We start from the raw sequence: 72,089 nt of genomic DNA on the forward strand, positions 1-72,089 counted from the left end.
TTTGTTTCAGAATTAAACAATACTGTTGCTCAACATAAAAAATTTAAAATTATGTTGGAAAAGTCAGCTTCTTTCTTACTGCTTTTTCCCATCTTAACAGGCCTGAATTATATTGCAAACTTGCAATGTATTTTTTTTTTGTCTTTCTGTATCCAATATGCAACCTCCAACTTTCACAGAGTATCAGCATTTCTGTTTTTATTCCTGAGTGGAAGAGTGGAAATCCCCTAGAAAGAGATCCAAGCTCTGACTTCCAGCAGAAATCTAAGGCAGGGCTGTTCAATTCAGCTTCAGTTCTGTTTATTAATTAGCATAAAACATTAAAAAAATAATAATAATAATATTTCAATGTACTTTATAACGAACAAGTTAATTTGTATACAGAAAATATGTGTTTCGACTTGGATTCTGACTTTGGAGGCCTTCTGTATTTCTAAATGTGAAAGTAAAATTCTCAACAACACAAAGATCAAAGTATTCGACTTTGATTATTTTTGACCTCACATTTACAAAAATCCCCACTTCTGAGAAAAATAATCGAAGGCACATTATAATAAAAGCGGTATAAATTGTTGAAAAAAAAATTCTCACATTATTTTAATGTTCATTCAACAAGTTATTTTTATGAGTGCTTCTCATTGAAATGCAAAAAAGATACCAACCACACAAATCTGTTTGACACACACCAAACAATGCTCTTTGGCATGCGCCGTGATGGCATCTTCAATAGACTAACATTTAGCACTCTTGGTGTGAAAACACATACACACACACACGCACACACCCACACACACATCCCTACACACGCAGGAGCTTGAAGACACAAAGTGTCAGAATGCACGCAATTATATTTTTATTGCACGATGCGTGAACCCGCACAGCCTCTCTCTCACACACAGCTTCATTAATTCACGAGCATCATGCTGGATCGGATCTGATCGCTGTGAGCCCTCCAGCCGGGCAGACTTACCTTTGCTTGGCTCTACCCGGAACCATTATGCAGACAGGAAACTACCATTTTACCGCTAGCAGCAGCAGCATCGGGGGAACCGTCGTCTACGGAGGGGGACACCTAAAGCAGCTGAGGCGGGGAGGGAAGCTGGAAGCCAGGGAGAAAGGCAGGAAAACCACAACCGAGACAAAATAAAGAGGACGAGTTGGCGTTGAGCGGCAGTGAGCCAGTCGAGTCAGTCGAGCTGTAGGACTTTGGACTCAAACAATGGTCAAAACGGGAGCAGGCCAGTGATTTTGTTAGCGAGAGAAAAGAAGCAGCAGCAGTAGCCCTCCTGGGCAGATGGAGATCCCGGGCCTTTCTCGGTGCTTTTCCACGGATGGAGAAAAAGGCCCCGGTGACGGGCTTTAAGGACCCCGCTTTCAGAGCGCACGTCCTCCCCCATGTCCTCATACTTTTACCGCCGTGTTTCCCAGCGGCGTTTTCCAACCAGGATTCGTATTTTGAAAGGTAAAAACATAAACAAAAACAGCTTCCAGCAGGACTGACATTAGCATAGAAAAGCTAACGGCTCTGCTAAGTTGGTAGCATGTAGCTTCTGACTATAAAACGTTTTCTTTCTCTGAATTGTTTTCGCTTATTTGCTTTACATAGCGCTTATATGTAATTCAAAACAAAATGAAGTAGAGTGTTGCATGTCATAAAAAGGCACTACATTTTGATTTTATGTATTTTTTGAGGTAGAGTAGCTTTTGTTGCAGTCAACGTTAGCTAGCCCAGGTTATTGACAGATGCTAGCAGGGTTTTTTTGTCCTGTCTTTTTTGTCCGACCTAACCCCTGATATTATTATTTTTTTAAGGTTGTCGAGCTGTGACATCCCGTTTGGACAGAGTGGGAGAGTGGGATGTGTTCTTTTTCTCCCACTCTCTTCTTAACACCCAGCTGGAGTTTCGGATATGTGGATTAGCCGGTGAGATGCAAGCAACACTCATGTAAACAGTGCCATTGGTGCAGATCTAGAGAGAAATCTTTGCATCTGTTATTGTCAGTGTATCATTCACTAAAAATTTTGAGGTTTAATATGTGAATGGATAGCAAATTCAGCGCGTAAATCAATGCATGTTGCAAGTATCTGAACAGTTGTTGCATGTTTGTTTTGAAAGTGTGGCGCTTAATCTGCAGCTCAGACAAGATGAAAACACCACAGGGACATAGCGGTTGTGAATGGAGGCTGGAGTCTCCGACAAGACCCTAATTTTCCCTAACACCCAAAAGGCTCAGTTGTGCTTGCCTTTCGTGTTTTAAATTGCAGTGACAGAAGTATAATTTGTTTTGACAAGAAATTAAATGAGACATCTTTCTTTAGGTGATTCATATCCACTAGAATCTGTAAACAAGGCGAAACAATGTGGTCAGTCATTGTTAGCACAGTTTGGGTGATGCTATGAAACTGGATTGACTCTGCAGGTGTGAATCAAAAGGTTTACTTGATAACATTTTGGGAGATTTTTGTTTTGGATTAATGCATGAGCTGTTGCTGTTACATGAAGATCACCGAGTCACATTCAACATACTACCTTGTTAAACTGGAATTCAGTTTTCAAACTAACTACAAAATTAGCCACTTTTTTTGTTGCATCAAATGTTTTTGTATCTCAGCAGCAGTTTGATTTTCTCTTTATTCTGTTCTGAACTTCTGTAGTGTGTCACGCTTCAGGGAGACCACTTGTTTACACAAATTACATTATTAATCTCAGTTTCCCTCAAGCATTTTTAATTCTTCACAATTTGTAACTGTTTTTGGTGGGCACCGTTTACAGTGGGTGCCTTCTGATTGGATTTCATAAACAGCACTGCATATTGGAGATGCACGTTCATTCTTAATGTGGCCTCAGATGCACAGCTGACATTTGTAATTCATTAGTGTTGTATAAAAATATGTTTTTTTTTTGTAAAAAGCCTAATGTGATAATTAATATGAATCCATTAGCTTCTGTTGGATCAGCATGCTCTGCCTCATCTAGACCATTATTGTCAATCTATCATCTGAAAACAAACTGGAACCAGACTGATTGTTTTTGTGTGTTTATATTTGAATTATTTTCTCTCAATGTATATCCAATAACCTTTCAGCTGTATTTTGTACTTTAGCTGTACTTCTTATATTAAGTTGATCACACTAATTATATGTGTAGGTAAAACATTTTTATTGAATGTATAATAAACATTTGTGTGTGGTTTTAAAAAATTAAAATCAGACAAAAAAAAATCCTAATTTTGGGATTACACTTGCAGCTCTGTAAAATACAAGGGTTAGCTCAGATTTCTTGTTAATAGTAGCATTTGCTCCATATTTTGGTCCCCATCGTTTCTCTACTCCTACAGTTATTACTGTGCCCTTTAATTTCAGATTTTATATGATTCCTCTTTTATGTTCCTGGTGGATTCTTGCAGCAGTTTCTTTTCTTTTTTTTTTTTTGCTGTTTCAGCACAAAGTTCATACTGTATTGTCACAAAATTCTTCAAAGTAGAGTAACTGTGCTGTATGAGCCTCTGCTGTCATTCTGCCAAGCTACAAACCGAACACAGATGTGACAGCACGCACAAGACTGTTTGGCCTCTGTGCTTTTTGTCTCAAGGGAGACGTTTCCATGCCGAGTGCTTTGCAGAAAGCTAGAGAAAGGTCAGAAATAAGCGCTGATTTAACCCTCACATGATGGATGGTTTTTTTGTGTGTCATCTAGAGAGAAAGTTACGACTAATAGGCACGAGCAGATGACTTAGAAAATGTACATCAAAGATACTGCTGTGGTGGAAGAAGAAGAAGGGGTATGGTGTGACGGTTACGATGAAAATAATTACTTTTTCTAACTTTCAGCCAGTTGTGATTTGCGAGTAATGTATTGCATTACAGTTATCATCATATCAAAGACATGCGAAGGATTCAATCAACATTTGTCTAAATGTCTTGCTTGTATATTTTACATCAAAAAGGGGAAGAAAAAAGTAGCATAGAAACTATCCCTTAAATGTAGCTATGATTAGAAAACACCTAAAAATAAATGAATACAGAGGGCATGTGAACATGCTTTTTTCAAGAATATTTTATAAAATATCTTACCTGTGTAAAACCTAATCTATCTTGAAATATTTAAAGTTTTAGATTTATAAGGTGGTTTCACTAAGACAAAAACATTCTGGTCTAATCTAGGTGTCAAAACTACACAGTAAGTTTCTTATTACTTTAATAAAATATCTGCAAAAATGCTTGTTTAATTTGAAACTGGTAGGATTCTATTTGTATTGACTTTAACTGATTTATTATTGAGTCATTATGCTTCAAGCTTTAGTCACTAACTGCATTCTGTGTGTTGTTCATTTGATCAGACTCAAAGCACAGAATCACTAATGATTTCATGTTTGTTTTTGTTTTTTTCTTCAGGCTATCCAGAGGTTTTCATATGATGACAGAAAACTGTTGAAGAGATGATTAATCGTCCTCTAGAAAAATGAACACACTCCACTCTGTGGGACCGCCTGGCCTGACTTCAACTTAAAAAAATGGAACACTTTAAAGACACACTACAGACTTTTATGTAATTTAGTAAATTTTCTATTTATGACCCTTTATATAACCTCCCACCTGAAGCACTTGAAGGCTTCACTCCATAATAAAAATAAACTTAGTGAAACATTTATGAGAACTAATGAAGCATCAACTGTTGTTGGACTAAAGCGGCTCCTTCAAAGCTTGGGGCTGAAACAAAAGTTGGACTATCCCAGAGGTTACTAAAGGTCCGCTGGTTTTATAGAATTAGTGGAAGGGATAGTTCTGCCCTCTGGACAATTTGTCACAGCCAGATTTGGAGATGTTTCAGTTCAGCAAGTACCCCATGGACATCTTAGAGATGCTAAGTGGACACCAAGCCCACCAGTTTAAAGGGCTTGGGTTGGAACGACAACTGAGCCACCAACAACAAGTCCAACTGCAGCATCAGCAGCAGCTCCAGCAGCAGCACCAACCCTCTGCTGATACCTCTGGAAGTCTGCTGTCCGGTCTTGGGCTGGGATCCCTCCAGAGCTCTCGAAGCAATGCCTTCGCTGACTCCTCATCGTTATTCGCCAAAATGAGCGCCCCTCCTCCATCTATTTCCCACCAAAGCCAGTCATCCTCATCGTCCCACAGCTCCAGGAAGTCCAGTAAGATTAGCAGCAGTAGCAGTAGTGGCAGTGGGAGTTCCTCATCTGGATATCCCCAGTTTCTGCGGCCTTTTCATCCAGCTGAGGCGGCTCTTGCTCAGGAGCAGCTCCACTCTGGAATGGGGCGTTTTGACTTCACTGGAAGCAGCAGTGGAGGGGCTGCTGGAGTTATTGGGGTCACGCCTGCACCACCTCCTCCTCCGCTGCATCCGGGTCTTTCTGTACCTCAACCCTCACCCGGTCCGTCTTCATCTTCACCTTCTCCCTCCACCTCAGCTTCAGCTTCTAATAACCCCTCTGGCAGTACTGCGGTCCCCCTGGTTGGCCAGTCTGATCCCCGCAGCCTCCACCAACAGTTCAGCTGCATGCTTGCTGCCAATCAGTACTTTCTGTCTGGTGTCCCAACAAATAGCAGTCTTGAGCAGTTCCTCGTCCAGCAGGGAACTCACAACCACCTTAGTTTAGGTCTTGGCCAGGGGGTGACTGAATCCAACTCAGCCCTGGCCCCTCCTCCTGCCCTTCACTCCTCTCACAGCCACACTGCTCCCCAGACCCAACAACAGCAACAACAGCTGACCCCTCATGCCTTATCTCATCCACACAGCCACACTCACCACCCGCACCCTCTCCACCCAGCCCCTCAGCCTGCCCCACTGAGTGGCTTTGATTTCCAAAGCATTCCAGTACTTTCCTCAAACCAGATAGCATCATTAATGCAGCAGGAGGCGGGCCTTCCCCTCCCCCTGCCCTTGCACCTGTCTCTATCTAAAGAAGATGCAACAAAATCAGGAGACAACTCGTCTGCATCTGCTTCAAGTGGGGGTAGCAGGAGGAAGAAGGCAATGGCAGGTTATCTGCCCCAGAGAAAAGCTGAAAGTAGCAGCCACAGTCAGAGCAGTCACAGCCACACCAGCAGCAGTGTAACTACTTGCCATAACAACAGCTCAAGTGGGCACACTCAGAGCTCCTCTTCAGGCCTTGTGGGAGGGGGATCCGGGGGTGTTGGGCTAAGTGGCATTGGAAGTGAGACACAGCACTCCTCTCTCCTCTCGTCTTCCTCTCAGCAGCAGTCATCTTCCACTGTCTCATCATCCTCATCAGCCTCCACATCCTCTAGCTCCACTTCTGTGCTTGTAGCCAATGGCAACCAACAATTGTCCAAACCACAAGAACGTCATAGCAGCTCGTCTGGGCAGCCTGAACCAGAACCCCTGTACCACTGTGGTGAATGTGGTAAAACCTTCACTCACCTTTCCAGCCTTCGAAGGCATCTCCGAAGTCATGGCTTGACACCAGAAAGCCAAAGTAGGAAGTCAGACTGTAACTCTCCAAGCCCAGAGCGGATATTCTGCTGTGGTGAGTGTGGGAAGAGGTTCAAAAAGAGAGGTCACCTTATCCAGCACAGTGTCACCCACTCAGAAAACCGTCCTTTTGTTTGCAGCATTTGCCAAAAGTCTTTTAACCGCCGGGAGTCACTGACAAGACACGAAAAGATTCATGATGAGAAGCCATTTCGTTGTCCAGCGTGCGGGCGTTGTTTCCGTGAGAGTACCTCTCTGCTCAACCACGCTGCTTCGGGTGCTTGTGGCAAACCTCCCCGCAGCTCAAAAAATCGGTCCAGCGGTGGGGGGAATACAACATCCAACCCAAGCAGCAGTAAAATGGGAAATAGTGCAGAGAGTGGGGTAGGAATTTCAACTGATGGAGCTGGCATAACAGATGACAAGTATGCAACAGATTATTCCAGAAATCGATACCAGAACCAGGCGCCTTACAATAGTGGGGTCGGCGATTACAGGCGTCCACAGTCTTCCACGCTCTATTCCTCAGACAATACATTAGGCAACGAAATGACTAGCCAAACTCTACGGAAAGCCCCTTTAGCTCCAACGCTTCATCCCCATCCTCAGAGCCAGCAGCAGCATCACCACCACCAACAGCAGCAGCCCCACCTTCCCTTGTCCTCCTTGTTGGATGATTCAGAGGATGAGGTCACTAGTAGTGCAATGTCAGCCATTGCTGCTGCTGCAGCTGCCTCTTGTGACATCAACTCAGAAAGTCGAGAAGGAGAAAGGAGAGACATCATTGGAGGTCTGCTGGGAGGTTTGGGGTTTGGAAACATGGGCGGACCATCATCAACTAGCCTAAACGGTTCCACCATGCCTTTGACTCACCCCAGCCTACCCCACACAAAGCCCCGGAGGCCTCGAAAGCCCAGAGAAAAAAGGGATCCAAATACAATTGTGAGGAGGAGGAGGAGTCCAGCACCTCCAGGGGACGGCTCAGAGAGGCCATATGGCTGTCAGATCTGTGGCAAACGCTTTAGAAGGGCGGAGACACTGAGGCGCCACAACCGGGTTCACACGGGAGAGAAACCTCACGCCTGTGAAGTGTGTGGAAAAATGTTCCGAGAACCTTTTCACCTCACTAAGCATCTGACCGTACACTCTGGTCAAAAGAACTACAAATGCAACCTTTGTGGGAAGTTGTTTGCCTATGCACAGAGCCTTGTTCGGCATGGAAAGCTTCACAGAAAAGGGGAAATTGACAACACGGGTCGGAGAATAAAAGGTGGAGCTGCTGCTGCTGCAATCAGTCAAGTTGCCAACTCTGGAAACTCAGATTACTTCTCATCATGCTCCCAAGAAGAGAAGTCTCCAACATCTGGCACTCCCTCTCAGCGGCTTTACACCTGTACAGTATGTTGGAAGTCTTTCCGACACTACTTCCACCTGACAGCACATCAACAGACTGTCCATGGTGGTGGGGTGGGCCTGGAGAAGTCCTTTCGCTGTGAAGTTTGTGGCAAAGCCTTTGCCTACTCCAACAGCCTGGTGCGGCACAAGTTGTCACAACATGGCATTGACCGCAACGGTCAACGTGTCAACCAGTCTCAACCCTCTGGATACTCTCCACTTTTCTTTGATTCCGGTTCAGGTTCCAACTATGCTGGATCATCCCACATCCCACAGGGAGTTGCTGAGCAGCAACAGCCACAACAACAGCAGCAGCAGCAACAACAACAACAGCAGCAGCAGCAACAACAGCAGCAGCAACAACAGCAGCAGCAACAACAGCAGCAGCAACAACAGCAGCAGCAACCACAACAACAGCAGCAACAACCACAACAACAGTTGCAGCACCCTTTTCACTACCGCTCAAAAAACTTCCAAAAGCGCCATGGACAGACAAGAAAGCATCGAAAGAAAAAACGGCGCATCGTAATCCACAGCATCATGAGAGACGGGAAGCTGGTGGGAGTCCCTTTGAGTAAAGACACTCGCAAGAAGTTGATGATTCTGAGGAGGAAAAAGGGAAGACTGCAGGCGCACATCAACAGGAAAAAGCTCTTGGCCCAGCTGAGGATGAAGGGGGGAGTGATGAAAGTAAAGTCATGGTGCGGGGGTGCGGTCAGAGTCACAGGGCTCACCTCTATGGATGTCCCCTTCAAGCGTTTTCCTTGTCCCATCTGCCCTAGTGCCACATACGCCAAACAGGGCTCCCTGCTGGTGCACCACGCCGTCAGACACCCACCGAGAAACTCAGGGCGTCACGCCCGCCTGCGGTGCCAGGTGTGTGGGCGACGCACCACTTCATTACACAAAGCCTTGAAACACAGGAGTCGCCATCTCAAGCAGGCTGCATTCCAGTGCCACAAATGCCAACATCGCTTCTGGAACCCATGTCTCCTGGCCCGCCACAGGTTCTCCTGCCGGGGGGCGAGCTCTGGCAGTGTTGCTGGAGACTGGGACCTGACAAGGATGAGATCAGTGTCAGTTAGTGACCACTCTCCAGTACCGCTGACAGTTCTGGGCCTGGCCCAGCCTGAGAGATCAACAGTTCTGACTGAGTACAGTCAGTAAACACAAACTGTCTTTTTTTTAGACTAGATTGTTTTTTTGATGTTTATATTTTATTAAATAATCCAAGATCTTAGCACATTTTTAAAAAAATAGAGTGGGGATTGAAAGGGGAAGATTTAGTTCAACTACCAGACTATCCCCAACCCCTTATCTGGACAAGCTTTTAAACAATCCCAGTACAACAGCAGGGGTGGTTGATAAAATGACTTGGACTTCTAAAGGCCTAAAATCAAAACCGCCCAAACTATCTGCCTCCTGTTCCTGAAAGGTTAAGGAACTAAAGATCATGGTTTTTTTTTGTAGCATCTGTTTGAAAATTGTCAGTACTTTCCATCATGCTTGTCTTGTTCTAAATCCCTTTTGCTGTGTTTGTGCATCAACAAAAATTGGATGTTTATCATAGGGCTGATTGATGTACCAGTTTATTCTTTATCACATTATTCATAGTTATACTGTGTAGTCCTCATTTAATGCTCTGTTTATTACACTGAACAGATTCACTGTTTATGCTGAGATATTTCCCCTTAATATAAATTAATCTCTTTAGGATCTAATACCAAGTAGCTCACAAAAGTGGCACAGCTTGATGCTAGGTGATTTACGGAAAAGATTAAACACAAAAGCTTAGTCAACCGTTTTTATACTGTACACTACTTTTGTTACTTTTTTAAAAAAAATTGTGAATGAAACACAAACATGACTAAAGCTGTTAACTCTTTCAGGATATGAAAAGGACAACAGAAATAATGAGTGTACTGTACAATTAGTATTATATTTTATTATATATAAATATTATTTGCTGTTTTTTACTCCCAGTTTTCATTTATCTTATTGTTGCTATTCTGAGTGTGGGAGGGGACGAATTGAGACGTTGTTTGTAAAATCATAATTATATGTATCAATGTGATCATCCCTCCCTTCCTTTAACCTGAAACTCCGTTTACCTGCTCATACACAGTTTGGCTCCATTTTTGTAACAGAAGCGTGTACACATAGTTCTTTTTTAGGTCCTGTCCAGAAGTGCTTATCCATTTTTTTTCTGTAAAACTAAACCATGTAATATGACTAAATTACTATCCTTTGCCTAAAAGTGAGTTGTTGAAAAACCTTGAATAAACACCTGAAATGTCTTTTCTTAAGTTTTATTCTGGTAAATCTAATTGCCTCTGTCAAAGAACAGTGATTTTCACTTTTTATAGTATTTCTACATTTATAATTTATACAGTGTATAAATTACATTGTTGCTCTATTTGGCATTTGCAAGTGTCATTTCAGAATGTTTTTGAATTGGTGCCCATTTCCAGTGGTCATTGGACAGGTCACTAGTCTCAGGAGAACAAGGAGACACCAAGATACAATTTAAAGAAAACAATTAATCTAAGGGTCATGTTTTCTGACTGTTTGGAGAAACCCAGAGCACCTGGAAAGAACCCATGCATGCATGGGAAGATACCATACATGCTCCAGAAGGTTGGGATTCAAATCCAGGACCTCCATCCTGATGAGCTATAACTATGCAAACTTTTGCACAGTCATGCGGCCTAAAGCAAGTTTCTTTGTGCTGCATTACCAGTAATGAGCCACTAGATGGTTCTGTTCACAATGGTGGCAGTGGCTCCGTCAAAGAAATTTATAGAATTTGAATTTGAAACTTCTTGTGAAAGTTGGATCAAACAAAGCTGGTGTTTGTGTAAAGCAGACTATTTCGACCCTGGTAATAATTTTATGTTTCTTTATGCATACAGTGTGTAGCAGCAATACAATTTGACACCGAAACCCATTAAACAGGTGCAACAGCTGCTGTATTGGTCTGGAAATTCTTAGAGCTTCAGGTTTTCCAGTCACAAATTTTCCCAAGGACAACAAAGGATGGTGTCTAAAAACTTTGCAGTAAACGTTAAACATTATTTAACCATTTTAGAGTAGAATCATAATATCCTTTGTTTCACAGGGTAAATTCAGGTGTAACGGCAGCATCTGATACGTAGGTTCACACCAAAAGATCCAAAGTTAATATGTAAAAACAAGATCAACAATAACAACAATGGTAATATACTGTACATCATCAAATTATATGACTTAACAGCCAAAATGCAACAGGTAAATGATCAATTATAAATCATACACAAGACTTAAGTTTTTCTTTCTTTATAGTATCTAAGAAACATCACATTAAAATTGAAACTACTTTTAATTTTTCTGTAAAGTCTTATTTTAATGTTAAATCGTTTTAAACCGTTTAGCTTGAGGAAGTCTACAAGCGCGTAAATGTGATCTTTAATTGAGCCTCCAAAGAAAAAAAAACAACTAAACAAACCTCACGTGGCTAGAGCAAGGGGGGACCTTTGGGCGGGGACTCTGACCTATTTTCAACCAATGGGAAGCTAAGAGCGGCTGCGAATGACCCAGATTCAGCCAATGGCCGTGCGACGCTGTAGCTGGTAGGCAATGCTGAGGCGCGTGCAAAGGACATGTGATTGTTCGGAGTTGAGAGCGCGAGGAGGACACAGACCGCCGCTCAAACGGTCTTTTTAAATTAGATTAAAGGATATATCACTGATTTTTATTCGGATGGTGTAAAACACAACCTGAAAAAAGCACATCGGAGTTTGTGTAGTTATCCTCGACAGCGTTAAATATGCCAGATTATATTATTCCACTTATGCGAAGTGGCTGCATCTGTTTTGTTTGAGTCGTTATTGTGGATGCAGATATTTAGTTAAAGGCACCGATCAAAAGCAAACGCGAAAGAGTCGTCGTCGTGCGTCTGGTTCATAATATATTCTCAGTCTGCGGTGTTTGCGTCGGCTTTGTGTCCTGCTGTTTACTTGACAGCGTGAGAAAAGAGTACAGGGGTGGAGTGAAAAATCAGCTCAGGGACCGATGTTTGGAGCACAACCGACCCAGCAAACACTCGCTATTGGCTGGAACTTCAAGGAGGCGCCTTGCTTATGTTAATTATGTTGCATTCAATAAAAACCGGAGAAAAAAATATTTGTTAAAAAGAAGCGGCTGAAAAAACCCCCCCTGAAAGATGACAGATTTTATATGTTGTATACTAAATACTCCTAAAGTTAATAATGAAGTCAGACATGGTAAACTTTGTAAACTTTTTAAATCTTTTTTAGACTCCTGTATATTTAGTTCTTAATATCTAAAAATTTGGGCCAAATAAGTTACCTGGCAGAAAATTATTATAAAAAGGGGCATACTCCACATGTATTTTTCAATATTTCCTGTATAAAGTACAGTGGACCCCAGATATTCACAAGAGATAGGGACCACATCTGTCCATGAATAGCCAAAATCCACAAATATTTGAGACCCTATCAAAAAACATGTATAACTGCCTATTTTAATAGTTCATGTTCCAACAAAAAATCTAAATGTATCCATGAGTACTGAAACATAAATACATAGGAATTTAGTGTTTGTAAATTGGTTTAAATTTTTCCCCCTAAACCAGTGGAGACTCTGGTTGTTGGTAACGCACAACTCCCTTTATTTTTCTTTCCAATAAAAGCAAAAATAATTTGCTAAAAAATAGTTGTTTTTTTAAATTTTATTGAATTGTTATTAAAATCATATATGATTCAAATGATGTGGACATAATCAATTTAAATTACATGCATGCATTTCAATTCAGTTTTCAAACAAGAGTCTGAAGCTGCAGACACATAACTCTTGGAAATATTCAGCTTCACACATGCATGAAAAAAATTGTAGATGAAATATTAACAGAAATGTAAAAAAAAAAATACAAAACACCTAAACACTAAAAATTTATAAACACATTTCTTATTGTCTTAACTGACAAAATATTTTGACTTGTTTAGTTGCTGTTTTGTTGTCTCCTCATCTCTCATCCCGAGAAAATACAATGAAAAAATGGCATGCAGGCATTCTGCTGTATGTTAACTAAATAATAATTAAAAACTTTAAATTGCACAAAGGAAAATATTCCAAAGTCAACTGAGTTGCATTAATGAATAAGTGTGAATATGTAAGTTTCCACCTCACTTTCTGCTTTATAAACATTTGAGAAAAAAGTCCAATATGTGAAAATATGCAAAACGATTTAAAAGATTGAATAAATAAATATTTGTTAAATGTAAATTTTAAATTTCAATAATAACAAGAAAAAAAAAGTTTTTTTTTTGTTTTTTGTTTTTTTTTTACATTCTGGCAGGAAAAAACTCCTATTTACCACCTTATTCGTGTACGTGAATGCACAAGGGTAGATTTTAAGTACGTCGGAATACGTGGGCGTGGCCTACGTATTCAAACGATCCACGCCTCCGAGCGCCTTTCCCCCGTGAGCGGTGACGTGACGCGAGCGGCCCGTGTTGGTTCCAGCTGACAGGCGGAGGGAGAAAAGCGAAAACCAAGGAAAAAATGCGCGAGTGTGTGTGTGCGCGTGAAGGTGAGAGAGAGAGGGAGAGCGAAAGAGAGAGAGGAAAATAAGAGCCTTCATCTAGTTGGCTCTCTCCACTACTGGATTTTATTATTTTTTTCTTTCGGGGGGAATCTCTTTATTTCTCTTTATTTCTATCATTGGACCATTTCGATCATTTCACCTCAGATTTGATGGATTATTCCGCCTTGGAGACTTCCCACCGCCGATTCTTCATATTCTGCTGATTCTAATCATCTTTCTTCGCTCAGTGCACGGGACTACAGTCAGCCGCCTTCTTTTCTGTTTTTATTATTTCTGTCACTGTTTGTTGCTTCCATCTGGAGGGACATTTTTAAGAATTCTGTCAAGCTCACAGCTGAGCTGGACCGGTTTTGTTTCCACAAGCTCGAAGAGGACTTGGGTTAATCGTTCAGAAGTGCGGCGGTGTTTGTTTCGAGAGGAACGCGGTGACAGCAACTCCAGAGGGATGAATTAAACCTGCTCAGCATGCTGCCATTTTGGAGATAGACCACCCTCCCCCCGCGCCCCACCACCCTCAGTTTTTTTAATTTTAATTTCTGTTTGCACATTTTACATGGACCGAGGGGAAAGCGGGATTTCAAGAGATCTCACGCACGCCTCACCTGTCTGCTCACCTTTTTTACGGCACGCGCGTTAACTACAATCTCTGAGTGGATTATTTTGATCTTGAGCTCCAACTCTGCAGGTTGCTTCGCTCCACCTCCCTCCACCTACCCCCTCCTCTTCTTCCTCCTCCTTCTTTCCCCTAGAAGTTATGTCAAGGCCTCTCACGCAGCTCCTGCCGCCGGATCTCCCTGCAGGGGCCACCAGCCCGCAGTTTGGGGCCAGCAACCCGGCTGGAAGTGGCCCCCAAGGCGGACACCTGACCTCCATGACCAACCTGAAGTCTCTGCTACAGCTGCCAATCAAGGCCGACCAGAGGGTCACCAAGGACTGCTGCGAGATGAAGGGTGAGTGGGTGCACGTGAGAGCAGAGGAGAGGTTCCTACAAGCATGGAAAGTATTAAAGGGAAACACCTCAACCAGGGAGCCAGTGCTGGGATAGCACACAGAAATGAGCAGGAAAGTTGTCAAACACCTGTCAGTGATGTTTGGATGCGATATGAGGTGTTTATATGATGCATTAAATGGATCCAAAGCAAACGTGATAAAATCTAACAAAAACAGTTGTAACAATTTGCATTTATTTTATTTATAAGAGACTGTTTAAAATAATATTTCTGAATTCTGAATATTTAACCACTAACCCTCATCTTATTGAATTGTTACCAAGTTTACTCTTTAAACTAAACTTGTCTTTAAGATCATTTCGCCTAGCTGGTCTAACCTCCCATTTTAAAAAGAAATGATAAAAAACACAGTCTTAAGACATTACTGAGACATTTGAATTTATTTTATGAAATATATAAGCATTTTTTCCTGACAACTACTGATAATATGTGTCATTTATTTTAAAGAGCAGAGATTGCTTGCAAGTGTGATTTCAGCAGCCATGCTGTCGCTAAATTAGTCAGATATCAGGAACTAGTGTCTCATAAACAGTCTCTCTGTTGTGATCAGGAGAAAATAAGCAGGTAACTTTAAATTATTTGGATAAATGATATATTTTGTCCCCTCTGAATCACTGTAGTATATGAGAGACTTTTTATATTAACATTATGCACAGCATATAATCATTCTCCACATTGTTTCTTAATACATGCCAGTAAAAGGAGTAAACAGCAGTTTTCAAATTTGAATGTTTTTGTTCCTTTCATCAAGTAGAACTGAAGCCAAAGACTGCAACGTTTGTGCGTGTTAATGTGCGTTTGATTTATTAGTCAGGGACATTCCCTAAATTGGCTATTACTGCTTCATAATAATCTGAGATTTGTTATTAATGACTTTGGGTTGTTTCAGAACAAAAGAGACTTAACTTACCTCCAACACTTTACTCTCTCACTGTTAAGCTCACATCTCTACAACAATTTTTTTCCGCTCTTCAAAACAAGCACTTCCTGTTTCATTTTGCCAAAAATTCAACACTTATGGTGCTAAACCTTTTCTTAAATTTTTCTTTGAACACCAATTATTGTCTTTAGAGTTAAATCGCTATTGAAAATTGTTAATATGTTATATAAAAATGGAAATAATTTAACTGGCAGTAAATATTTCAACAAATTCAGTTTTATAGTGTACATTTTACTCTCCTGTGGAAAGCCTGGAGATTTGTAAAGAGCAATAAGAAATGCTTTTGCATTTTCTCATGTTTTATTTGCCTAATTTAAAATCCACTCTTCTCTAATTTTCTACTTTTTAAATCGAGGCAAATATTATAATAACAAGTTTTGGATTTCGACATTTAACTTTTGCCATTCTTCTTTGCAGATTTGGAAAATAATTACCTGGTTGAGTCCTGATCTGAAATGCAAACCAGCATTAATCATTACAGAGTCTCTCAAAGGAATATTCTGGGGGATTATTCATGGGTGTATGCATGTGTGTGTGCATGTGACTGTGTGGGTATGTGTGATTGTAAAATACAGAGGAGCTGCTTACTCAACACACTCACATGCACACTGGTTTCCCTTCAGCCCTCTGTCTGTGGGCCTGCTGGATTTTTTAGAGACTTTTGTTTTGCATTTGGTGGTGAAATGCACTGATCTGGATGAGAATGAAGGGAAAAAAAAGAGTGGTCGTTTCTGTTGAGTCTGATTCTCCTGACTGTTTAGAAAGAGGTTAGTGAGAGGAATTGAATTGTTTCCCATGCACCAGCTGCCACGACAAAATATCAACCAGGCTGCCTCGTCTTTCTCTCCGACTGTAAAGATGTCATAGCTGCTAAAACATGCACATGCACACACACACCTGATATGGTAGCATTTTGAGCTCTGGTTTACATTGATCCACCAGCTGATTACTCTTCTTTTGCAAACATCTAAACTCTTTTCTTTTAAAACAGCAAACGTTGTGTCACAAAAACAGTCATCTTTGGACTAGTGGTGTCCTGCAAATCAACCCCTTACTAAGAATAGTAAAAAGTGAACACACGCAGATTTAGGAAAACAAAAGAAAAGTTGGCCAGCGCAATTTGGCGACCCCTGGTGGTTTGTTGGTGCAGCTGCAGCTCTTTCCTCTTGATTTTTTTCCCCCCTCTGTGCATGAGGAGGAGGATGATGATGGTGAGCACAGCTGACAGGCTCTCCGAGGAGCCAGAAAGCATCTGAAAGGCTCCCACTACCCTCGCTGTCAGCGTGTGCTGCATTCTCTGCTGATAGGTGATGCATTCAGGGGCAATCCAAGGAAGGCTTTTCTTTTTCCAGTTTGCCTCTGGATTTTGTTGCCCTTCCCCTTCCTCTGTTCATAGTGGACTCTTCTGCTGTGTTTTTACCCCTCCGCCCCCTGGCTGTCTTTGTTTGACGCCTTCGCAAACACCCACTCTATCTCACACATTTCTCTCCCTCTCTCTCACACGTCTTTGAGTTTTTTTCCTCTGTCTTGCTCTCTTCTTGCCTGATCCCTCTGTTTTTCACTCCCCAAGACTCCCTCTGCTCATTTACATGTTCTCAGGGTTTGTTTTCCTCTTTTCAGTCTCCTCACTGTGTCTCTTTCTCCAAAGTCATTCATCTCTTCTGTCTTTCTTGTTTTCTCACTCTTTTTTTTTCTTGAATGTCTTACTTAGATTTATTCAAATCATCCATCTTTCCAGTCTCTTGCCCATTCTTTCTGCTGTATTACATTCAGTTTAAGCTCTGGTGCACTTTAATGACTTGTCCACATTAGTTGAAAGTGTCACTGTCGCGTAAATTAAAGGTGCCAAGGTTTTAAGAAATGTCTTAAATATTTCAAATTTCAGTGTTCCAGCTTCTTCTGCAAACAACAATATACTTTATAATGTGATGAAGCCTAATGGAAAATAATAAATTAAACACACTCTGATGCTATTCAAGACAACAAAAAAATTAGGACTTTCCTCTTTGTGTTCTCATTATTTAACTGCCCCAAGTTCCACAAAACAAGGTGTGAATCGTTTCTGGGAACTTTAAATATTTCAAAGACACCACTCTAATTGTGCACTTTAATTTATTTATGGTAAAGAAAATATTTCTGCTCAACTTAATAGAGTGAAGAAGTGCAGCAGGCTCAGCAGGTGCCTCTGAGTAACTTTTAGATTATCATTCCTCACCTACGACCTGGAGTTAGAGAAAAAAACATGCTGCAGGGTTCCTCTGAAGACATCTGCTTCTATAAATACCTTCTTCATATAAATAGTTAAACACATCTTTGATTGTGATGACATACAGCTTTTTTTGCCTTCAATTACAGCACTGTGCAAAAGTATTAAACCAGCCTGCCGTTTCTGTATGTCCTCATTTCAATCTGTCAGATTTAATTTGATTGTTTTGATCATTTCTCAAGGCTCTCTGATGACCTTTTAATGTGCCCTCTGAAACTACTCTCACTGGCCACTTTATTAGCATCTAATAAAGGTTAAGATTGTACACTATCTTAACTCAGATAGTGTACAACTTAACATTGAGCATTTTGGAAACTGCTTATCTACTCATACCATATCTCAGGTTTACTAGTATTAGTTTAAGTGACAAATTATTTTGCTTATAACAAAATAATTGGGTATTTTCCCCATTTTATAAAGAAAGTAATCTGCCAGTGGAGCTTGCAAGGAATTTTTTACTTAAACAAGCTTCTATATTTTGCTGAAAAGTTACTTGTAAGTTAGTTTTGTCTTAATTCAAGTGCATGAAGATATTTGCACTGGAAACTAGAATATAAATACTGGAAAAAAGCCATCAAGTGTATATTAAATAACACTATAAGCACACTTTGAGTTTGTAATAAATTCACACTCCTTAGAAGCAAAATATCAAGAAAGGAGGAATTTCTCAATCATTTGGTAGAGATATGGAATCAAAACAAACAACAGACCAATCTTGAAAGTGATCGCTTAAACAAAAGCTAAAACAATCCCTTCTTCCTTTTGTTGTGACAGTTTGTTATTCTGCCATTGGTGACATGTTTAATTTCCTCTCCTGGTGTTTCTCTTCACTCTGTGTAATAATTCAGAAATATTCTGAGAAAGCTGCCATGCAGGTGGTTAAGATGCTGCCGTGGAGAGATTAGAACGAACACAGTGGCCTCTGTCCTCTCCTCCCCGTCTCTCCGTCCCTCCGCAGCTGTTTTCCAGCTGTATTCTCTCACGTGTTAAAGCTCTTCAGTTCTTGGCTGCTGAGAGACTCTTCCACAGTCCTGCTCCATTTTCTACCCCCTTCATCCTTTCTAAATAAGCTCTTTCAGTATTTCATCATCTTTCTAATTTAGTGTGCCATTTATTTGCATACAGTGGTGACATTGCCATTCTTTAGAGGAACACTAACAGAGAACCATTGTATGACATCATTGCTCCATGTATTTATTTACTGACTCATTTTCCTTGCCTTCCATGTGTAATGTGAAGGATTTCCTTTTTTGTGGTGATGGTTTATTGATGCAGCGAGCCCGCATCTGTCTTTCCATCGGTCTCGCTGCCTCTCTGTGGGGTCAAAGTTTGAGGCTGGTCAACTTTATTTTTAGATGCCTTTTAATGATTACAGCTAAGTGGTTCTGGGGAGCGAGGAAAAAAAATCAAGTGAAAAAAGGAGAGGAAAAAATGAGTGGACACAAATTTCTCTGCTTCTTGTAGAAGTGTTATGTTTTCTTGTCTTAGTGTAGCACATTAGCTGTGGAAAGTCTCCACAAAAAATGAGACCATAATAAAAAATTTCATAACCTCATAATCTTTCCATATATAGTTTTACATTTATCCTGAACTATTGAGCTGAAGAACAGACATGTAAAACAAAGAAAGAGAGGAAGAAAAATGGCACAATAACCTAGTTGTTTAAAAGTGTATGTTGAATCACGTTTCAGTTCGGTTTAAACTCTCAGCAGCAGAATTTCAGGTTTCTTTCACAGGAATATTTTAGCATCTTGACTTGACATTATTTGTGTCATTTAAATTCATATATTGCATATAATACATAATGTTTCAGGACCATGGACAGTGCACAAGAATGAGAACAACACGGAGATACACAACCATGGCGTCATGCACACACACACACACACACACGCACACACACACACACACACCCACGCCCACACACTGGTATCTAAGGCACGATAAACATAGCATTTATATTTTTGGATTGTGGAAAGATGCCGGAGTGGAGAAAACCAATTCATGCCCATAAAGAACATGTGAACTACATGCAGAAACATTCTAGGAACATTCTAGCTGCAAGGCAGCTACCAACCTGTTTGAACAATTTTGACTAAGTTTCTTACTTGAATCTGACATAAAACCATAAAATGCACTGAATAAAATCATCTAGAAGAGCAAAATCTTGGTATGAGGATTTTTCTGTTGAGCGTAGAGTAGATTTAATCAGCAGCTGAAAGGCTTGGCCGTGTGAGGTAATGTGTCATTGCTGTGTACTGCCCACTAAAGATCAAACCTGTTGACTGTTTTGTTTTCTCCTTTGCAAAATGCTGCCATTATCATCTTTTATCTGGGATTTTAAAGCATTCTTATTGCAACTCTGAAGCTGTTCTGTTGAGGGGAAGAAGAAGCTGTGAAACAAAATTATATTTTACTGCTCTGCTTTGACAGGCCTTTGTTTAGTGTTTAATAGAAACATCAATAAATCATTGCACATCGTGGTTAGAGGGCAGTTTAAGAGGAACAAACTAATTAGATCTCAGTGGAGGAGATAATCAGGCCTCTGCCTTTGTAATTAGTGTCCCTGTTAAATGTATTCAGTGTCTAATTGCTCTGTTTCCATTTTTCCAACATAATAGTTCCAACTTATTTCACCTTGTCAGAGTAGAGCTGATTTTGAGTTTTTATTTGTCCAAATAAATTCCAGCATTGCAACTCAGTGAATGGATAATTTTTCTGACCTTTACTTGTCACACACTATCAGTTTCATTGGACTGTTTTCTGAAATGTCCTTCCTTCTCTTCCTCCAGACAAAGACAAGCCGCAGGACTCTGATGAAGACTCACTGGGCATCAACAACGGAGGCCCCGGCGGGACAGGAGGGACCCCAGGATCCGGTCCGCTGCGACCCAACTCCCAGTCGGCCTTCCTGGGGCCACTGCTGTGGGAAAGGACCCTTCCATGCGACGGAGGCCTCTTCCAGCTGCAGTACATGGATCTGGAGGAATTCCTGACTGAGAATGGGATGGGCATGCACAGTAACGGGCCCAGCTCAACCAGCGCCCAAATACCCTCCCAGGTAGGATTATGACACATGGAAACCACTGAAGGTGTGTCCAAACTACTGACTCATTTCCACTGAGTAGTATGGTGGTTTGGTTGACTGTTTTATCTGTTCCTACTGAAAAAGCAGCCAGTATAACCAACCCATACCGCAACGTACTGCTCAATCACTACATTGAGCATTATGTGTTGCATTTTGACATTAAAATGCATAAAAGCAAAGGAAACTTAAAATAAATGTTTATTTAAGCAAACATTATTCTTTCACTGAAAAACTTAGCTAAAGCAGATCTTTAGTTTGAATGTTTATATTCATAGGGAAAAAATATTTTTTGTGTGTATAAATTTATTTTATAAAAAGAGTTGCTGAAGCAGTTTATGTAATTCCTATCTTACTTTTTCAACATGAACAGAATAGAACATTCTATTTTCTGTTTATTTGTGGTATACATAAGGTAATAATGAAACGGCGTGTTTATCTTAGTAACACCTCATAATAGGAAAGACACGAGAACATGCCATTCAAGTAAGATCTATGTGTGTTGATCTCTAAACCTCACTAAAACAATTGCAGAAAAGAGTCACCAGATCTACATAGCAACCACACTCTTCATGCCAATTGGTTGTGTGGGAGTCAAGTCTGGAAAAAGCAATTTCTTCACAAGTGGAAATGTGTAACGTTTTCTGCTACTACTGGAACCATGCATGACAGTCAGATTAGATTGATATGGAGCTTTTTGGTAACAAAATGGCAGGTAAACTGTGATGCTGTGGACCTGTTTCTCTACAACCAGCCCTAGTAAACTTGCTAGATTGGCTTGTATTATGAACTTTTGATTACCAGGACATTTTAAATGAAAATCTGCCATCCTCTGCCAGAAAACTGAAAATGGGATTTCATTGACTCTTTCAGCAGGATTATGATCCAAAACATGTGGCTAAATCATAACAAAAATGGTCCAGAAGACACTAAATTAATCCTCCATGATGATGTTAATTTATCGTTCTACAGAAAATCATAAGTTTCTATAAATTATTTACCCATTTGAATGTATTACCCTTTTCTTGCTTTTACAAATCAATCATGATCTACATAATTTGCATTTTAAACAAAGAAAAAGAAAAAACAGATTTTAAGTCACAGTAGAAACTAATTTCTGCAAAAATAATGATGAGAGGGCAGACAACATGAATGATCTTGAAAAACTATGCATAATTTTTCAAGTTCATCAGTGCTGCACCAATAAACCCTGACACCAGGAATTCAGTTTCATGAGAAGTCAGAAAACTTGATCAAAAAGAGAAATAATTCTTTCTTTATTTTATTTTTTAAAGAATTCAGTAATCGTGATTATAGTTTGGATACTTTACTGAATAATTGTTTGTAGTTTATCAAATAAAATTTAAACTATCTGCTGTTAAAATAAAACGTTATATATATATTCCATATATTTATTTTTAGTCCATCTATACATTCTCACTGGATGATCAGATCTGTGTGGGACAGATCAAACATGAAACTGATCTAAAGATTTCTATGAAGGTTTTACTCTGATTTTCAATGTTTGAAGTGTTCTGCTGTTTCATCTGAATCCAGCGGAGCAGCTACCTCTCTTCTCTCTCTCTATTCCAACAAGCCAGCTTCTAATGTTCGCTGCTCAACGTTTGGTTTGATGTGTTGGGTTGGAAATGGTGTGCCGGATTCCGGCAGCTTGACAGTGACACTTCTGTCAAATCTAACGCACTGCAGGTTCAAATCCCGAGTGGAATGAATAATGATGTTACAAAGGCTAATGTTTCTCTCACGCAGCTACAGCTTTCCTCATCACATGGAGGCAGAGCAGCTGTTCACAGCCAACATCCTCTGCAGGGTTAGATCTTCTCACTTATCTGTCAAATCTGCAAAGTGTTTCCCTAAGTCACAACGTGTCATAACAGGATCAGATGCAAGTATAGTTATTCTTATCCAGAGTGAAAGTCAAATCATTCCTGGTTTCTTCCTGTATCATTTAAGGAAAGTTTTTCAGGCTTCCTGCGGTTCTTTTATTGTGTTTCTTAGAACATTGGTTACTTTTATCTCAACATTTTTTTTCTTCACTGTTTGGTGTCATTGATTTTTTTGCATTTATCATAAATACTTAAGATAACGCAGTGCTTTTGACAGTTTGACAGTCAGAAACAAAATGATTCCCACCAAGCTATTGGCTGATAACTTGACATACAAACTTTATTAGAGCTTTTCTGTGAGGTAGGTTCATTTCAGTGTTACTGGTTCCAGAATAAATCAACAATTGGATATTGTAAGTCAGCTCCCTCCAATGTTCTCACCGTTTGGAGTTTCTTCTGGTTTCCTGTGATCTAGAGTGCAATTTATAACTATTAGTTGTGTTTTTAGGAAAAAACGTTGTTTCCTTTTTCAAATCTTCCCAGAGCTCCCAGTCTGCAGTGCCGAACCAAAGCTCCCAGTGTCCTCCCACATCTCCTCCACCTTGCTCCTCCTCCTCTTCCTCCTCAATGTCCTCTTCATCTTCCTCCTCCTCGCTCCTCGGATTGGAGACCGTTCAGCCACAGGCGCCGCTGCCCCCACCTCAACAGCAGCAAGGCATGATGGGAGGTCCAGAGTTACTAAATGGTGAGTGATGGTGAATTTCCTAACTTCAGAAGTGTTTGGAGATTTGATGGGAATTTGGTCAATGGATTAATAATCTGTGAATATTTGAACCACTTTTTGATTGTTTAGGCCTGGTCTTTTGAATGCTTCATAGATAATTGTTGAATAATTGGGTTTTCCAGTTGTTTGAAGAAAAATTAAGAAAAGTTTAATCCTATATATATGTATATCTATAGATATCTATATATAGATATATATATATATACATATATATATATATATCTATATATAGAAGCATATGATTTAGGGGGTGACTTGCAGAACATATTGCTGCTGCCTGCAGTTTGACCTGATTTGTTCCCAGTTTAATTCCATTTTGACTGCTGGAACCATTGTTGTACATTTTCATTCCCGTCTATTTGTTCATTGGAGCCTGTGATGTTATCTAGGACACTAATGAGGACTCATTTGTACAAACATCACATTAACTAATGTAAATTCAGCAGTCTGATGGCATGAACAGAAACCAGAGAAGGATTTTCTCTAATTATGGTTCTGTATAATAAATGGCTGTGGTCTCCGACCTTCCCTTCAAAAGACTGTTTTCATCTTTTATAATACTCTGATTTATTGGTTCATCTGCGCAGAGTTTGATGTGAACCAGAGATATCAGAAACCAGCTCTTCCTCTCTCTTTTCTATTCATTTCTTTTGGCTAAGAGGAGTTCACAACAGTTTTCAATTTTACTAATTCAATCCACAAAGTTCTTCTTCACAAAGCCGATGATCCTGGCTTTTGTTCATTCCCGGGAGACCTCAAGATGATAGCTATCCCTTTCTCTGTGATGATTTGTAAATGACAGACAGCCACAGCTCTTTCTTAAATATCCCCGAATGTATAGACATTTAGAAGAAGGAAGATAGAATAAGGAGACAAATGTTTAAAACACAGTTGAACAGAAACTGAGGGAAACCAAATCTCTTAGAGCGCTGTATGAGAATTGCTTTGACACATTCCAGGAGTCTTACACGGCCTGGAATATTATGAAAAGGTATGGAATTTCATTTCACACTCAGGTTAAGTTCAAAGAACAGAACATAGTATGGAGAAATGTTCATCTTTTCAGACTTAATTTATTTCCCAATTCTCTACATTTTTATATTTCCATTGCTTACAAGGAATTTCCTTTTAATCTTCCATTTCTTTTCTTATTTTAAAATGTTTGAGTTTTATTGTATTTTATTGTACATTTAATTGCTATTTTGTCTGATAACATGAGGCTCTGATTAAAATGAGAAATAACTGCACTTAGGCAGCTTCTCAAATCTCTGCCTCAACCAGTAATTGAGAACAAAACTTTGCGATTTGTGGTGGTCTTGTTAAAAATGGGTTCCCAAACTGTAGGGTTGAGACCCTGATGTGGTCCATGAAACATTAAGTTAGGAGGCTTGAAATGATCTTCATGGATCAAGTTGGATTTGGAAAGGACCTAGACCAGCATACTTACCATTACGGTAATTGTTCAAACAAACAAATGCCAGTGCTCATAAATGGATGAAAATAGCATTATTGATTTATGAAGCTATTTTCAGATGGTTTGTTGGTTGTGTTTTATCTGGATACAGACCAGGCCAGTAGTCACTGTTGCTGTTAATGTTCTTTGTTAATCAGAAGCTGAAATGTTTATCAACTTCTGGTACAAACCCAAACCAAGGCTGTTTCCTCGGTGCTAAACTGAATCATCACCAAGAAGATTTTAGTATTGAACAGAAATGTATTAATCAGGTTGGAAAAGTCCAGAAAGAAAATGCAGCTTGAGCTGTAGGTGTAATGTTACTTAACACGCTATTAGCTGGCGTTTACAAAGCAGCCAATCATTTTCCTAGGCACCGATATGCTGTACACCCAAGAACAAAAATAATGAAGAGTGTAGATGTTAGCTTCTCCAGTAGTTTTAAGAAAGTTTCCACTGTGCGTATTCTTACACATTAAGATATATTTGGTATTTTGCAGACAGCTGTGGTCCCTAAACTCCAACAATACCGGAGGATTCACTGGAAGTGGTTTTATTCCTGCCAAGTGCTGCCTGTACTGCTATTGATATTATTTAACTTGAAGTCTGTTTTTTAGATGATGTTAAACTATTTAAATATATAAACAAAACTCAGTAGTTTTGTTGCCTAAACCAAAGCAGCCAAGAACTAATCATTTAAATTTACACACCAACAGTTCCAGAATTTCTTCAGTTTGTGCAACGGTCTCTCTTCACATTGAACCATCAGAAATAATCATTTCTAAATATACTGGAAGGAAATTAAAAAGCTAATATCTGTGCACCCTTGTCCCTAATGGGGTCAGGAGGCATGCTGCTGCCTATCTCCAGCTAACGTTTTGGCTGAGAGGCGGGTGGACAGGTTGCCAGTTTGTCTCAAAAAAGCTAATATAAGATTTGTAATTTCATGAAAGATTTACTATTTTGGTTTACAAATTTCTTTTACTAACCCGATCCTCTCTAATATGAAGTGTTAATATAAGAATTTGAGACTGATGACTCTTAAAGACACAGATTCAGAGACTGAGAAATAAAACAGTTAATAAAATAGTAAAGCTGTTCACTGGTGAACCAAACAAACACTGAAAGAAAAAAGAAGTAATAGAAATGAGTTAGTCATTAGGTATTCATAAGTATGGATATAATTATTTTATAATTAAGGGAGATTCAGATAACTGAGGCAAATTCAGAACATTTTTCCTACATTTCAGTGATTATTGGTCAAAACAAAAATTGGAGTGAAATGTTGGCTCCTTTAATCACTTTAGAGGTTGATAAAATCCAAAGGTGTCCAACAAAACAAACAGTTCCTGCTGTGATTTTAGGTTGGCTACTCAGGATCTGTGAACCTGTCAGTCTTCCTCTGTTTGCATGGATTTCCTAAAATGCCCATCTTCAATGCGAAAAACAGGATCTTCAAAAATGCAGTAAATCGTGCAAGTTTTGAATCTGCCCCTTTCATCTTCTCTTTGTCCTGTTGCTACGATGTGAAGAAAATACCTGCCTCACCTCGTCACCTAAAGGGGTGTTTGTTGCACAGTTTTCTTTGTGCTATATTCAAATTTGTTAGAGAATAAACTGCTTTGAATTTGTAGAATGAAAGTCTTGGTGCAAAGAAAAAAAAGGAAAAAAAAAAAAACAGATATTGAGCCCTGCAGGATCAGTTTTTGAGAATTCTTCCAGGGACCTTGTGCTCAGATTTTTATTCCAAGTCATAAACAATAGAAATAAGCTGCAAAGATCTGTGAAAAATATTCTTTTGATGAAATGAGATAGAGAGAGAGAAGCAAGAGGGAAAGCAGCAGAGGTTCAGTCAGGCTAGCGAGGACGCTACAGAGAGAATACCACTCCTGCAATTCAAATGTGCCTCCAGTGATTGTGTGTTTTTGAAGATAGTGTGTTAGTGTGTGTTTGTGTAAATGCATACCTTTTAGAAATGGGTTCAGTTTTGTGTGCAGAACTTTATGCATTCGAGAGTACCTTTGTTTGTCTTTGTTTTGGCATTTGCATGCTGCTATTTTAGCTTTAATGGAAACACACATTCATCTGCGTGTGTGCGGGTGTGCTCTTTATTCTGAATTATAAACACGTGACTGGGTTGAGCTTGATGCAGCCAGCCAGAAATCCCTCCGGTCATTGTGGAGCTGAAGTGTTACTACAGAGCTGCAGAGAGAGTGAGAGAAAACCGGGAGAGAGAGTTAACCAGAGAGACTGATGGAAAATAGGCTGGAAATAATAATCTCATTCACATGCACATGTTTTACTTTGATTTTAATTTGTGCTCAGCAGAGACGGAGAACAGCTCAGAGGGAGGCAAAGCATAAAAACATGGATGCAGCTGTCGTTTTGCAAAGCATCCTGGTGATTGTTTTCATCTGCTGCAAAACATTAATAATCACCCTGGGTCTCTGTTGAAAGAAAGTAAACCGAACGACAAACAGTAACATTATGTTGGGGTTAATTGATAGTGAAAGTTTTGACTTCCATATAAACATAAAAACAATCCAAGAGAGTCAGTGGAACTTCAGGCAAAAAGTCTGAGTCCTGTTTCATAGGTGTAGATGAGTTTGAGAATGGTGGAGGGATGGGATGCACAAGGTTTTCTCTAAAGCACATTGCACCTTTTTGCAGTCAGGTAGAAGTTTTTAACGCTTAGAAATCTGTGATAACTTTCAAACACGTTTGTTTCTGTGGTGCTGGTGTTGTACAAAATGGATTAAATGATAAATAACCGCAGATTGTTTAAGCTTTCCTCAAATTAACAATAAATAGTTCTGTCTAAAGCTCCAAAAGGAAAGTGAACTGAACTACTCTTACAGTGGAATTAATGATTGCACTGTATGTAAACACCTAATTTGAGCATGCAAAAAAACTAACATCTACATTAGTTTTTATCCATGTTTCGGGGAAGAGTACTAATTTAAAATTTTTTTTTTTTTAACCTGTGATAATGTATCAGAATGTATAAAAAGTATATGATTTTGCAATTGACACCCATATTTGTTTTTGGATTTGAAATAAGTAAAGATGATTTTCTGGCTCTTTATGCATTTTAAATGTACTCATAATGAATAGCAAGCTCTATTTATTGGCAGATACTTTAGCAAGTCTGCATCATAGAGTAAAACAGCATTTTCTGAGACAATAAGAATCCTTTGTTGATCTTGAAATTGACCTCTAGCAAGTTTTTATTTATTGCTTTTTTAGTTCAAAAAAAATATAGATCCCAAAAGTTTATCGAAATTCATTACTTCAGTGTGTCCAGGTCATTTCATTCAGTCCAAAAACAAGAGAAAAAAATTTAAATTGCAAACAGATAGCTATCTTAATATTCCCTAGAGCCATTGCATGAACTCATTACCCGTGAAACGTGAAAACATATGCCGCTCAGATTTTCCTTAGCTGTTACCAAGGCGTTCTTTAACAATGAGCAAATGTTACGCCGCAGATCCCAAGGATCAGAGTAGATGATATTTCTAGGAATAACTGCAAAATCGGAAATCTTGTCTTGCTGTCAGCTCGTCACATCTGACTGTCTTTCAGGTGAAGTACAATATGAAAAAAGACAAGAAAAATATGGTAAAGTGAAAAAAAATCACACGTCTGATCAGTTGTTGCTGATCTGTCCTCCAAAGTCTGTAGGAATCCGGTGGAGAAACAGAGGTGTGCAGACTGACAATACAGGCAGAGGTTGATGAACAGATAGAAAATTTATGCTGAAGTGCTTCGTACGGGTCTAGAATCACAAACAGGCCAGTCAAGTTTCAAATGTCATAAACTAGATCTTCTGTTCAGCTGATATTCATGTCTGATTTGTTTTTTTTTTTAAACAGACTCAATAAAATAAATACAAATAATATTTTTGCATAATCTCATTTTCAATATTTAAAAGTAAAGCAGAATATTTTCCTTATCATTGAGTCATTTAGCTGTGAAGATGTTTGTATTCAGATATGCAAAGTGTGAAAATAGTTTAGGTTTGTTTAAACTTATTTTTCTATGTCAAAGACAATTATGCAAATGAAGCCAACACATTATATTGTACTGAAAAAACAAATACAACGTGTTGCTCCATGTTTACATGCTTTCTGCTTCACAGCTTCAGATTGAACTCCTCTGTTCTTATTTAGCCTTGAACCAGTTAAAGGTCAAATTTAAATGATCAAACTAATTCAATTTTGTTTTGCAGATATTTAATAATTAAGCTAAATCACTTCCTGACTGCAAACATGCTGCAATATTATTTTCGAATAGCTGTGGCTTCTTCCTGGGAGCCATTCCAAGTACACCAGTGCTGATCCTTGTTCACTTGACGATAATTAATATTAACACTTCCTGGAGGGAAAGTTTCTGAAAATTTATAGACAATGGCCTTGCAGGACTTTAAACACTTTCTCTATTTGGGTTTGCTGTTTTCTTTTCAAGATTCTGATGTTTTTTTCTTGATTGCAGAAACACTTTAAGTTGTTTTAGTTAGATTTACCATATTTAACACTGGAACTGGAAGAATAGTAAAATGTCCCTGGAAAAGCAAAAAACAAAGCTGAAGCCTCACAAAATGTGAGGCAATCACTATTGAGCTTGTTTTAATTTATCATGCAGTTAACTGTTTCATTGTGGCAGGCTTAACTATGCATTTTTTAATAAATGCAAATATATTTTATCCTTTGCACTTTATTAGTTTTCTCAAGCCTGTGTTGGAAAAGTTCCAAAAGAGGTGATTCTTATCACTTTCAAAAGACAGCCGACCTAAGCACCGATTAGACCATCCCTGGTCTTTGGAGCAACACAACAATAACAGATAGGCCTGGTTTTAACGGAGCCGCTTCAGCTTAAACCCACAACTGAGATGAAACTGTAAAAGCAGTCAATCACAATTTCTGCAAACATGGTAGTTCTAAATTCCTCTCATGAAAGGATGAAATCCTGAGCTGGTTGCACAGCGACTAAACCGGGCACTTGTCTCTTTAAAAGGATAATGCCAAGCTTAGGCAACCAGTGATTTAACATTCAAGGCTGTGATTAATCCAGGGAAGTGTAGGGTTAAACGAGACACTGACTCTGCACTCTATAACAGAGCACAGCTAGAGAGAGAGAGAGAGAGAAAGAGAAAGAGAGAAAGATAGGAGGGGTTTAGAGAGTTCGCTCTGCATGTTCAGAAATCTCTCTCACTCTCCCTGTCTCTCACACGCCCGGGCCATGTGCAGCCGCCACATCACGTGCCGCTGCAGAGATCATCCAAGCTGGAGAGGCAGCATGCGAGCGAGAGCAGGAGACGGAGTGGAAGGGAAGGGAGGGGAGGAGGAGGAAACGGAGAGCAGAGCAGAGGGAGATTTACAGAGGGAGGAAGCAGTAGAGATTACAGAGTAAACAAACACTAGAGGAAACAGGAGACAAGTTCAGGCACTAATTCTTAACATTTTTCACATTTCAGAATGTGCTTCCTAGTGGCACAGATTGCACGCCTAAATAAACTCCTACTGAAAACATTCTGTGACATCATTCGGCTTTCCAAATGAATTTTACTTATTACATCAAAAAATTCACTATTTTAAACTAAAGATGCAAAAGTTCTTGGCATTTTTGTTGATGAAATATTTCCAAAGCAGGTCTTTACCTTCAAATGTGAACACTAACAAAATAAGTGCACATTATTTTGATGTGTAAAATGTATGCAGGCATAAAACACTTGTTTGAAGAGGTTGTTGTTTAAATTTGGTTTTTTAAAAACATTTTCAATTACACATTTCTAAATGATCAAAACAAGTTGATGGAAACAATCCTTCATTGTGGCACATGACACTACTGCTATTCATGCCTTTTTTTTATCCCCTTTAGTAGAAATCATGATTTTCTCAGATCACCAAAGGACTTATTTCACCTTTAGGTCTCTGGATGACCATAAAATAAAGTTTATTTTGGTTCTAGTGTTTCTGTTTATTATGTTTTGGATCACTATCCTGCAGAGTTAGGTTTTAAAAACTCCATTTCTGTGGCGTCTAAAGGAAAAACAGACCCACAGCATCACAGATCCTCCACCATTAAATCATCTTTGAGCCTTCAGTAGATGCCAGATACACCTGTAGTGTTTGTTGTGTTGCTGAGAAGCTCAGCCTCGACCTCATTTGACCCTGGCTCAGATTTCCTGTTAGTCTATCAAACTCCAAACATTTGCATAGAAGTAAATGTTTTTTTTTTTCTGGCATGTCTGCTAACTGCTTGGCATGTAGATTGTGTTAAAAGCTGTTATGAAGACTTGGGAACTTTTGAGACTTAGAGATGTTTTTTTTTTTTTACCTTCTGTATTATCCTGCTCATTGTGTGGGGAAAAGATAAACATGGGTTCATATTCTGCCTTGTTTGTCAGAGTAACAATTGTTTTAAACTTTAAAAATGAATTTGCTTTCACTCTAGATACAGGCTGGTTTAATGCTGTAACCAATTTTTTGTTGCCATTTTCATGGACTACTAATGAAAGTTTCTAGACATTTTGATAAAAGTAAAAACATAAATTATTATTAGTTTAAAAATAATTATTTCATAGGAATAGATAAGGGTGTTAACAAGTTTGGCAGCAGTTATTGTCTTGCATGTAGTTTTCTCCCACTGATTAGTGTACTCATAATTCAATGTTTTTCACACATCCTTAACCTGGGTGCCATTAAGGTTGGGTGCATGTCAATATGGTAAGCAATTATGTTATTAAAGAGCAGTAAAGAATAACACTAATGGCACCATTACAATTTTGGACCTTTTAAGACTTGGTTTAGCAGACTTAAGAGTTACTTACACTAAAGCCAGATGTTTATTTGTGGTGATCTGATTGATTAAAGGTCCAATAGTTTCTGTCTTTTTTAAAGCACATCATCTGTTTAATGTAATTGGTACGATGAACTGCTTGGAGTGTCAAGTGTGATTTTTATTTTTTTTAAGATATGGGAACTTATCCTGAGTAACAAATAGACCACAAACACTGTATTTTTAACTACTTGCTGTGTGGTTGTGTACTTTAAGTAGTCATATTAAAGCTAAGTGAGGTTATTTTCAATAATAATAAAAATAATAATATTGTCTTTTATATTAATTTTCTCTTCTACCAGAATCAAAATCTGAGGTGGCAGAGAGAGCCAGTATGATGAAATCTGCAGCTGTGTTGGTGATCATACAGCTGAGACTGGGTTTGAGGAATGTCATGTGTGTCCAGAGTGAGCATCTGCTGCTGTGGGACTCTGTCCAACTGGCTGCATATCATATCCAGATGAAAAATGCAAGTTCATACACTTGGAATGTATCAGGCAACAATTTTTGCACTCCAAAAAGTCTTGGAGAACTATATACACACCAATATCAGAATGACTATATTTTCATGTTGTATTTTCAGGAAATCTTTGACCATATTTGCAGGTAGATGCTATTCTGCAAGTCAAGAAAGAGCCTACTTGTAGTGGTGGTCCCATGGCATTGACATCTGTCATATTTTAACTTGTAGAAATTAGTTTCCTTTAAAATATTTTTTAGCATCTCCTAAAAACATTTTTCTTAAGCCTTTTTAAACACTCCACTGAGGCTGAAAATAGTTAACTTTGAGCATTCACCTGTTGTTGTTTTTTTTTTCAGAAGCTTGTACAAAATAACATTGTCAACTCAAAATAATTCTATGTTCATAGTGATCCAGTGGGATCCTCTGATCAGTTCACTGGTCTGAGTCCAAAAAGCTAAATATCAGCAGAATCCAGGAACCAGACAATTTCTTAGTGCATCTCTGATCTCAATAGATGTAATAATACATTATTTTCATCCTTATAATAGTGATCATTGTGTTCAAACACCCTATTTTTTATTTCTGCATTCTTTAATTTCACACTTTTAATATAATTTTATTTATTTTGATAAATTTACAACAGCAAACTGATAATTTACCAAAAAAGGAATAAGCAGAAACCAAGCCTTTCCTACCCTACTTGAGTCTACAAAATGTTTTATATTTATGTGACAAGTAAATAGCTGAGATTTAAGAAGATCTAAGCCTTTCAACAGACCGTCCTAAATGTTTTTGTGCTCTCTATTATGTTTGTCAGGACCTGTCAGTGTCTATTAGCTTAACAACAGAGCTGAAATCCTCTTTTTATCTCAAATGTGAACAGAGAAAAAAAAGAAAGCTGGCTTCAGTAAACAGCAGCATTTCATGGTTACAGTAAACCTGCCATGTGGCATCTGCACGCCGTCAACTGATCCATTCAGAGGCCCAGTTAGTGTGTCATAATCTGATCTGACCACTGGCAGAGCTTCAGCAGTGATTTGGAAAGACGACGGTGACAGGAGGGGGAGGTCACTACGATCTCCATAATGCTGTGACATAACACGCAGTTGGTGTGTTGACACTGGGTGCAACACTCCCGGGGTGTGTCACCTGGACTCAGCTGTTTCTGGTGTGTGTCGGTGTTCTGGTGTTTTTGTACACTCATGTGAACATGCACGTGCCTGCGTGTGTTTGATTAAGTGTGCGAGTCCAGGCCTGTCTTGGTTTTTATGCACCGTCTGTCTTTTTTCAGAATCTCACGGTGAAGTTAGGAGACACAGGTTACATGTTTTCCCATTTTCCAAGAGCTAAATAATCATTCAAAAAATTCTTAAATTATGTTCTTTGTATGTCTTCTAGTGGAGACATACTACATTGTTATATGTCAGTAATTCAGTCTTTGATATTTTAATAGAAATAGACTCTGATGCTCACCCTGTGATGTGCAGGTCAAATAGAAAAATGTGATTGAGTCTCAAAGCAATGAACTCCAGCTATTTGCCTATAAACAAATCAACCCACACTGTGCACTTTGTATATTTGTGAGTGCAATAATAATCCGATAATAACCTGGGACATGTGGTTTGATGCGTAAATCAGGATAAAATTATGGAATTAGATCATTTCCTACTGAACCCAAACTATTACTGCTATCGTACGTCAAACAGTTTCATGTGTGTCTGGAAAATCTGAGGCAAGTCAGACTTCAAAGAAAACTGGAAACCAGTATTGACCTGGAAGAGTCTGATCTGTAATAAGTCTGTAATACAGATATCTCTCTGAATCTTGTGGTGTTGCCTAAGACAAAGAATTAGGGCAATACTAATAAGAAAAAATAAGAAATTATAAAATATTATGCAAATAAAGTTGTAGTATTACTTGACTTCATCATGTAATATTATTAGTTAATTCTCTCTTTTTTTTTCTTAGTATTACCCTAACACTCTTGCAGTTGCCAAAGACAGAAGAATTTAAATTGAAAGCATAAAGAGGCGGTGGAGAGGGGACCTGCCTCGATGTTTACATTCCAGGGAGGGAAGCCTTATTCATGTAACACACTCCTTATATCACATCGTGTTCTCTTCCCAGCTTGTAAATGGAAAAAAAATAAAAGCAGCTGCTGGCAGAGTTCACAGCTTGTCTTTTTATCTTCCATGACAGAAACAAACAAAGAGGAAATGAAATGCTGTTCAAAGTCCTCATCTGATTATAGCTGCTGACAACGTCTGCTGCGACTATTATTACTCATGCCGTTGTAAATGTTTCTAAAAGTACTGCTAAACCCAAAGTTGTGTCTGAAGGACTTCTGTCATAACTACTGCACAAGCCACAATTAGAACAGTAAAGATTCCTGCTACCACTGGACTGTGTTGCTGCCACCAAAGAAGAGCACTGAAATGCTTTCTAGTTGCTCCATTCTTTCTGATTTAATAATGTGTCTGAAACAGAAACTTTGGTAATTCCTTTGTCATAGATGCAGTGTGAAATATCCAATTGATTGTTTCCATCATTTCTGTTTCAGTCACCTCAGCTTGGTTGAACAACTGCCAATATGTTGCCTTTAAATATCACAACAGAAATATTTGGTCCAAAATGACCTGCAGAATATGGCAAATCAACAAAATAATTACAATAAAATTGAAATATTTTATTGTAAAGTATTAATTTCAATTTCATTATCTGACAGGTTTAAAATGAACAATCTGACAAGAAACTGTTCCAGCAATCATATTTAGAGGTGAAAAATAAAAGATGTTTTTTCCCTGATCATGTTTGATGTTGTATTATTTGGCACAACCAAAATAACAGCAATAACAAACCTGTTGCTATTGCTCAATAACGCCGGGGGAGGGAGGGCGTAACTAGTTAGCATGCCGGAGTCTCGTTCGTTATCAGAATTAACCAGACAAGCACAGCGGGAGGTAACAAAGGCACCTCCCACTGGATTTACTCACCAAAGTTAAAGTACAACTTTCCCCTGAGTTCAGAGTGGTTCTGTTTATTCCCCGGGTGTAACGACTGTGGAACAGTCTGAGCTTAACAGGATAGTCAGGTTCATTTTTATAAGTATCTTTTAAAAATATTTAATAACGTATTTGGAATTTGTAGCTCGTCTTGCATCTCCAATAAACAAAAATTTTTGACATGTTAGATTGAGATAAATGTGAAAAATGTTTGCTTTCCAGCTTCTCTTATCTAAAGCAATTGGCATGAAATTATTTCTGCATTTCCGTGCATCTTCATGTTGTTAATAGTTATTTTTGCAGAATGGGCTTCATCGGGATGTGGGTGTGCATTTGGGTGGTTTTTGAATGTACTCCCCATCTGTACAGGGTGTACCCCACTTCTCGCCCAATGATTGCTGGACGTGGGCACTAGCTCTCCTGCAATCCTGCACGGATAAGTGGGTATGGATAATGATGGCTGACTCACCAAAAATCATAAACACGATTTTTTCTGAGAGATTTCTCATACTGTGCATTGTTTCAATTTTGAGCCTCATTCCTCTGCATCATCTTATTTTATTGCATTACACTGCGTTGAGCCATGTTGTGTTAAATCAGAGTGGATCGTGGTTGACATTCAAATCGAACCTTATAAAATTGGTGTTTGCTGCTCATGAATCTGGAATCGACCACAAAGCAGAAATACTCCTGTAGAAATGTGGAAGAAATAAGTCAGAGAGGAAAAGGTTCAAGGTCCAAACTCTTCCTAGCTTCATTTAATGTTAACCAATAAAAGAAACATAACATTTTCACTTACTGTGACTTGTAATTGCTATAAATTGTAGCGGGGACTCTTCTGAAGAACAAATTGAGTACAGTGCAGTAATTGTAAATACAATTTTAAGCAATAAGAATTTTCTGAGGGTGAAAAGTCAGTGAAAAAAATACACAAAATTAGCTAAATTACAGTAATTTCTGCATGTCAATTGGTATCTTTCTCCTTGTATAATTAGCATGATTACCATTCCTTTCCTAGTAGCTTTGCTTCCTTTCATTGAATAAGAGAGCTGATTCAGAAAATGACAACCTGATTTTTTTAGGACAACATTGAATTAGTCTGTAATTTGTTTTTTTCAGCTTTGATTGTGTATTTTCTCTTAACCATATTTCTGCATCACCTTCCTGCCAAAATGCCTTTTTTGCAGCTGTGAGTTTGTTGCATTCAGCTTTACATGTAGGTGGATCACGTGAGATTTTCAGTGGATCTAACAAGAGATTAGTCAAGAGCAAGAGCTGCTCACCTGACTCTCAAACCGGAGGCTCTCTATTTTCTGCTGCTGTGGGCATCTCCGCCCACGGCAGCTGATGTCTTCACATGTTGTTGGCAAACATCTGAGTGAAATGACAGCTCAAAATAAAATAAAAAAATCCTAAAAATGAAGCAAAGGAAAATTTCTTGATGTCATCAATATTCAATTCAGTTTAATTTTAAAACACTTTGCTGATCTCAAAAATTAAAAATAAATGTTTCGACTCTCAAAGTTCTCCAGAGCTGTCATAGATGTTGATAGTTGTGGACAGGAAGGATCTTCTGTAGCTGTCTGTAAAGCAGCAGTTCTGAAGAAACCTTAGACTGAAGTCACTGCTGTAAAGTGTCACATGGTTCCCATTACAGTATTTCTGTTTTAATAATGAAGGATTTTTACTTGGAATTCTTGACTTGATTAAAGCATGATTAGAAGTGAAACCTTTAAGATTACATCATTAAATGGGCAGAGACCGTGAAAAGGTTTTATGTTTTCTTGTTGACATCATAACGCGTTTTCATTTGCAAGATATTGGCGAATATAAATCTTACTTGCACATCATTTACCCACTGAAATATAAATGAACAAGAGCCTGGTGTGCAGAAATAGAGAAACACATAATCTCAGCTAAACTAATCCAAGCAGAGAGATTCAACGGCTGCTTCCTCCAAATGCCTCCTGCTCTCAGACAGGAAATGAAGCCAGACGGGGCCGCGTTAGGCGGCTGTTTACCCGGCAGCAGCAGAAGCCATGTTCTTGGATCAGTGTCAACTTTTCACCCAAAATGGCTTTTATTAGGACAAGGCTTTGGGCAGACTTATCCAGGATCAGCCCCTGTCAGCTGCCAGAGATGGATTCACAGATTGAACAAATGTATAGGTTCATATATTCCTCATATTTAGTGATTTATGATTAATAGGCAGGAGTGCAAAAAAGAGCTGATACTTTGGTGCAAATGCATGTTTTTATATTTTGCATCAAAGGATACAGATGTTTTACTGATATTCAAATATTTCTAGAGCTATAGTGCTCTAAGTTTTCCCTTGACATTTGTATCTTTGTAATGAAGTAAAAACATGTGTTGTGCAAAAATACCAAAGCAAGTCAACAGGCATGTTCAACCCAGAACTGAGACCCCTTTTTTCCTACCTAAGAGCAGATTTACAAAAAGTCAATGATGTACATGGGGACTGGAACTGATCTGTTACTGTCATGTCTCTGAGCTGCACATACAGGCCATCAGAGAGCTGAAGAATCAATGTATTTCAGAGTATATTAGCTTTGTGGATCGTTTAGATCAAACCTTTGATCAAAATATAAATTGCACATTATTCAGGTACGGTATAGTGCTCTGAGATGATTTGTTATTGAATTAACACTGCCTTAAAAACAGGAATAAATTCAGTTTAAGACATTTTTTGAGGGTAATTATTGAAGGTAACTTCTCAAAAGCTCAGAAAAAAAAGGCACCAACATTTTAGACTATATAGAGGACAGGGTTGAAAAAGTCATGTAGGCTTTTATCAACTACTTGCTAAGTGGAGGTCTAAAAGTTGTTCTTTTCTGCTTTGCTTGTTCTCTTTGCTGTATACTCACTGGAAAAATGACTTTTTATGCTTCTGGACTTCTGGACTTCTAATCAATCAATGGCTTGTAAACAAAAGTCACATGGACCCAAAATGCACCCAAATGTTTAGTGTAGAGGGTTTTGGTAAGCTATGATGATGCGGCAAAGAAGACATATTGAATCTTTTTCCACAATCTTTTTTTTGGCTTTCAAAATTTACACCAACATTTTTCTCTGCTAAATAACGCCCAAATTTATTGAAAACCTTCCATGAGCAGCTAATTATTAATCAAAGCTTTGTAAAGTGTATGTAAGTATGAGGGGTAAAACGTAAGAAATCAAACAAGGATCAGTTTTACAGTATGATTACTGCTGAGGATGAAGAATCATGATGGTTGCATGTCTCTATGCAGTTAAATCAAACCTCTACTTTGAGTAAAACTGCATCCCATTGATTAAAATTACGTAAAGTGGCATAACATGCTAAGTAAAAGTGTAAACCAGGGCCAGTTTTCTGCTCTCATGAAGGAAGTCATCAGCAAAGTCAAGAAGGAGCCAAATTGAATGTAAACAACACTAAGAAGATTTTATCTCCGAGTTCAGCCAAGGTTCAAATCTGAAAACATCCACCATTCACAAAGGTTACATGTCCACTCAATGAGAAAATGTTTTCAGCTGGATGTCTTACAAGAAGAGGTTCTCAGAAAATTACTTCACTTCATTCATCCCTCCCACTTTTCTTCATGCATTGTCAGTCAGAGGTTGGTTGTGTTTTTTTTTTAGCTGATCTGAATAATGACATGACTGACAGTGAGCAGCAGCAGGTGACAAGCAGCAAATCAGTGTCAGTTCAGCTGCTTTGACTGACATTCATGTAAAAAAATGCTTTGCATGCAGAAAAAGCCCCGGAAAATGGTTTGTATTTTAGACTTTCTGTCTTCAAGACAGTAAAGCAAGGTGAATTTGATGGCAAACCCTTAAGTTCTATAGATAAGTATTTGAAATATGTTAATTAAAAGCAGTTTTCTATATTTTTTGTGGTTACACATAGGGAAAAGATCCATAAAACTATGTGTGATGCTCCCACCACTGTTTTGGTTGATATTGTTCACCATCTACGCAGCTATTTATAAATGGTGGCACAGAGCCCGGAGCTCTGAAGTGAATTACAAATGTTGCCACAATACATTTCTGACTAGTGCTGGATGATTTCTAAGCTAACATTTGAATTTCTCGCTATTGAGGAGATATGTCCTAGCACTAAAATAAAATTTCTCCAGTTAGCAAAATCGGAAAGAAATGTCATGATAACTAGCGAGTGCAATGATTTGGCTGAGAATGGACTTACTATTCCTGGTTCTGTGGTGCTCCGTTGAGAAAAGCAAAGATGGGCTAAAGCAGAATAGCTGCAGGCTAAAGAGATCCATGGCAGGATTTCACACCCACTGGCACACAATGTACCAGCAGGATCTGCTGGCTGATTTAGCCTTAATTAGGCCTTGTATTCCTGGTAATTTAGTACTCTCACTAAACTATTTCAGACCTATTGTGTTTTCTCAAATGTAAATATATTATGCATTCTTGAATCAACATTTTATTGTATGCAAGTGGTCATTAATGTTTTATTGTAGATCTTTAAGTCTGAAGTGAAATTAGATTTTTAATGTGTCAAAGAACAGACAGAAAATTCCAACCTCAGTGAAAATTGAATTTGTTGTTGTTCTCTGGCAAGTTTTTCTGACTCAACACTGACACCAGGTGGATAAACCTTGTCATTGCAGTTTTGCTTTGTTTAAGAACAACAAGTTTTAAGTGCCAAACGGATTTTAAAAGCAAGTTTGACACGTTGAACACAATCATAATTAAGTAGAAAACAGCAGAGAGAAAGCGGAGAGGAAACACCCAGCATTTATTCTTTACTGCTGTTATGAGATGAAGTAGAACATAATGTTCATGACCTCTGGGGTAATCCCCTTTATGGACATTTCAGACTCAGGATTGAGCCTGGGGGACAGAATGTACAGCTGTGGTTTATGTAGCTCCAAAACAGACCAACAATTGGAATCATCTGATTAATTGGTTATTTTTTAATAGGTCTAAGTAATGATAACTAATAGGCACAATTATTGCCAGTCTTTAATTTATAAAATAAATGTAAATGTAGCATTATCATAATTTCTAATTTATTTTTTTTTAAAGTTGATCAGAGTGTCCTGGAATGATCTGTAAATACTGTTTTTTTAATTTTTTTTTTTTTACTGTAACATAAATATGGCCCATTTCTCAATTATCTTTCCTAATGGGAGAGACAAGAAAACCTATCATACAAATCTCCATAACAACCATTAGATCCTTCATGCTAACTAAAGATGTTAACCTTCATCAGATGAGAATAAAGTGAAACTTTTCAGGGAACAATCACTCTATGTTGACCAGTTGTCAAAGAAAATAATGAACATGCAGAAAAGGATTTTGCATTCACGGTTAAGTGGACGATCTGTGATGCTGTGGGCTTGCTTTGCTTGTAGTTGTTAGGGTCTTGAATTCTGTGATACACCAGAGCACTTCACTCTGAAGACTTCTGTCAGCTTGAAATGGGTTGTTGGGTCTTTCACCAGGATTATGATAATGACTCCAAACATATGGACAAATCAGCACAGAACTGCTTCATTAGACGCAAAATCATAAAATCTATTTCTTGGTTGTCTCATTCTGTTTCCCTCTGTTGGGATCTTTTCCTCCATCATCTTCATCCTGTTTGCCTTCAGCTCTGCTGTTGCTCTCTGACTCTGGCAGCAGATGGACTCTAATCTGCAGCTGAAAGTAAAACTCCATGATGATGATGATGATGATGATGATGATGAGTGGACAACCAAACGAGTGATTAAGCTGCTGTTTCTGTTTTCATTGCATCCCAGTGGCGGGTAAAGTAGATCAGACATCAGTGGAAAGTTGAAGAATATTAAAAGGACTTTGCACACAATTTAAAAAATGTTTTGTTTGGTGGTATAGTTACACTGAATGTATATATTTAATTATTTACTATTTCATTGACACATTTAATATTAATTTAATATGTCTTAGAGTAAAAAAAAAAAAAAAAAACAGATGAAAAAGTACCTTTTTAAAGAAATACCGACTTAATTTCGGTTTTTGCGAATTATCTTGGAATTATGTGAGGACGAAATTAAATATGTATACTGGGACACAGACACCTCTGTAACGAACATAATAAAAATCCAAAACTACATATTTTATTTTCTGTAGGTGAGCAGTCAGTGCCCCAGGACCCCTCACCCACTTCCACCTGCCCTCCAGCGCCACCTGGACCTCCGGCTGGTGCCAATGGCAGCAGCGACATCATGATGAACTTTGACCCTGACCCGGCAGACCTGGCGCTGTCCAGCGTGCCGGGGCAGGAGGCGTTTGACCCACGTCGGCATCGCTTCTCGGATGACGAGCTGAAGCCTCAGCCGATGATCAAAAAGGCTCGCAAGATGCTCGTCCCAGACGAACAGAAGGTACTACATCTCCCACAATCCACTTCTGTCTGGCATAAAAACCAATCCATTCACTGCAGCAGTGTGTTTTTTATGTTGGAACTGAATGACAGAAACTTTTGTCAATACTTCAATCCAGCAAATACAAATTATGATCCAAACAAAATATAGATAGATTTATAATATGTGATTTTATGTTTAGATTTTGGAGAGTTTAAATATTTTTGGTTGACTGGCTTCAAGCTCTGTTGGTCTGGATGCCAAACTGTAGTTATGTGCTAAAAGACACAGTCAATATGTCAACATAAGCCTGAATAGAGCATTTATTTTCATGACTTCCAATAATCAAATGATTTCAGGGACTTTCTTCTGATTCAAATGACATAAGACAAAAAATAAAACTCTAAATCTAAATCCTTAACTTGATTATCACAAAGGTCACTGCTCTGTGCTGCGCTGGAATAACTTTAAAAAAAAAGAAACTAAGGCAGCGTGACGTCCAACTGGTGTTAATGCCTCTTGACAAGAGCTCTAAAATATTTTGTCCTCAGCTCATTGCACAATAGGCAAAGCTGTGATCAATTGCTCATGGTTTCACAGTTCAGCAAGGAGCAGCTGCATCTCCTGAAGCACACATAATTTATGGAGAGGTGAAGGCACTCACCTCGCCGTGTTCAGTCGCGGTTAGTTTCATCAATCATGTGTGCAGCTATGAAAAAAAAAATGATATTGGGTCAACCCTAAAGGTGAGTTTCATATCAGTGCAGCAGCTCTTCATGAGCAGGATCATCACTGCAAAAATAAAAGGCCGAGTATTTGTGAATTGCATCACAAATCAAATTATTTCACATGATTTTACTCCAACAGAAACAGCGGCAGGAAATGTTTTATGCTAAGTGAGGTTTAACCTTTAGAGAAAATCTCCAAAAACAAACAAACAAATAAAGAAAACACCACAGCTGAGGTAATGTGTAATGCTTATTCTCATAATAATTGCTGCAAAAGTACCTTTTTTATGCTTGTGGTCTTGACGATAAACCAGATGTAGATCGATCTGTAAAGGAAGCAGTAACTCTTTTGGACCCACGCTGATCCGCTCGTCATAAATCGTTCAGATAGAAATCTCTGGTTTTGGTTTCTATTTGACCTCTTTTTTCAGCTCTGTAGGCACTTAAGTTATTGTTCTGCCCAATAATCTCCTTGTTTGATCTTCAGTAGAAGTCCAATTTTTTTATGTGACCTTCAAACAACAGTATTGCTGCAGGATTTCTGCAGAAGGTTTATTGGTTCAACAAAGCAGCTGCTGTTTGTACAGCTGGATTGGAAATTCGCTACAGGTTAATTCAACGACGGTTTTTTATTTTGCATCTTTTCAAATGGCATGTTTTAGAGCCCCCAGTTAACGATTAATCAGTTACTAAATTAGTTGACGATTATTTTGATAATTGATTAATCACCATTAATTCGATGACTTTTTCAGCCCCAGTAGTGATATTTATTCTTCCACAATTGTTCACATTTTTCTAGTGTAGCTCAAATCTTGCCTGATGTAAGCTTCATATTCAAGTAGTTAATCAGGCTTCAAAAAAATTTAGATTTTCATCTGTCCATCAATTTTCTTACACCCATTGGGGTCGGGGGAAGTGCTGGTGGCTATGGCACATATTTACTTCCATACTATCTCCAGTGGTCAGCGGGGTACACCCTGAACAGGTCACCACTGGTCATTGTTCCTCAAAGTTCTCCCACTGAGAACAGTCTAAGTTGGTGATAACCAGAATTGGGAGGATATTTGCAATATATTGTGCAGCTCCACAAAAAACTAGGCTTACTTTGTAGAGTTTCTTCTGTCGTAGCTTTAAATGTTCTCTAGTTGTAAGTGTTGAGCTGTTGTTGTCTTTTTTCCTTTCCTGCCATCTTTCTACTCATCACATGACTGACCCTTGTCATCCCACTCTCTCCTCTTTTTCTTTTCTCTCCTCCCTTCACCTTTTCTCCCCACACACCCCAACATACCACACCGGCGCCGCCGACAGGATGAGAAGTACTGGAGCCGGCGTTTAAAAAACAACGAGGCGGCCAAACGCTCGCGAGACGCACGGCGACTGAAGGAGAACCAGATCTCGGTGCGCGCCGCCTTCCTGGAGCGGGAAAACGCCACCCTCCGACAGGAAGTGGCCGACATGAGAAAGGAGCTAGGCCGCTGCAGGAACATCATCAACAAGTACGAGAGTCGGCACGGAGACTTGTGAAGGCGGAGGAGGACGACGACGAAAGAGGGGAAGGATCTGGAGAGGAAGAGGAATTGAGAGAAGGGTACGACCCAATAACAGCAGCACTTTAGTTGAAGTGGCGAGGGGGCAAAGCCGAAGTAGATCTGCAGTAAGCGCTGTGTGACACCAGGTGCAAACATGGCCTATTTGGTCGAGTTTTAGCAGGATGCCACGACAAAAAAGCGCAGCGATGCCACTTTACCCCAGTTTGACTCTTCGTATTTGCTGTTTCACTGAATCCACTCTGTACTGTACGGTCACACCGCATCCGTCCCCTCCGACCCTGTGCTTGCGCCCGGTGTTGCACTGCGTTTTTTGCAGGTAGTGCATTCTGACCTGCTGCTCTGGCCAGTTCAAACGGGGTGTTGAGTTCACAGTATGCCAGTGAAATGTCACTTTTTAAGCTCAAGGCATGGACACAAGCCAGGAGAGATCAGATGTGTAATTGTTTTATGGATTTTTTTCTATAACTAGTACAAAAATCTTATATTTTTGAACTGGGCAGGAAGGTAGAACTAGTCCAGCAAAATGGTGGGGGAGGAAGAGGAGAAAGACGTGCAGGGTTTTCGTCCAGAACTCAAAGAGATTTTGACAAATGATTACTGTATATTTTTCTATTAGCAGAGATATTAAGGAGGAGGATTTTAGAGACAATCTTTTGTACATTTTATATATTGGGGAAAGGGCGGGGATTTCAGCTGGACAGTCACGGGGCCACATATAACTCTTTTCCTCTCAGCTGATTATTGCTAGTAAACAAAAAGATCTATTTTCAATGTTACAGAGCGGGTTGGTCAGAGGAAGATGTGAAACAGAGAATGTATCAAGGTTGAATCAGGTATTTCACACAGACAAGGCGAGGTAACTCAGTAATGATTTTTTTTCTTTGCGATGAAGGGAGATGGAAGCATGACCAGAGGACGAAACAGAACCTGTATAGCTTAAAGAAACTTTAGTGTTTGTTCTTTTCCTTGTGAGCTCAGTTTGAGCACTTGAGTTGTTTTCTTCTACTTGATTCTGTGTCTGAGTTTTAATAATCACAGGGCTTTTCTTTTGTGAAGGTGAAGGAGAAAAGTAAAAAAAATAATAATAATACAGGAAGTAATTAGCCATCCAAACAGCTGGATGTGAGCAGATGTTTGAGAGCAAAGAAAAAGAGAGCAGTATATTGCTGGCAGGTTTGCATTTAATTAGGAGAAGAGCTGCTCACGTGTATTTTCTATCTACTCCTCAGTCATGTCCAGGAAATGTGCTGACTGGTTTAGGGTTGTGACTGAAAATTTCAGCATGCATACACAAACAAACACACAGACACGCCCAGTCCTCTTCCTCATTTGAATCTTTATTGTTGTTGGTGATGTTGTTATGGACTTCTATGGTGCTGACCTGATCCTCCACCTGACAAACACACACACACACACAGACAGACAGACAATAATCATATTTACACATATGCAAACACAAATCTCAAACACATTACTGAACTGCCTACACATTTTCATTTATTCCTATTTTTAGTTCACACTTTCTTTCTTTTGTTGTGTATGATAATGAAAACTCCTATATAGATTTACACACAAACACTTTGTCTATACCTCTCCTTCAAACTTTACCCAATGAGAAAGAGAAATGCACCCTACTGCTACTGTACCATACAACTGTACTATTAAATATTAAAGTATTCACTAGATATATATATGTGTATACGATATATGCTTGAATTATGTGATTATAGTTGTAACATACATAATTGAATATATTACAGAAAAAAAAAAACAAGATTTCTCTCAGGTGTTTCTTTTTTTTGTCTGAGGTATAAAATCTGTTCAACTAGGATAACAAAAACAGACGCAAAAAAATCTTTTATCAAAAACCTGATTTTTGGGAGGGTTTATTTGAAGTGAAAGTTGTAGTCTAATGTTTAGTTGTCAGTTTAGTCCAGTTTATAACCAACTCACTTCAATATTTCAGAGAAAATTAAACAACAGGCCTCAGGACTTTTCACTAATCCCCACAGTTACTGTTGCTATGCCTGTCAAGCTCTGGATTCAGGAACGTCATAAAGGTTTAATATGAAAGTTGACCACTAGGTACTGCTACTTTTTGTTGGCAATTGTAAAAAAGAAAAAAAATCTATGATTTTTATTATATTATTACTGGAAGATACAGACTTTATATCACTGAGATTTCTAGTGATTATGTTTTAGATCCACCATCTTATCCAAATATTTGTTTCTGGCTCCAGAAAGGCCCTGCTTGGTCAAAGCTCACTGCTAACATGCTAAAATCCTAATATTGAATCTCTTCCCACTGACATGTGACACTGAAACAGCATTTTAGCTAAAATAAAAAAGTTATTCCTATTTGTTTTATATGGAACTGTTGGCTGGGAAATAAATTCAGACATGGATCTCATTTTAATGAGAAATATTGAATGACAACAATAGCTGATTAAAGGTATTAAAATATATTAAACGTGAATAAAATATTTCAGTTTAAGAAAGAAACAAGATATTCTTTTATATTTTCATGTTAGTGATATGGTCATTATCACCACCTTCAATCAGGTTTACAGCAATTTCATCTGTTCTGTTTTTTACAGTTTTTATACATTTTATTCATATCTGGAAAAAGTTAGAAAATTGTTTATTTAGATATAAGTATAGTCAATATGGTGGAACCAGATGGAAATATACTTGAATAAAATTCTTCTAATATGAGAATAGAAAAATCTTTTGAAGTAGAAGGACATTTTGGACATTTTGTTTTGCTTCAACACTGACATGTAATTTCAAAATTTTGGAACCAGGACGTTACAGCCTTTCCAAATGCACCACAATGTTGTGCATTGAGTCCAAAGCTTGACAGGCATCTCGTTGTGGTCCATTACACGCTGACAGAGGTAGGGATGTTGTGAATCATTTTAGAACTGCCCAGTTCTTATTTACACATACCAACTGTACCATTTTCTACCTGCTATATAGTCACAGTTGTAGTTATTGCTGCTCTTGTATTTCTTTTAAATAGCTTCCTGCCTGTTTTCTTTAGGAGATGTTGTGTTTTGATTTTTGGCACATCACCCTTTGATTCCCAAGAGCAGCTTTTATTTGATCTGCAGTGAGTATGTGTAAACTTTCTTCTTGTCCTCTTTTTAATATTTCTAGTCTGACACAAACTTTTGACTATAAATCCCCATAAAAAGGAATCTCAAAGCTTCTTCCAAGTGCATATGAAGGTTTCTGTTCTTTCTTGAGATATCTGGAATTTATGATTTTCTTTCACACACACCTTTCAGAAACCTTTTGACAGTGCTATTTTTCTATGTAATTGTGTTGTTGAGCGTGTTGCAATTTTCTCTGGTGGGTATTTGAGCCCCAGTCTTCACATGGAGGCAGCAACAATTTGCTGCTGTCGACAATGCGGGTAATACTGACAATAATGATGATAACAATAATGGACACAGCCTTGATATTTCTTCTTCAACTTTGTGGATTCTCAGCCAACTTCTCCTTGTCGTGATTGACTGTTATGAACTACAAGCGCAACTCCAGCCGGACTCCTCACCAGTATTGTGCGCAGTCCACAGCGTTGATGGCATATGTTGGTATTTTTTTCTCCCTTCAGACACAAATAAAGGCTAATCCCTATTCACTGACAAAGCTTCTCATGTGTCTTAATGTGTGATCAAAAAGTGAGCTCAAACCTTGCGACAAAACTGCCCTGACTTTTACAGACAGTGTGTAAAGTTTGTGAACCAGGAAAATATTGAATTATCACTGACTTCACAGCAAAAAAAAAAAAAAGACAAAGGAAAATTATCTGACTGGTCAACCTATGAAACACATTTTAGGTTTATGGTTGTGATAAGTGTGTATCATAATGCTAAAGTAGAAAGACATCAGTAGTGGTGTCGCAGAACCAATTAATGTAAAATGGATTTAAAGGCCTTTTTCAAACAAAAAACAGTCCCTCAATCTACGGTAAGAAAGATTATTCACAAATGCTAAACAATTAAGACGTCTGCCAGTTTTCTTGCCAGTTTTCCAGTTGGCTGCTAAAAGCTATTAAATTATTAGGGTGCTTGGTTTTTCACAAACAGCTTTTCTGTTTTTTCTTTAGTTTTGGTGGCAGGAATATGTTGTATATTTGAGGTCAGGTCCTAATTTATAAAGAGAGAATATAGGGAGGATCATTTTTTCTTTTTATTGCGGTTATGTACTAAAGAGTTTTTATTTCTCTCAATGAGTTAATTGACTTATTTACACGAAAATGATCAGGGCATACTGCAAAGATTAACACTGTGCTAACATATGAACAAAGTATTGATGCTTGTTAGAAATGATTGTTTTTGGTATTTTTTTGCTGTTTCCAAATGTTTCTTTTTTTTTTCTCTGAAGAGTTTTTGTGGCGCTCGTGGCTCCTATTTTTTGCGACAGTACGCAGACAGAGAGGAGGGTGAGGAGGGGGGGAAGACATGCGGCGAGGGTCGCCGGGACTGGGAGTCGAACCCGCGATGTCCGTGTGGAGGACTAAGGCCTCCAAGCGTGGGGCCTGCTAACCCCCTGCGCCACCACAGCACACCCTGTTTCCAAATGTTTCAATTTATTTTAGAGATTTACATCTTCAGTTCTTTTGCCATCTTCCACAAGACATTTTTTTTTCTCATCTTTATTTGAAATGCAGGGCTATTTCTGAGACACTTATTTGTGTTTGTGTTTTGTAACATTTCCTAAATTTATTGTTGATTATAAAAAAAGCGTTTTTTTAATAATTTAAGTTATGAAAAAAGGATTCAGCTAAATCTTCTTCACTCCCTCTTCTTTGACATTTTTTAGATCCACAACATGGAGTAAATGTTGCAGGTAGTATACATCAGCAGACCATTGGGAGGCACTCAGACCCTTCTGACAGAAGCTCAGACCTGCAGAGAATCTGCAGACTATGTCTATTTGTTAGCTTTGTCTCCTCGTCTCAGTGCTGCCCAAATTCTGCGCTTACATGGGTCCTTTTTCATTCGACGCTTGTCTCTGTGTGGATGCATGCCCTAATGTGTGTTGCCATGGTTACCGCCATGAATTGTGGGTGTTTCTCAGTGAAACCCCTCCACTTAAGTTATGCAATGTACACCATCCCAAATCATTTGCCATTTGTGTGTGTGTGTGTGTGTGTGGGAGAGAGGACAGCGTCACCACCTGTATGTGGTGGGTTGTGTCAGCTGTTGGGTGATGTTGCTTTCACCAGCTCCCCCTCAGCATGTGGCCACCACCATCTGTCCAAACCGGTGTCGATATTCAGCTCCAAATTAAGCTGAGCCATCCTCAGTTTTCCCTGCATTGTTTAGCCTGATCTCACCGGGATTAGCCTGGGCTTTTACCTCTGCCCACTCAACCAGAGACAGGGCTGAAAAGGCAGATTTTATATGACAAACCAGCACAAGTTGGCTTATAATTGCAAAGTGAACAAAAAATTATATCTCGATTGTAACATCTTTTACAAATGAAAATCTTAAACGTTTGCTGTGTATTTCAGGTAATTGTCTAAAAACATTTTTTTAATAACTTATTTGAATATAAATAGACTCACAGTTTTCTTTTTTTAGAGGACTTAATGTAATGATGGACATGAAAAGAAATATTTATTAACAAAGTGATTCCCAAGGATGATTAGCATGAATTAAATTATCAACTGAAAGAAAAGAGACAAAGACAATTCTTAAAAACATGACTTTACAATTGACACATTTTCTTTTGTTATCCACTTGTTGATTTCTCTAGTTTTTAAGCAACACTGCAAAATATGCCTGCATGGACAGGTCTGGATGTAGGGAAACTAGCATGCAGAGAGTTTGCAACAAATACTGACTTAATAATATGTATTCTATGAAGGCATAAAGAGTGGAGTGAAGCCGTAGTATAAAACAAAAACCAAGTTCTGCTAATGTATATACACATTTTGTTCCATAAAATTAAACAACTTGACTTTTTGAAACACATTGCTGTACTTTAACATGTTCATGTGAATGCTAACTTTCCATAACCTAGGATCAAATTCTCAAACATAAGTAAAAGTGTGAACAGCGGGGGGCAGCAGATTACCAAGAAGCTGTGGCTGTCAAACCACACACTCCATCAAAATGAAAATAGACACAGTCATATATGTTCATGTACTTATGTTTGTTTTCACTGTCTGACTTTAAATGTTCTGTTTTAGCACAATTAGGATTACTAATTGTAATTAGTAATCCATCTCCATGTGCTAATGCCAGAATAAGGTGAGATATTTTTGGAGAGATCTCCTACAAGCTGCTCACAATGGTTTGCTGGAGTTTTGGTCCACTCCTCCTGAAAACTGGTATAACTGAGTCAGACCTTTTTAGTTTCTATGGTATTGAAGTCATAGATTAATTACCATAATTTATTTAAAATAGGGTGTTGAGGTGACCACTCCAAAACATTAACCTTTGCTTTCCAATAAGCCACTTTGTAACTGATTTGGTGGAATGATGGGTGAATTTTGAAGAAACATTTTTCTTCACCTTGTGGATGATGTCTTCAAAGTTTCCTCAGTTTATAAAACATGATAATCTGTCATCATAATGTCATCTACTTTAAGAGGTACACTCTTCCATTTACAGCAAAACACTAGGAAAATATCAGCTTTAAAGGTCCCTTATCTCTCCAAATGTAACAGTAGTAATTATGGCCAAACGTTCATTTTGAGTTTCAGCGGATCACACAATGTAGCCTTTCACATTATTTTGGCATTTAACAAACAGAAAACTAAATTGAAATAATTTTGGTATTTCTAACTACATTAAAAAGGAAAATGGTTAGCATGAACTAACGCAAAATGATTTTCTTCATGCAGTAAATGTAAATATCTGGAAAATTATGAATTTAATTTTGACTGAGTCATTTGGATTTTTAAAAACAGATTTCCCATCCCATGTTTTATTGTATTTCTGTAAAGCAGTGAAGAGTCACCAGTGTTTATTTGGACCTGCAATAGGGAAGGTAAAAGAAGGCTTTGTTACTAAAAATTGAAAAACTGTGTTAGGACATTTTAAATACAGATAACATAATGATTGGTGACTTTAACTGTTTTCCAATTTTTAATAATTGCATTTGAATTTCCACAAAATAATGGCATTAAAAGCACCAGTAAAAATTTTAGCTCTACTTTATTGTCATTATATTGGAAATTATTACATTATTTTCCACAAAAGTCATCACCACAGTGAATTTTATTTTTCTTTATATAGGTTCTTTCACAATCACAACAAATTTTTTATACAAAACATTTTTTCAGAAAGTTAAAAGTTGTCTTTTTCAAAAGCTTAAACAAGTTTTGTAGCTCTGAAAAATAGGGGAAAGAAATGTCTCTTTAAATTGAAAAGACTACTGACTCCGATCTAAAGCTTGAATCGCTCATTAAATTGAAACCATTTAGCTGAGTTTTATGACCAAGAATTGGTTCATGTGCAAACATCTGGTAAATTTGGCCATATAACTCTGAATTTCTGGAGGAATTAGACATAAAGTGATATAAAAAGAGTCTGTTGGGGACTTATTTCAGAAAATACAAGAAGTTTGCAGCAGCTATTTCTGCTTGGTAGACTATTACTCGCAGGTGCTGACGCAGCAGTTGGAGTTTGCTTTTAAAACTTTTACAAAACTATTGCAGGCTCCCAAACTCTCAAGTCAAAGCTGAAACGTCTGTTGTAGTGAAAACCAGTTTATGAGTATCTACACCATCCCTAAGTTGATGGAATCTTTAATGAAGTTGAAAAAGAAAAGTGACATGTTTTAACATTACTCCTCGAAGTACAACTTGTGCACATTGTGAATCTGTAAATGTCTCAATTCACATATTAACCCCACAACATGACAGAGAAGGGCTGCAAGCACGACCCATTCCTTCTGCAGAAAGGAGTGAAGTATCTACAGTAAACCAAAATAAACTGCATCTATTTCACATTTTAATGTATGTACAAGGAACAAAAAAGGCAGACTATTTCATCAGACAGACATTTTCAAAAACATCTTGGTCATTTTGTTTAACCTTCTGTGGACAGCAGGTCAGATCGCAGCTTAACTGTCACATCTGTTGCTGCTGCACTCTTCATCTCACTGTGAGGATGTTGCTCTGAATGTCCCTCTGAGGCTCCCTTTGCCTTCAAAAACAATCAGCTGCTTCTCCAGCTGATCCCAACTAGCAGTTTATCACAAACTGACTCCAGATCTAAACCCAAGAGTTTCTTTGTCTACATTCAGGGGTTTAGAAACTGAGCAGTCCAAATCACTTGTATTACTTCTACTTTTTTTTGCTTTAAATATAATATGTGATGTAATAATCAGGCTTTAAAGTTATAGTTTGTGAGCCATTTAATCTTTGCAGTGTTTAGAAGGAGTTCCAGACAACATGCAGGCAGTTTCCGTACTTTTTGCAGTTTTAGTCGTTTCATTTTTTTATTCATGGTGGGATCCATCTGCTCTCAATCTGTTCCATACAGAGGGTGGGACAGTTTCTGAAGACATTTCCAACCTGCTGTGACAACAGATGAGGTAAAGCAAATAAATCTACTTATTGTCTACTATGGGAAAATGTGGTTATGGAGTCCTAACTCAATCTTTAACCAAATGTTACTATCTGGTTAAAGAGGTATTTTTGTTTAATCAGGGGTGATAATTTGTCGTATTACTTAAAACTGCAGAAGGCAACTTTTCTAAAAATGTTTTCACAAATGGGGTAAAACTGGCTCCTCTCAGTGATCTTACTCACATCTGTACAAATGAGTCACTTCCTGTCAGAAACAATCAATTAGAGCCAGGAGGAGGGTCTAATGCTGTCAGTCAGCTGGAGTATGCGCTTGTCGACCTCCAATCACAGGCTTTTTGGGTTGTTTCACTCTGCAGAGAGAGATTAAATTATACTATCATGACATAACAGCCGTATTTTTATTATTTCATAAGTTACTAAGCGTATATATTTGCAATAAAACCAAGTGACCAACAGATGGTTATTGTTGCTGTAGGCTGAACAATCTCTTCAACAGACTCCTCTCATAAAACAAACTTTAAGCTGGAGGTGGTGGGGTTGGGGGAGGAGGGGATGAGAGACTGGAGAAATAAAATATTAAAGTTGAGTGACCCCAGAAAGACATCAAGAAATTGTGAATATGCAGAAAATATGGACTGGATTATGTTGCAAGTTACTGTCAACAACCAAACTGTAGTGAAATATGAAAAGCAAATCCATCCATCCCTCTATTGTTGGTCCTTGCAGGTCACATCGGGGGGCTGGTGCCTATGTTCAGCTTTCACTGGGGGAGTGGGAGGGTAGTCCTGTTTGTGGACTGTGTGAAAAGCATAAAGAAAACTGTAAAGCTAAAAAATGAGACAGTCAGGAAGGCAGAATAAAGAGGAGAGAGCTGGGACTAGGCAGCAGTTATGAAGCCCACGCTTCCCCTCATTTCTCTTCCAACATTGTTTTAAATATCATCTTTAATCTCTTGCCTTCCTTGTCACCATAGTTTTATCCCACCTGCAGTTGGTTTCATGTTCAGAGGAAGTCTGTTTAGTTTATCCTCTAAAGTTTTCTATTGAAACTGGTGAAAGACAAACTGTGACAAATATTGGGTCTTAAATTATTCAGATTTTTTTTTAACGTTACCCCGGACAGCACTTTTAGCTGATATAAAATAAATATCACAAATGACGAGTGCATTTATACACTGACAGTCAAAATGGTATTAAATACATGCTAAATACACTGAATGCACACGCACACAGGCCCACACGCACACACACACCCACCCACACACAGCTCCTATAGTGCATCCTGGTTCTGGTTGTGTGTTTGTGTGACAATGAAGCAGGCAGTGAAATGTCATCTGCAGAATACTGATGAGAGAATCAGGAGCTGTGATATAATTGTCTCAGGCCTGCTGCATTGTTGGAACTCGATCCTGAGATCTCAGAATGGTGGATTTTTCATAGTAATTTCACTGATGAATGCAGCCTTGTGGGCCCAGATTGAGGCTGATTGTTGTAATGCGGATGTTCATCTTCACATAGGGGACATGTATTGTGTTCATGTAGATCTCCACTAGCGTGGAATATTTCCACTTTTTTTTCTATGCTACATCGGGACGAAGGCTGGAGAAAAAAATACATGAGTTTTGTTGTTTCAATTATTTCTTCCTTACATTTCTGAACTTGTTAGAGAATAACAATAATTTTATAAGAGATAATAAATAAAACATGTCTCTGGGTTTACATGTAAGTTTTATTCTTTTAAAATCACTTATAAAACATGATGATGCATTAAAATCACAGACCTGGTTGGAGATTTTAGCAGAGATACAGTTTGCATTTTGCAGACTTTGCAGTTTGATCTTTTTGGCCACATTGCATGATTACACCTAGAATAATTTATTCCTGCTAGAAATTTATCAAAGAACAACATCTTTAGTATTTATAAGGGCATGCTTCTGCTTTTATGACATGCTATGAGTAAAATTGCTGCTGGCGCCATCTACTTGATGGCGCCTGCAGCAATTTTACTCATGCAGCAGCATCTACTTGATTCATATTCTCCAGGTTGTGCGCTCTAACCAACCACAGAATTTTAATTGGGTTAAAACTACTTTTGAAAACATCATTCACATTTTAATTATATAACACCTTGGTTATTGTAATGCACTGTATTCTGGGGTCAGACAGACTGGCCTTTACGCCTACAGCCTTTTTCAAAATACAGCTGCTCATCTTCTAACTGGATCACAGCTGTGAGGACATATTATTCCTGTGCTGGTTGCTCTTTATCGGCTCCCTTGAACAACAGAATTGATTTTAATATTCTTTCACTTGTTTTTAAATGTCCTAATGTTGCTCACCTTCACCTTCCCTCACGGTCTTTAAAATCCACTGACCAGCTGAAGCTCAGAGGTGTTCAGACGTTTGCGTTTTCCTTTTGATGACTCATCTTTTTTCCTTGTTGTTCAACACAGCATTATATTTTTGTTCTTTTATCTGAATTATTGTGTTGTCCAACATTTTTTGTATCTTTTTTTAGATTCTTAATTCACAGCACTTTAGTTAACCATTTATTTGTACATGGCTTTAATAAATGAACTGGATTAAATGAGTCTTCAAAGCTTGGTGAACTTTCAGATATGCTTGTGATCATTGTCCTGTTGGAAGATTCATGAGGACAAAGCTTCATCTTCTTCACACAGAACAGGATGTTCTTTAGGATTTCTTGATACTTGACGGAATCTTTATTGAATCTGCAAGTTTCCAGTTCCAGAGGAAACAAAGCAGCTGCAGAGCCACATTTCCCAGGCTGCTGTTCTTTTCAGTCTATTCTTCCACACCTGCTGCTGATCCATGCAGCAGAAAAGTTTCATCTTTGATTTGAATTCCTAACTCTCTGGCTTATATATATTGTAAGCAAACAGGAGCAGATTTCTCTTGTGATTTTGGCACAGTAGTGGTGCGAGTCTCAAAGCCTGCAACATTTAATCTGTGCCTTGCTGTGGAGATTGAAACCTCAGTACTTGTTGCTGCTTAGTCTTGTTGCATTTGTTTTAATTCAATGTTTAATTTTAATTTGACCACTCCAGACCTAATTTTAATTACTAGCAGGTTTGCAACAATCTTAGCTGCATAGCAGGTCATTGAAAAGCACTTTATTGACTTACACACTGGCTAACTTGGCTAACTTCACTTCCACATGGTAATATCATGAGCAAAAGAGTATGTAGCTGAGAACCTGACAGTAGGTGGGTGTGAGTGTGTAGCACAGAAGCCACTTTTCTCCAAAAATAACACCAGGACAGATACATTTTTGCAGGAAGCTCAAGATGGACAGCAGAAGTCTAAAGTACAGTTATTTATTCAGTTGAATCTTCCCTTGGATTGTTTGGAACAGTTGGTAAAACATTTCTCCACAGAAGAAAAGGTGAGAGTTACCACAAGTCCCATATTATGTCAACAGTGACTCATTCTTATACAAGGATGTGTGGAGTTGTTTCTCAACCAAGGGAGAGTTCTTACTCACAGTTTTGCCCAAAATGACTTCCATGACTAAAAAGCTGGAACAAGCCCTTCAGGAGAAACTTTGTCCAACAATCCAGACACAATTTTAGGGTAAACTTTAAATTTAACAAGACAAAATGAATTAGAAAAGGTTTCTGAATGATCAAAACATTAAAATTACTGGACTTGTGGCAAGAAGATTTACCAGAAATCAATTAATTGGACAATATGTCACCACAAAGTTCCAAAAGTAGGTGAATAAGCAAACTAAGAGTGATCAAGTGAATACATGGAATGTGGCAAGACCTAAATAAATAAAATAAACAACAAGAAGATGTTAAAAACAGAAATAATCAGAACATTTAAAGATCATCAAGTAGTCTATACCAACTGTAGAACTGTCCTAGTAAACAAACTATTATTTAATTTGACCAATTTAATCTGCCTCCAGTATTCTCCATAAAGATAACATATATCTCTCTCATTTCAGAAATTTACTCAAGATATTTAGGGAGTTTTCATCTTAAAAACGGAGCTTTGTTGATGAAGGTGAATTATCACACTAAAAATGACTGCAGCATTTTTTGGTTGGAGACACAGTGTTCAATTTATGGAAAGGATGTTATTAAAAGTGGAACCATTCTTTCAAGAAAAAAAATCACAGTGCTTTAATGTCATTGAAAGAGTGGCGGATGGATGGATGGATGGATGGATGGATGATTTGTACCAGAGGAAGGGAAACATGTAAATCACAGAGAGTGCTTAAGGCAGCTCTTGTTTAACTCTAAACAAATGTGCTTAGTTCAGGTTCATTTGAATCAATCTTACAATCTAAGCCTCTGTTGGAGTATTTCTGGAGTGGGAAAGAAGAGGGGTAGAATTTACCAGACTTACAGGAATCCTGAGTGGAGCGATAAATCCTCTCAATACTATCAATATTCTGTTAGTAGCTTACCTTAACTCACTTGGACTGTGGATGTTTTAGCAGAGAGTTTTCTGCTAAATCATCAGTCAACTTCTCTTAATTGTTTACAATATAAAGTCTCTTTGTTCATGTTTTTTTTACCCTTTAGATCAGTGCTGTTTAAACTGTCACAAGGGCCAAAATATTTTGTATGTTTTACTTATTAACAATAAATTATGGATGTAATACTTTAACAAAACAAAGAAAGTTCATTGTTATTGGGAAAGGTATGTGTAACCTATAGAAGAGCCAATACTTTAAAGGGGTTCTGTATATTTGCTGTATTTAAAGAATGGTCTACAGTTTCCTAGTTCTTCTGAGCTCAAATCAAAGAATTGGTCTAATCTCGACTGAGAACAGAATTTGGGTCATTCTTTGTTTCAAAATGCTTTCTTTTGGATTTAAATCTACGGTAATAGGTTGATTAAAAACAGATATGGGTGCACCCACATTTTTGAGTAAAATTCACTGGATAAATATGGTCCTATTTACTAAAAAATTAAAGAGAATGCCTTAAATGTGATTCTTCACAGACGAATCCTTTACCAATGTTCAACATTTTTAATCCATCGGCAATAATTTTACCTGAATGATAAATAAAAAGTCTCCATCTGCATCAATCCCTGCAAATTGTAAATTCTTGAATTGCAAAATTGTAATTACAAAATCAATCCAGGGACTCCAAATGGCCCCCGGACGCATCTTGGACCCCCCTGGTCTAGGTTCTTTTTTAAAGTTTGTTTGCCATTGCTACACTACACCAGTCACTGATCCATGATCCAAAATGTTTTTATTTAATCCTTTACTGAATGTGAACTCATCAACCTGTGTCAAAAAAATTAAATATAAAAAAAAAAAATGGAAGTAAACCTAAATATCCTGCGGTTCTGTCCCCGGTTGCCCTTGTCTTCACTGCGTTGATGTGATCTTGCGTTGAGGTCTGCTGACATTTCCAGGTCCCTCTAGGGGCTGTAAGAGGACGAGAGTTAACAGAAAGGTGAAGCATGATTAATGAGAAGATGGACAGAGGGAGACAGCGGGGGGGATGAGGGATGATGGGGAAGGATGGATCTGAAACGGCAGAGTGTTGGAGTCAAAGGAGACTAATGTGTTCTCTGAAGCCGCGTTAAGCAGATGGGAGTTCATCACTACTAACTGTTTCTACTTGAGTAAAAGAAAACATTTTATGCTTAAATCAGAATTTGGCTGAAATTTTTTATTGTCAGCAGCAAACATAACTTTGATTGTAATGATGACAAGAAAAAAACAGACAAATAATGATTTGAATGTGACTAGCAGACTGACTGACGAACTGGTGAGAACATTTTTACTCAAAATCAGCAAGAACATGAAAAATGTTTTTAATACTTGTAAAATAAATAAATAAATAAAATAATTAAATAATAATTGTAATTTAATTTAAACATCAATATTGTATATTATTATTATTATCATGCAAATTTGAAAAAGGTCTGAAGATTCTTTGTAGATTAACTTTATAGACTTATTCATATAGATTTTGACTGTAATACTGTTGAACCACAAAATCTGACTGCCCCAGCGGATATCGAAGTCGCTCAGTTAATCCGGAGGAGAAGCAATAGTGTTGCTCAGATTGCAGCTGGTCTACATATAATTTTTGCTATTTTTAAACCAACTTCACATGCTTCTGCTCCTTCAGGCTAAAATAATTGTAACTTCTCTAAACTGAAGAATTATTTTATAGGATTTTTATCCATGGAAAAAAACCCCCACAGGATGCTCCATATTTCTGTCAGGACAGAACAAAATTAATGATGAATTTTTGAATATTTAGCTGCAGTCTAACTTTCTCACATTTACGCAGTAGGTGATTGTCAGAAGCTCACAATTATGATAGGTCATTTAGACAGTCTGAAGCCTTGACAGTCTGAGAGTTTAGACAGCTCAACATTTCAGCTTTTCAACCACATCTCTTAGAAATGAGTTCAGCCTGTTCAGGTCATTGCTCATTAAACTAGAAATACAGCAATTTGAACTTGTTTTTTACCTCAATGTGAACTTTGGATTTAAAAAGTTTGAATTTGCCTAAGAAAGACTAACACTTCACATGGTTTCTTTGTATGCTCCAGATTTTGAAGGCCTCAATGTGGGTAGAGGAAACAGGCCTATCACTTCTGTATTAGCATGTTTGCATGAACATGCAGCTGTGTTTGCACATGGATGTTTGAATACAGACAAATAATGTTGAGCACTTTTGACCCAAAGTCAGCTGCTGTTTCCATCCTGAGTGGATGGTGATGTGAGGAGCTACTTGTGCTGAATTTTTGCAGGTTTCTGCTGGGTATTTAAAATGAGTGCTTTGCTCGATGTTCCAGTGAAAGGTCCAGTAAAGCTGAATGATGGATAGGAAAGTAATGGGACTGAACAGCATGTTTCCAGTTCTGTTGCTTTTGGAGGTAAAATTGGGCTGGAAAACTCCAGTCATCAAACTGAAAATATCCTATTTACAATCTCAATTCTGTTGCAGCATTTGTATTAGGAGAATATCTCATGGTGCCACTTTCGTGCAAATCATCAACCAGTCATCATTAAGTGTAGTTTTGGGTCTGTAAACTCAAAGAAAAACTTCTTAAGGAGGTTAAAATACAAAAAGGACAACGTTATAGATTTCTATAAATGCAGTATGATAATACCTTCTGCTTTTCTGAAAGATAATCTGGAGTTTCACACCATTTTCAGCTCTTGCTGTTGCAACAACTATGACAGGATCAATTTATGTGCAATTCATGCTCAGCAAAGGCTGTTCTGCATAACGAATTAGCAATTTGTACCTTCAAATTAAAAAGCCTTGTGCATAATTTATTTCCCCTGCTGCTGTATGCACCTTCTCTGCTGTTTCAGACACTAAACTGAACTGCCAACTGGAGAACGTAACCTTTGGATTTAAAAAGCCACAATAAGCTTCAGGTATCGATCCAGACCCATATTGGCCTCTGCTTTGAGGATCAGAAAACACATTTTATTTTTCAGGATGGTTACTGAGCAAAGGCTGGTCAATGAAACCTCAACCAGGTTTGATAAATACAGTCAAGCCTCCATCTAAACTCCTTAGTTTACTATAATATTCCCTCCTGTGTCCATAGATGACCCTTTTTGTCCTCGAGACTCATCACCACATTGAGCTGATTTGACTCAAAGGCTGCTAATGATGTTGTGGAGTACTCACTCATGTTTATTGCAACTGTGAGATGCAGCAGTGTTCATGATTTTTCCTCATTCGATTCCAGTCGACAAGAATTATCATGCAAAGGAAGTAAGGCTAAGTGCATGTGCACAAACTGGCATCAGAGGAAGGTTAAAGTAGGACTTTATTAGATTGCCTTGAATTATCCTTAATTGTATTACTGTTCTGTTCTGTGAATGCAAACTAGTCTGTAAGCCACAAAGGTTAACAAGACTGAATTTAAAGAGAGAAGTTTTTGCTCTTTAAAGGCCATCTTATGTAGCTGAGGTAATTTTTGTGCTAAAGTTTATTTCCTAGGTTTTATGAAGTTTTTTCCAAGATGGTCTCCGGAGATTCCTCAGTTAATCTTTTTTTACTTATATTCGACCTGGTGTGTGTTTAAAAAAAAAACTTCTACAGGAAGTTTATGTTCCTGTAGACCATAAAAGGAGGAAAGTCTATTCAAATTTTAGTATTTTACAGGAATATTCATTGGGGGTATAAGATAAAATCCAGCACAGGATGTGAGATAATTATCATGCTGTTTCCTGGCTGCAGGCCAAAGTCTCTTAAGGTTTAACATTATTAAGGGTAAAGTCCTGTTCTCTTACCATCCTTCTGCATTTTTAAGATAAAATCAGCTTAAGAAATATCTAAGATTAGTTAGAAAATTTGTGTTTAATTCAGTTATTACCCAAATATTTTTTTTTCTGTTTTGTTGAGAAACAACAGTGGTTCATCCCTTTTATTGTTAAGATTTTTTTAATGTAGAAAGAAGTAGGCAATTTTTAAAAATTAAAATAAATTAATTAATTAAAATCCTTGAAGAAGTTAAAAGTTGTTTGGTGCCAAATGCAAAGAAAGATGAGACAACTCAAGACTTTAGCCCCTTAAACCACTTTTTAATTTTTTATTTATTTTTTTATTTATTTTTTTTTTTTACCAATTTGAATAATAAACTGTACTTGACTGCATTGTTTGATCAATTTGGAATGTAAATGACTTGGAAAATGTCTGAATTATTGGATTGAATTAATTCTGTTTGTAAAATGCCTTGAGGCAACATTGGTTGTGAATTTATGCAAAAATAAATAAGCTGCAATCAAATGAAAGTAAATTGAATTTATTTTTAACAAAGTGTTCTTTGCTCTCAGGCTGCCTTATACTGAGAGCAAATATAATACTGAAAGAATATATCAAGAACAAAGATTTCTAGATGAACATTGAAAGTGGTGTATAGAAGTATTTGGCCATTTACACATTTTATCTGCCTTTGCTTTGGCTTCACGTCATCAAACTAACAACCATAACCTGGATTAATGAAGAAGATGTAAATGGAAATGAATATGTGCTTACCTTTTCATTTATTCTCTTCATAATAAGTTCATGTTATGTATGTTTCCATCATATAGATCCTGACATATTTTCTATTTTCTGGGTATTTTCCTCCTTCCACCTGCCCACCTGCAGGTGGAGAAGACCACCTGCCCTCTGTGGTTTTCATGTATGATTCCCTTTAAAAAGCTTTACATTTTGTTGGTCAGACGTTTCACTGTGAGGAAATATCCCTGCAGCGTTTCCCACTGGGCCATAATTCACACGCTTGCTGAATAACAGTCAGCTTGTTTAACCACACTCCGTGATGACTTACCTTTCCAAATGAGTTTTATAATTTTCTGCTCCTTTAATCAAAATCATTGTTGCTGGGACCACATTTCCTCTCACTCAGTGAGGTGCAGCAGTTCAACAAAGTCTGCAAGCTCTCCTAATTGCTTTCTCCGGTGTTTGTTTTGGAAATCCAATTTGCAAGGTCACTTGTAATCACTTCATTTCAGAAGTGATTCCTCCTTTCTTCCATTCCATGTAAAACAATGACATTAATTACAAAGTTCTGAGTCACATTTCCGAAATAAAAATGATAGATTATCAAAATTTGTATCATGCTTCATAAATGTCTTCCAAAAATACTGATTTCAGAGGTTATGTTCTGAAATAGACACAAGTTATTGTGCTTTATTTACAATAGACTTAAAACTAAGTCTTACATAAATGAAAATGTTAAAACATTAAGTCTTTGGAGATTAACGAATACCTCCTGCATCACATAAGAGTATAAACTGTCAGAATACAGTTTTGTTTGCCAAGTTTATGCATTAAACCTAAACCTGCAGGTATATAACTTCAGGTTACAGTTGTCCTGGAAGCAAGTCAGCTATGGGGATGTACTGCAGCCTGGGAAAGGGAAGCTATGCTACTAGGTCAGTGTAATTAGTCATTAGGGAGCAGCAAAGGGCAAGCTACATGCAGGACAGACCTTTAAATAAATGAAAAAAAAAACCCATCCCATTTAACACTCTTGTCTGAATTATTTAAATATGCTCTGGATTTAGTTTTGAGACCCTGACAATTAGCACATGCATTGACCTTTCGATGCATGTGCATTTCATCCACATTTTATGAAGATGTGGTTGAGCTGTTTATTCAAATCAGAACATTAATTCTAAAAATGTAAGATTGCACATTTCAAAGTGTTTTATTTATTTATTTTAATAAGATAAAAGTTCATTGTGTTCAAATTTCAAAATTGTAATGCTTTTCAAAAGTTTTCATAATCTGTGAAGTTGTCATATTACAACCACAAACTTCAATGTATTTTATTATGATTTTTGTGCCAACAAACACAAAGAAACTGGGAAATCTTTTGTGCACATGTATCCAAACCCATTTGACAATACTTTATGAAGACCTACTGTATTTGCTGCAGTTAGAACAGCAAGTAGCTTGGGATATACTGTACGTCTACACATCTAGAGAGCTATTCTTCTTTGTCAAATTGCTGAAGCCCAGTCAAATAGTGAGCATCAGAGAACATTAATGTTAAAGTATTTCCAGAGATTCTTGTTTTTAGGCCTGGATTATGTGAAATTATGTGTGGTTGGCATGTTGTCGTACTCGAAGGTGAATTTCCCCTCTCTCAAGCTTTTTGCACCTTCCAACTGATTTCCTCCCTGACTGCACTCCATTCATCTTCCCGTCAAGTCTGACCAGGTTCCCTGAACTTCACAGCTTGGTGCTGCTGTGCTTAGGCTGATGGGCAATGAGGCAGTTTTCTGCCTGTAGGCCAGAAAGTTTAACCTTGGTTCCATGTTGCCAGAGCACATCCCTCCACTTGGTTGATTTTGCTGCAGTGTCTTTACTGCAATGTTATCAACTACCTCAACAAAACAGTTGGTCTGAATGTATATATTTGTTGGATTATTACTGAATTGAATTCACTTTGTTCTGGATTCTAATGACTTTTGACTTGATCTGCTTTGCACTGCTGAAGGTTTCCATGTCGCATCTTCAGACATTACAAGTGTCACTTTTAGTTAGAGCATCAATCAATTACTTTTGCAAACTTGATCACACTTTTCATTAAACAGTAAACAACAGTAAAATCAAGGATTTACGCAAACCCTCGTCCAGTTGTTGGATGGTAAAATTAAATCTGAGGTCAAATTTTGCTGCATGGCTCTTTGTTGGCTTTTAATTAGACTCTAATTATACCACAAAGTTAAACACAGCAATGCAACAAAATTAAAGTTTCCTCCTTGTTAAATGAAGTCAGTAAAAGTTTATGAATGTGCCAATAAAACATCTACATCCAGGATACCCTGCCTCGGCGAATCACCCGCCTGCAAACTCAGGCTGCACCACAGAGAGCAAAGTATTTATTTCACACAGAGCTTGATAGATTTTCAAATTAAACCGGTGACTTAGGAATAAGGCGGTGATGTGGAGTGTGAAGAAGCTCAGTGATCCGGCGTTACTGTAAATGTTCCTTCTCTAATGACTGTTTATGGAGGGCTGCCTGAGTGAATAAATGTTAATGACTTTGAGGGAAAAGCTTTTTGAAGGAGGTTCTCCACTTGTAAAAATACAGGGGCTCAATCTTCCTCAGCTCGGCTCCCACCTCAGAGTATAGGTGTAGATACATGGACATTTTAAAATATAGATAGAAAGACCTGAAGAAAATTTAGGAAAACACAAATGTTTCTGAATTTAATCAATTAGGAGCAGGCATGAGAAAGATGTATTTAGGTTTAGATAGACACTGGAATTTTCCCTCAAGCATAAACACACACATATGCACCCGAAATGCTCCCAATCTTCTTTGTTACGCCCCATTTCCCATCTCATTTCTCAGCTGAACCATATCACTTTTTGTATTGCAACAGATTTGTTTGTCATAGACTGTAATTAACAGTGTGTTGTCCCTGAGAGTGGTTTGCCTCTCCATCAGCGCTGTGCATGCTCTTTGGCTAATTACAACGCCGTCATGGCACACTGACATGAATGAGGAGAAACGCAGGGCAACACATTGTTGTTAGGAGGAGCTCCAAATCTAATTTGCACATTGCTGCAGTTGCAGGGGCAGAACGTTCGATGTCACATTATAGATCTGAACATCAAGGGAAAGTTTCACTGATGTCAAAACTGAGTTTCATCAAAAAAAGACATGGTTACAATGAACTTTTGGCTGAATAAATTCTGAATAAATAAATTCTGAATGGATTTCCTTACAGTCAGAACGGGTAAATCAGCAGTTGCCTGAATGTGAAAAAATAGGCAACTTTCTGATCTTTTCTCCCTCTTTTGGGGTTCATTTGCCACAACCAGCATTGCAGTGTGCTGTTTGCATGTTGTCATGGAAACTGATGCCCTGTTGTTGGGGATTCTGGTGATAGTGGTGCAGCTCTTACCCTGTGAGGTGGATGAGGTGATTCTAAGTTTTGCATATGTATCTCTGTGTGTAGCACTGAAACCTTTTCAGAATTCAAACAGCTTGTGAAGCTTTTCTGTATTTGAAAAGTGGGTGGTTGTGCGCTTAGCATGTAATTATAGGGGTAGTAAACAATTTCTGTTGAGGAAAAGAAGTTTGTTTTTTAGGAACAATGCTGAAGAATGGAAAAAAAAGTTATTTGCAGAATCACCTTGCTTGACTTTTTGAGGGCCTTTGCTGTACTTGTGGATGCTCAGGGGGAGGGAGTGCTTGTTTGCGTGTGCTGGGCCACATCTGACAGCCATATCCTTTTACATTAGTATTCTGTTCCAATGGTAGTCTGAGTATGCATGCTGCAGAGCTGTTTTAGGACACAACTGTGTGTTTGTGGTCCAGGTATTACTCAGGCTGTGGGGACCTAAATCTCTTTATACCGACATGTTATGAAGATAAAAACTCAGGTTCCTAGCATAAATTGTATAAATTTAGGGCTAAGCTTGGGTTTAATGTTTGAATTTGATGCATGATAGGTTCAAATTGGGTTCCAGGAGATGAATGTGAATTAATTAAATGTTTGTTTCTGAATCCATGAGTACACAGCTCTGTGTCTGCACACACATCAGTGTTGGTGCAGATCACTGACAGTGAAGAATAATTTTTAATTTTCCACAAAATTATAGTCACTTCATGCTAAAAAAATGCATGCCTGTATATCTCTGGGCGGCACTACCTAAAGAAAGATGAGCTTACACACACACACACACGCGCACACACTGATTTAAGCTGCTTCTCTACATCAGCGAGCAGCTCAGCTGAAGCTCAGTGTAAGCTTTATGGTGTGTGTATTTGTTTGCTAAAGCATGCCCCAAGCTGCCAAAGAATGACCAGATTATGAATGAGGTGGTGATCTGAGAAAATAAAACAAGCATGGAGAGACATGAGAGGCAAATCTGGCGAAGAACGGGCTGTAAAGAATTAAAGAGAACAAGAAAAACCTGCTGTACTGAAACCAAGGATTTGTTGAGTTGAGGGGAAAAAGGGAAAAATGTCTAATTCCCAAACTATTCATACAAACAAATACAAGAAAACCTTAGAAAGGTTGTTTGGAAGATTTTTTAATCCATATTGTAAATCTCAACACATTAAAAATAATGAAGATGTTAGCAGGAACAGCTGTTTTACAAAAATAGACTAGAGAGACCAGGGGGAAAGAAAAAACCCAAATCCTCCAAACATTGTGGAATATTAAGATTAGTGTCATTGTCCTCCTGAGTGAACATGTGGTTGGTCTGTGCAGCCATAAGGAGAAATAAAGGAGCAATCAAGAAGTAAGTATAATTTTCATGTTTATTGCATGGAACTTTTCAAATAACTAGAAGCATCCTATTTGAAAAAAGTCAATAGCTCATTACTCAATTGAAGTTATTTAGGGGTACGTTTATAGTGTTTAGACTTTTGTTTCTGAGAACTTTTAGGACAAATTGTTTAGGAGCCAATGTGATTTTCTGTGCTTTTTTGTTTTACCATTGTGTGTTTTTTCAGTTGTCTTTGGGTTTTGTTATCATATGTTTCTTAGTTCTTATTAGATCTGCTTTGTTTCTATTTTTACTTCAGTTCTTCAGTGATTCCAGTTAAGTTTATTTCTTGTATCTAGTCCTTTACTTAGTTACTGTAGTTGTTATTTTTCTTATGTCTAGTTGTTTCTTCAGATTCATTTTCTTTTCCCCAGTATGCTCTCCCTCACCCCCTGTGCCACTTCCTCTTTCTCTCTCTCTTCAGCCTGTGTTCTGCTCCTTTTCCACACCTACAAGCTTTTACTTAAATGGCAAAAGCAAAGGCGAAATATTTGTTTGATTTTGTTTGTTTGATTGAACGTTGTCTTACTGATTATCTTTTATGAGCGGGGCTGTCTATGTGGTGAGCAATCTGCCTTCTGTCAATTGCATCCTCTCTCTCCCCTCAGTTTGTCTAAAAATGTATCATCAATACCAAGAGTTTTGTTACCAAGAGAAGCAGACTCATTAGCCTGGGTCTTTTGTTCAGCATTCACCCTCCCAGTACATTAGCACTTCATTCTCAGTTCCTCCTTGTTGGTTCCTCTCATCCAGTCCTGTTTAATCCTGTCTATTCTGTTACCTTCCCGTTGATCCTGTCATTTTTGTCATATTCAGACTCCCTGCATTCTTCATGTTGCTTTTGGTGTAAGTTCTTGTTATTCTTTATTAAATCTTCTAAATAAACTCAAAGACTCAGCCTAGCCAGGCTGAACCAGCTGTGTTTGGGTCCAACACCAACACTCATCACTCTAATAGGGTAAAAACATGTCAGATGAACCAAAATTAACCAAAAAGAATGCTTTCAGGAGTCTACAGAAAGATCAATAATAAACCATATTGGTATTTAAGATCCAAGAACTAAAGTTTTATGGCTGGTCATCACCTTCCTCTGCTTTGCTTTTTGCTTTGTAGGCTGAGGCCATTTGGAAACCTTAGTAATGTCCAACGTAATCAGATTTTGTCTGCATGTAACTGTCACTATCCACATAGGTCTAGAGAAGATTTCTAACCCAGATTTCCTATAAAAGGACAGACAGCTGCTCTCTAGTACCCACAAGGCTGTTATTGTGAGTGCAAAAGCTCAGCTTGTAATAGTCGATTTGCATGAGTGCCCACTTCTCAAAATAACACTCATGACCTTAAATCTTTTATTTGGTGAAAATGTAATTGTTTTACAACCATAATTTCTGAGTATTAAATTGGAAGATGAAAATCAATTTCCTTGTCTGTGTTTTGACCAAAGAGCTGAAGGAACTAATTCAAGCAGTGTTAAAAGCTGCCCGAGTTTTTGTTTTCAGATAGAAAAATTCTTTTGACTTTATTAGTTTGATCAGATGTGTTATGTTAGCTATTCAGCTCTCTGACACTGTATGTTATGTTTAAGGTTTATACAGTGTTGTCCAAGCAAAACATCTTTAAAGCAAAAGTAGAAAACATTAAAAATACAAAAACTCACAAATACAACTGACCAAAAATGATGGTTTCCTCAATTTATATTCATCCTTTTTGTTTTCATTTGATAATAAAAATCATGAAAGAAAGTTTAAGAGAGGTCTATAGGGAATATATTACCCGGTATTCACTTAAAAAAAAAAACAGCAGATAAGTTTAATGAAAACATTTTTAGATGGTACAATCTAGATGAAGATGTAAATGACTGATTTGAATGTAGCCATTTTAAAAAGGTTGTTTATTTGTAGTTTGTGAAAATGAGAGCTCTGCCTTTGAAATACTGTTCACACCAACTGTACTAATCAACCATAACGAAAACCGTGTATTACCACAACATATGACAGATTTTAGTCAATTACCTTTGCAGTATTTGGAGGTATAATTCATATTGGAAAGTATATTTTTTATCTACATTATTCATCATTAGATAAATCCCATGCTTCCAGTTACATCGTGTCTCACATACTGATGGTTGTTTGTTTATGGTAAGAATAAGAACAAAAGTTTGATGTTTTATGTGAAATATTTATGTTTCAATGAATTCAGTTATCAGACCTAAAGTTGAGGCAATGTTCAATGTTTTCAGAACTTTGTATTTGGTATTTTGGAAGTTTGTAATCATGCCTGTCCCCAACCTATAAAAAATTCAAGGTTTTCAAATTTGAAATTCATATACAGATATCCCAGGTCCCTGATGGTTTTTCCTCTCTTCACTACCTGTTTACAAATAGTTAGCTGTAGATTTGGATTGTTTTACCAACATTTAAAAATAATTACCAGCACATCTAAAGGCAGATTATATGAAATTGAAGAAGCTAAATTTCCATCAAGGCTTTGAAATCCTTTTTTTCCCCTCTCTGTCCTTTGAGGCTCTGTGTGAAACCAAAGAATGATTACAGGGAGGCAAAGCTTCATATGTTTTCAGCCTTCTGGGATGCAGGCTGAATCATCACCACCATCATCGTCATTATGAGCAGCGGTGGTGTAGCACGAGGCTGTTGGGGTTTAATTGGCTACTCTGCTGCACGAGGTTAGTCTCATTTGCAGACCTTGTTATCTAGCTGAGTCTGTGTGAACAGGTTTGTGTGTGGGTGCGTGTGTGTGTGTGTGTGTGTGTGTGTGTGTGTTATGGAACTGAGGTGATGCTTTAACAAGGTTAGCCATTAGAGAAATTGCCTGGAATCTGTTAAACTGGCTGGCTTGGCATCATGTATGATCAATTAATCCAGAGAATAGTTTGAGACCTTTAAAAATAAATATTCCAAGACTTCTGTGTAAAATATAATATAACCACAGTTAAATATATCACAGTTTGTATCATGTCTGACTCTTCTCACTACAAGCCTTCAGCTTCAAATTTGCTGTGTTTCCCTGTAGTTATGAAAATTGAGAAAGTTTGTTAATTAAGCACAACAGAGTTTGTGTAAGAACACCAACATGATGTGTAATTATTACATAATATTAGAGTTCAAAATTGGAATCACAATGTTTCACAAAGTATCACAATGTTTTCATAAAACATTTTCTTAATGAGGCATTTATTAAATTAATGAGCTTGCGTGTAAGCTGAGAAAAAAAAAACATTTAAAAGGATTTTATTAAAGCAAAAATGACTGTAGCAATAATTATTTTTAGACGGTAGAATGTTGATTTTTACCACACCAACTCTCAGTTGAAGATTAGTTACAGTCATATTCAATAAATTTGAATATATATGTAGAGACGAGGCTCATTTGTCAGATTAAAAGCAGCTTTTGAAAATAACAACTATAAAGGCATTAAACATTCTTTTCATTCAGCCTACATTTCTTCATTCAAATGTGATTTTATTGATCTGATGTCACATTCTAATCTCAAATGTTGTGTTTTCATTACTTTAAGAAGAAAATGAACATAATTAACAAAAATAAAAGCTTGAATACCTCAATCGGTGTGTAAATAATCTCCATCTGAAATAAATTTACTTTTCTATGATATTTTAATTTATTGAGAAGATGTGTAATGTTGCAGCCATGCTATGTGGTTGCATGATTTCATTATATGCATTTTAGGTCACAAACACATCAACTAAAGTTTCACTTTTTTCAGAGCATGCTGAGATGTTTAACAAAATGGTGTAAGCTCTTTTGAAATGGGGCAAGCATAAACATCCATGATGGAAGATAAATTCCATGTCAGAGGACTGCTGTTGGTTGGCTGTTTGACAGAGTGACTGGCTCTCTGCGCCTTCTTGTTTTGTTTCTGTTCAGAGCCGATTATGGTAATAATACCATCATGGGGATTTGGGATATGGAGAAGGGACACGGTGGCTGTGAGCTGCGCCGCATTTCTGCCTCAGAGGGGATTTATCAGTCTGTACCCTCTAATAGCAAAGATTTGGATTTATGTGTATTTTGGAGGAGGTGGGGCTTGTGCAGCCTTCACTCCATCTTACTACCTTTTCTCTTCTACGTAATCTTCATAGGGCCACAAATCTTTGATTGTCTCTGCGTCCATCCCTTTCCCATCATGATTGTGTTACGTTACTCAGGCTCCATCATCTTGATGACTCTTCACTCTTAGGTTCTCCTCTGTATGGCCTCGTTAGTCTTCATCTTCAGCCTCCCAACCGACAAAAACTCTCACACTCATTCCCTTTTCTCCCCGTTTGGCAACACATCTCTGGTCTGCCTGGATCTGTTTGCCCCAGAGATTCAGATGTGAGTTTCAGAAAACAGGATGGGGAATGATGAAGAGAAAAAAACAACTACACTGACTGCTAGAGGAGGAAGAGGAGTGGAGAGCAATCGATTTAGTGTTGAGGCTCGGTGCCAGATGTGAGGGGTAGAGGAAGGTTTCCAGATGTCACGTTATTTCAGAAAATATCACCCATGAAGTGAAGAGTTTCTCAGACCCACATATGTTCATGCTCAGGCAGCCTAAATTATTGCTGCACTGGTAATGACTTAAGTATTCATATTCCCTTAAGTTTTTCACATTTTGTCGTAACTGTAGACTTCAGTGTATCATTCAATCAACTTATAAGAAACTGGTTCTTAAAAACCCTTCTGTATCTGTATATTTTTTACTTTTGACTTTCTTTTTGTTGATTACATTTGAAGTTCAAATGATTTTCCTTGAAATGGTCCATTTTTAAAAGACTCTTTAATCTTGTGCTTCAGACAAAAATGATGCTCACACCTTTGCTTGAGTAAAAGTTCTGTGTACTTTAGCAAACTCCCGATGGCGTAAAAATTTTTCAGGCAAAGAAAAAAAAGAAATTACTTGAAATGTTGTTCTTTGTAGACATCAAAGTCTTTTCTCTCAAACAAAACTTGGAATCAGTTATGTCTTTTCAATGCCCCTATGGCTCCATTCATTCTAGTAAAAAAGCATAAAAGTCTCTTTTATGTTGTTCGTCTTTTTCTGTGCTTATATTTGTATAGTTGCCCTTAGTTTGCGAAAGGCCACTAAATAAGTGAAAATTAGCTTAAGGTCATAAACTAATGGCCAGATAATGTCCTTCAGGATTGTCTGGTGGAGAAGGATCAGAAAGCAGAGTGGTTCCTTCATTTGCAGCAAATCATCCAGAGGCTAAATCTGTAAACCTTTTTGGACAGACCTTGTACTTCTGAAATGCTGTGTTAGCTAAGAAGGAACTGGACACAAACTTCATTGGGTTCCCCTTTTTTCTCATCAGCCTTGTCAGCATGTTTTTCCAAAGATCTTAGGTGTCAGCAAATGGTTTTGTGTCAAATGTGAAATGAACCTTTTTTTTTATCCATCAGAGATTTTTGCAGTTTCAGTTCTCTTCAGTAGATGCAATGTTTGTAAAAAAATTAACATTGCAAGTCAAAAACTCAATGCAATTTGCTGGATTTTTGTAGAGAGAAAATTTTTTAACCAATTTGAAAAATAAATAGAATTTAACGTCATTGTTGTATTGATGTATTGTTGTAGTATAGCTTTCAAATTTGTGTATTTGACTTTCAATCTGGATGACGGGATTGAATTTATTTTTTTGTAAAGTGGCTGAATGGTATATTTCTTGTGTGAGTTAGTGCAATATCAACTCAATAGTTTTGAATTACATGGGATGTGAGGCTTGCAGTGTTTTGTTCTGACTGACCTCTTCGATGAGTCCTGATTGTGCTCTTGGAATAATTTTGGTAAATAAGTTGTTCCTGGGAAGATTTGCTGTTGTTGCTGTTGTGAAAAGAAAATTAAATAGTCGCAGCAATATTAAACAGCACTAATCAAAGTGTAGATGAAAGATTTGAGTTTATCAATACACACATGAATCTAGTTGATCAAAGGCTCGTTAAAAATAATGATAACGATGAAATACAGAAGATCC

General features: G+C 37.9%; 2 protein-coding genes across 3 annotated transcripts; both read left to right on the top strand.

Moving 5' to 3' along the window:
* The first annotated feature begins 799 nt into the window (after positions 1 to 799).
* LOC122843513 lies at positions 800 to 10,146 on the top strand. Of its 2 annotated transcripts, XM_044138311.1 has the most exons (4): positions 800 to 1,462; positions 1,813 to 1,923; positions 3,698 to 3,782; positions 4,396 to 10,146. In XM_044138311.1, the coding sequence occupies exon 4, from the start codon at positions 4,823 to 4,825 to the stop codon at positions 9,014 to 9,016; it is 4,194 nt and encodes a 1,397-aa protein (XP_043994246.1). In that variant the 5' UTR covers positions 800 to 1,462; positions 1,813 to 1,923; positions 3,698 to 3,782; positions 4,396 to 4,822; the 3' UTR covers positions 9,017 to 10,146. The 2 variants fall into 2 exon arrangements, with proteins under 2 accessions (XP_043994246.1, XP_043994245.1); XM_044138310.1 differs by lacking the exon at positions 3,698 to 3,782.
* Positions 10,147 to 13,326: 3,180 nt separating this feature from the next.
* Positions 13,327 to 47,429, top strand: dbpa (D site albumin promoter binding protein a). Its single transcript, XM_044138224.1, has 5 exons — positions 13,327 to 14,404; positions 20,463 to 20,731; positions 23,146 to 23,347; positions 41,265 to 41,518; positions 43,534 to 47,429. Exons 1-5 carry the CDS (start codon positions 14,209 to 14,211, stop codon positions 43,747 to 43,749), a joined length of 1,137 nt encoding a protein of 378 aa, XP_043994159.1. The 5' UTR covers positions 13,327 to 14,208; the 3' UTR covers positions 43,750 to 47,429.
* Positions 47,430 to 72,089: the final 24,660 nt, after the last annotated feature.

This window comes from Gambusia affinis, linkage group LG14, assembly GCF_019740435.1.
Source record: "Gambusia affinis linkage group LG14, SWU_Gaff_1.0, whole genome shotgun sequence".
Taxonomy (NCBI): Eukaryota; Metazoa; Chordata; class Actinopteri; order Cyprinodontiformes; family Poeciliidae; genus Gambusia; species Gambusia affinis.

Bases quoted from the DNA above. Each gene is read 5' to 3' on its own strand.
- dbpa (XM_044138224.1), top strand. From the start codon at position 14,209: ATGTCAAGGCCTCTCACGCAGCTCCTGCCGCCGGATCTCCCTGCAGGG. The intron at 20,732-23,145 runs GTAGGATTATGA...AAATCTTCCCAG, and splicing joins GCGCCCAAATACCCTCCCAG to AGCTCCCAGTCTGCAGTGCC. The intron at 41,519-43,533 runs GTACTACATCTC...CGCCGCCGACAG, and splicing joins TCGTCCCAGACGAACAGAAG to GATGAGAAGTACTGGAGCCG.
- LOC122843513 (XM_044138311.1), top strand. From the start codon at position 4,823: ATGTTTCAGTTCAGCAAGTACCCCATGGACATCTTAGAGATGCTAAGT.